Source organism: Prosopis cineraria, unplaced genomic scaffold (assembly GCF_029017545.1).
Source record: "Prosopis cineraria cultivar Desert tree isolate PC_DT_omini unplaced genomic scaffold, ASM2901754v1 PC12, whole genome shotgun sequence".
Taxonomy (NCBI): domain Eukaryota; kingdom Viridiplantae; phylum Streptophyta; class Magnoliopsida; order Fabales; family Fabaceae; genus Prosopis; species Prosopis cineraria.
In genome coordinates, this window is record NW_026555343.1 from 20,068,646 (window position 1) to 20,140,734 (window position 72,089).

Below are 72,089 nucleotides of genomic sequence, written 5' to 3' on the forward strand. Positions count from 1 at the left end.
TATCATACAAATTCATAATCTAATCAAGAGAAACAAGTAAATGAAGAACCTAAAAGAAATCTTGGAGGTAAAGAAAAATCAAAGGAGCGTGTGGCAAGGAGAAGACGCAGTAGGACTAGATCTGACTATTCAAATATGGAGGCTTGCAACAAGTGTGTCATTTGAGTAGAATGAGGCTATCTTCTTTGTAACATTCGAGAAATTTTAATCATGATTTATTAGTTTAATGATCATGATTAGTGAGTTGATGAGGTGTGTGGCTGAAAGGGTCTTATTGGTGTAATTAATTATGGTTTTAGCCCTAGATGCAGGTCTGGAGTGAAATTGGGCCATTTGGGCAAGGAAAGAAGGGGAAAAAGTGAAGAAAAGCCCTCTATGCCATAGGTTGTAGCATGTGGACAATCCTTCACAGCACACAGGGGGTAATTAGGTGTGATTTAGGCCTCTCTGTGCCATGCATCACAAGGGGAGGCTACGTGTGCTGCGGCGCATGGCCAAAAATTAGATTTTATTAGTTTGTATTCTGCGTGCAAAAATAGAAAGGAGGAAGATTGGAAAATGAAGAACACAATTGGGCTCTGCTAAGGCATGTGCATTCGAACCATTTAAGACATTTAGAGGCTTCCAAACACTTAAAGTAAGTGTAATAAGCTTTCTTTCTTCCTTCTACTCCTATATTTATGAGAATTTAGATTAGGGTTTGAGTTGAGGATTGATTTTTGGTCCATAAGAGCTATGGATCCTAACTAATTGGTTAAAATGGATATATTAGGAGTTGTTTAGGGTATTTAAACCCTACATAAATAATTTTGTATATAGTTAGGTAGGAGGATTTATTTTCATGCAAATTTTACAATAAATAAGGTTGTTGGGAGAGTTTGATACTCATTGATGGTGGTTTAATGTCTCATTAGTAATAATGTGGGTCAGAGGAACCTGATGAACCCAATGGGTATGAATGGGTAGTGAATTTATAGGATTGATAGAATAAAGAATGTAGAGATTAATGTTAGTAAACTCACAAAAAAAAGGATAATGATAATATCTTTGTGTTATGATTGTAGTGTGGTTCTATTGGAACCATTCAAGCTTGTGAGAAGCTTTAAAAGTTGGTATTGTGAGGGGTAAATCTTTGACCTCTCAAAGGTTTGAGATAACTAAGGGGAACCTAGCTTATATAGTTGAATATTAATTGTTTATTTGTTTGGAAATGGTTGTTTTGAATTATGTTTGATAGTTTTAACTATTGATACAATTTTTGGCAAAATGATAAACTTGTGAATTGTGGTATGATTTTATAAATAGAAACCTTTGGCAAGCCATCTCTTTATAATTATTGATTTGATAAATGGCTAATTATTGTGAAATTTTTGAAAATGTGGTACTTGGCATGTAGAGTGAGTTAGGTTTGCGAGTGGATATATGAGTCCATGTGATATGACTGGTTGATTTAAATACATACTACATGTAAGTTGTGCAAAGCATAATCATTGGCAGGAGTTCACCTAGCAAGAGGAGTAGATGGTTAAATCTACATGGTGTTGGCAGTGATTGTTGGAATCAAAAACTTGCCTTGCCACTGACTGTTGGAATCAAGGGGTAGCTCGTGTCCCTTAGTTGATTCAAGACTATCTTATTTGTTCTATGAGGGATTCAAACCTAACTAGTCTCCACTAATTCATGAGGAGGCTAGATTAGGAGTACGACACCCCATGGTTGTTAGTATTAGGAAAAAGTAGATCACACAAGTGAGTGAGTTGATCCTGACCCAGTAGCTCCTCACAAGTTAAAGGATGGGTTAGCTTGTGAAGGATATAGCCACTGAATAGCCATTGGTTTCATGTTGGAGGTAACAGGAAGGTATAAGGTTGGCATTTGATCATACATTTAAATTTGCCCATATGGTTGTTATTATTATGGTCTGGTATTTGTTAGGGGTGCATAGTTGATATTATTGCAACCCTATGATGTACATTGTTAGTATGTGATTATATGTACATTAGGTTTGATCACATGGATGTTAGTATTATGAACTATAGTTATGTTCATCATATGTGCCATATTGTGTGATTTTGCCTATTTGTATTTGATTTTCAATTGATATGCAACTATATAGTTTAGGTGAAACTTGATTATTGAGTGGTTGTACCCACCTCTGAATTCTTAATTTTTTCAAGGCCTAACTCATCGGATCTAGTTTGGGGAAAACATGCAAAGGCATAGGATTTTTAGAGTAATCTTTTTGCATGCCTTTCCTTATAGTTTTATGTGTATAAATTTTGATTTGATTGCCAACTAGGTTTCACATGAATATTTTTGTACCACTTGTATTATCATTGTCACACTTGTGTATTTTATGCCTTAGGTTAAGTGAGTTTTAGTTGTAAACCCTTGGATAGGGCCAAAATACTTGTGCAAGTAGGAATGGTATATTTTGATTGATTTGGAATGATAATGAACCATTTGTGCAAACTTTTCCTACCCTTCTATTTTGTGAAATTTAGGTGGAGTGGTGAAATTGAGGTTTATGTGTTTTTGGTTAAGGTACATTGCATGGGTCCTTTAGAGTCTATTGAGTGTGGTTGAGAGGTCAGTGTAGGCTTATGGCACTTGTGTATGAGTTAGAACACCATTATTGTGAGTTTTATGTGAAAAGCAGTAAAAATGGATTTAGGTGTCCAACACTTTATAGAAAATGAATTTGAGTGTGAAACTTATGCAATTAGCTAGAGCTAGAAGAAACCTTTATGTAGACACTGAAACCACTTTAATCAAACATCGGACTTGTTAGAAGTTTGACCCCACTACTGTCAAATGATAACAGCTATTTGCTGTCCAATTCCATGTAATGCATCACGGTGCGTGTCAGATTTTCTATGCAATTTCGTTATTTTGAGTTTTGAAACTCAATGTTTTAGGCCCATATTATGTTTGAGCTTCTACATTATTTTAAAATTCTGATTTGAGCATAATGAGAGTATTTAGGAGAAATTGATTTCTTGAACGTGTTGGGATCCCTTGGCAAATAGTTTTAAACTTCTTCTCCTACTTGTTTATTTGTGTTTCCTCCATTTATAATTTGGAAACTTGAAACTTGGTTATATTAATTGTAGATTATGAAAACTTGGTAATCAATAATGCGCTTAGTTCCCGAGTTACCTTGATTGTGGAGTTAATAATGTTTTATAGGTAAGGATATTACAAACTTGGCATTAGTTTCTCTAGTTATGAGGATTGGTTTGTGGCTTTGTGAATTAAGAGTTGAGTTTGCTTGTGATTGGTGCATTTGCATGTAGAAAGTTGGCAATTAACATTATACACATGTTGTTTTTTCTTATTGAGTTAGTGCTAATTCTTTTCCTTTTATGGGATAACTTCCATCCTTAGGAGGAGAGAATGGTGCAAACAAGAAATATAACTAGCAATATTCTGACAAAAGTATTTGTAGTGACCCTAAATTTTTAAATAAATTAAGGTTTCTTCCAATTAATATTTTATTTAAATTAATTTTATAACAAGTAGAGAGTGATAATTTAAATGGAACTTATACTAGTAACTTTCTTAAATGTCCGAAGGTTGAATTCTATTGAGTAAAAATTTAGTTTTATTTTATTTTAAATTATAGAAAAATTTTGTATCCTTTCTTGTAATTTTTCATGAGCCATTTCTTGTAAATTTCCCAATTCTCCTTTGAATCAGATATTTCTTATTCTCCCCTATATTCGAAGCTGAGAGCAGTGGAGAATCAAGAGAAAAGAGAGAGACTCTGAATCCTTCCTTCCTTCTCATCACCAATCAACATCTTCAAACATCGCCATTCACTTCCCTCTTCACTGCCATTGCTCGTCCGTTCCTCTTCTCTTTATTCACGTCATTGGCTTTTATGGGGGTTGAGTCATTGAAAACTCATCCCCTGTCGTCCTCCTTTACTCCTTTCTTGTTTGGTGTTGGCCAGGGTATACCTGTCATCTTCAACTTCTCTTCCTCCTCAATTCTAGTTGTTACACGTGCATATAGTAAGCTTCTTGTTTCTTTTCTCTTTTGGTTGAAGATCTATCATTTTCTCTTGTCTCTTGATGCTGGCGATTTCTACTCATTGTGGAGTGAAGTGTGCTTGTTCTTTATCTCTCCTTCATCCTTAGTCACTGAAAGTTCCTTGTGTGTGGGGGGCTAGTTCGACTATTGCATTTGTTAGCTGAAATTTTGGTTTGCTTCTAGTTCGTGTAGGAGCTCAAAACTTTTTTTTTCCTTTTCTTCTTTGATGCAAAGCATGTATTTGTTCATAGACACTAAATTTCATTTGGGGGCTGAGTTGTTGGGTTTTTCTCTTCCTTTTAGTTTCTATAGCAACACTAAGTGATTTTTCACTCCTCTATATAACATTCTAATTCCTTATTGTTGCTGTCATAAAGTTTTAGAAGAATTAAGGTTTAGTTTTAGTCAATATTAGATGCTGTGCTATTGTGGGGATTGAACTAAATTTGGTTAATGAAAGTCAAAGCTTGGGAGTTGTTGGAATTTCTTAGTTGTTCATCTCACAATTTTTGTCAATGATAAATGCATGCCCTCAAGGTATTTGTAAAAATGTGAGAGAGAAAAATTTGTTGAATTATGGATTGTTAAAGCTTTCATGTTATAGCTTGGAAGAGTAGCTATAATTATAGTTCAAGTTGTTAATTGAAAATTTTAAAATACCAAAGTAGGAGAAAGGATTACATAGGATGCTTATTTCATATTTCTTTTAATCTAGAAGAAGCTTAAGAATGATGGATATAATTTATTATGATTTATAAATGAGTATGGGTCATAAGGGACAAATGATTTACTTAAGTGTATTTAAAATATAATTGGTTAGAGTATTATCTTTAATATTATTTGGATTGAATTTAAATGTCCATTAAGTGATTGAAAATTTTTTTAATAAGTGATTTTAGAATTACGATTTCCTTGTCAAGAAATTTAGAGCACCATTAGAATTAAAGTAAAAGATTAAGAGAACCATGCTTTAGAATTTTGGAAAACTATAAGGTGAGTGGGTAGCGTTCCGAATCAATTTTTGGTAGAATGTTTGTAAAATTCCTTTATTTAAATTTTACTATTATTTATTTATAAATTGTACAAATATTCTTGTTTATCTTATTGTTCTAAAAATTATTTTATTTATGAAAATGTGTTGATTTTACTAAGATTTTATATTGTTGATAAGAAATGATTAAAATGGATAGACGACAAGTGGTATTATCTCTCATAAGCGACTTAATTATTTAATTCTACGTTGATAAAAAAATTTTATTGCAATAATTTATATATGGAGGAAATTATAATATGTTTGGATAATGGAAAATGATAGTTAGACAATATTTACCAATGAAAACTTTGAAACTATTTTTCTTACTCTATATACACTTGATTTTAATGAGGAGGACTGAGTTTAGAATGTTGGATATTAATGGCAATTTCATTAGCCCTTAGCGTGCCATGGTATACTTAGCTAGCAAGGTATTTGTAGGAGGTGTTAGCCCCGTGCGCAGGCCAACGCACATGGAATGGAGGGATGGATATTTGTGAGCATTGTACTCACGCTTGTTTCGTGGCTTATGCCATGCTTGTTTCATGGCTTCTAGCCACACTTGTTAGGACTGTGTGTCCATGCTCATTATTTGTCTTGATAAAGCCCTCCTAAATTTAAATTTAAATTTATCATTTTTTTGTTAATTCTCTTGAAGTATTTTATTGAACTGCACTACTATTGAAAATGTTTATAATTTATGAGTTGTACAAATTTTTAAACATTGATATGAGTCTAATAGCATTGTTTAATCTCACAATTATATTCTTAAGACAATTCGTTATTTATTGTTAGTTTAAGTTTATATTTCATCATTTCATTAAGTCATTTTGAATTAGATTTATTAGTTATTCTCTTTAAAATTTCTTTAAAATTGTAATTTTTATCGGAACACTATTTACTAGAAATTTCTTTGGTCTCAGATATTATAGTTGACTTTGCGCCTCTTGTGGATCATTGAGGGACCCTATACTTTTTGGAAAGAGAAAGCACCTAGTGCTTATCTTTTTTGGTGAAACTTTGTACTGTATTTTATGAATTGTAAGTTAATGCTCCATATATACCATAGATAGTCCTAATCTTATGTTGTTATTATGTAAATAACTAGAATGGAGCTAGTCCCCTTGCTAGTTTGTTGACAAGTTTTATTGTTGTGGAAATTTTGGGAGGTTTAAATTAGAGGGGAGACTTTGTCGAAATTTTTACAAAATATTTAAAAACTTATGAACTTTATTATTGTTATATTTATATATATGTATAACTTACATATATCGATATTTTAGCTTAATTCATGGTTAATCAAGGCTTATAGAATATGACTTCACCAAATATTTCATGCTGATCATACCTTTAATATCGAGGTTTGACAGTATCAAGAAAAGAGCGAGAAGTCTTAGTATGAGAAGAGAATGTTGTCTCAAGTGAGCATGTTGAGCTGGGACAAGTTAGAGAGTAGGCCTTTTAATATCCCTTTTTAGATGATCTCGAGCAATAGAGTATTCTAGCTCTTAATAGATAGCAGGAGTGGTACTTGTAACATCATCATATATTTAATCATCACATCCTCCATTAGAGGAATATTCCATAATAGAAGAAGGAGTAATAGCTTTCACCTCTAACTCTACCTTTTCACTAGTACTCTACTCATTACCTCAGTAGAAGGAGAGACAAGAATTTTTCCTGGAAGAAAATAATGCATCTTCATTAAATGTGACGTCTCTACTAAGAATAACTTTCTTCCTATTAGAGTCAGAACACCATAACCAATATCCTTTAGATTCAGATGCATATCCAAGAAATATACATTTTCTAGCTTTTGGAGCTAATTTACCATCATTAATATGTACATATGCGGGACACCTAAAAATTCTTAAATTAGAATAATTAATAGGATTACCTAACTAAATTTCTTCTAAAACTTGAAAACCAAGTGATATGTGAGGTGAACGATTGACCAAATAACATGTAGTAGAGGTAGCTTCAGCCTATAAATCATGTCGATGCCATAACCTAGCATTGGAGAGCATACAATGTGCTCTCTCAAGTAGAATTCTGATAATACATCCTACACCATTTTGTTGGGGCTTTAGTAATGCCATTATTAGCACAAAACTCATTAAAATCATTTTCACAAAACTCTAATCTATTGTGTGTTCTCAATTGTTAAACCTTTCTCCCTATTTGATTCTTGACTAAAATTTTCTACTTTTAAAAATAAGAGAAAGCTTCATTTTTATGCCTAAGAAAATAAATCCAAATTTTGCTAGAATATTCATCATATAACGACATCCTCTAATAGAAGGATGTTTTAAAGGTCTCTATAGATTAGAATGTGCATAGTCAAGATCACATTTAGTGTCATGAGTTGCAATAGAGAAACTAACCCTTTTCTATTTTCCAAAAACACAATGTTTGCAAAACTTCAATTTATCAGTACTTTAACCATGTAACCCTCCCCTCTATCCTCTAGATATAGGAAAAGATTTACAAAATTACCACCTCAAAAATAACAATCAGTAATCAAGTATTTTGTTTGAAAATCTTTGGCCAAAGACTTAATTTGCAAAATTATCAAAAATCATAATACATTAAAGAATATACAACAGAAGTAAATAACAAATTTGTCTAATGCGTAGTAGATAAAATGGATAATTTTGATAAAAATATAAGGAATAAAAATAAATCAAGAAAATAATGATGATAAAAATGCAATCACTTAAAGCATTGGGATTTAGGATTCACCCTATAGATTGCTAGTTTCTACCCTTTGAGTTGACTCGGATCAATTATAGTGGCAACTATTCCTAAAATGTCCTAATATCCTCCCGAATTATTAGTCCCTTTTTAATTAGTGTTGAATTCGTTCCCACGATACCCAAACAACTAATTAAACCGTGAAGCTATAGTTTAAGTCACCATAAATTCCTAAAACTATCCTTAGCCTAGTTATTTATGTTTATTTCTCTAGATCTAGGTTCTCTCTTCACCTCCCAGTCTATCAAGATTACCCATAGATTTGATTAAATGGTGGCCAGTCATTAAATCAATATGAAGAACAAGAGAAATAAATATAATTGGGAAAAGCAAAAATATTCATAAATATAAATGCAAAGAGTCAAAACAAAGGAAATAGAAAACTAGCTCCCCAATTGGGCTACATCCTTATCCCAACTGGGTAATTTAGAAACATATAATAAAATCAAATAAAACCATTCTAAAATCCCCAATCATGAAAAATGATCACAGAGAAAATTAAGGAGTAGAAGAGAAATAATTATAATTTATGAAACTCCTCAATGATCTCGCTTTCAGCCTTCAGAATGCTTCTACAAGCTCCAAATATCTCAGAGAGAATTCTTGAGGTACTCAGATAAGTGATTGGATCCTTCCCTCTTGATGGAGGGAGTATTTATAATTAAAGTGGAGGCTCCTTCTTTTTTTCCTAGTTGATATGGGACTTTGATATATATACATATATATTTCTCTTTTCCTTCTTTCCTTCTAGTTGGTTTATTCTTTTTCTCTGCAAAATATAAAGATAAAAAGATATAGATAAAAAGATATGAGTGGATTTTGTATTAAAATTCCTTTTTATCTTATAATTAAGTGATGAGGGAAAAATATATAAATATCAATTAGATAGATATGAAATTTTAATAAATATAATCAAATTCAAACTAAAATCTATACCCATTTAATTATAAAGTATGCACTTATCAATACCACCTACCAGCATTCTATTCCAATTGCACTCATCACTACTAACAAAATCAAATTGGGATTTGGTTCATGCACCGTGATGTGTAGTATGTGCGCCACGGGATGTGTCACCATGCGTCGTGATGTGCCTGTCTAAATTTCTATTGTTATTTTGACAGCAAAAATGATGAACTTCCGGCATTCACTATTTTCACATACAATGTCCGATCGGAGTGATTCAAGTGTCCACACAAAGCTTAGCTCATAAGCTAGCTAATGAGATAAGTTTGGTCATGATCTAATAGTCCAATCAAAACTTAGATACCCAAATGCAAAAAGTCACTTTTTTAAAAAAATTGCGTACCCAAGTGTTCAAATCGATCCCTTTCTCTCATTAGACCATACAAAGCCTTAAATCAAGTTTAAAAGGACTTAATATACTTGATTAACCATATTATATTACAATCATACACATATATTAAAATTTGACCCCTTTATGGCCAATTTCCACATTTCACATATTTACACACTTTGCCTATACTTGGCACAACATAGGCCATTTGGCCTTATTCTCAACATAAACACACATACTCACATTCATAACACCTTTACATTACAATCTTAGCCCTAAATTACTCATTTTATCATAATTTCTCGCCTGGGCATAAGATTCACTAAAATCAACTACTATTTCAACTCAAATACATTCAAATCATAGCCTTTTGATTCATTTCATCATAGATACATATAATTAGGCTAAGATTTCACAGAATAACTACTCAAGTCATGCATGCAACCTTATGGCAACTCATTTACACATATATACATAAGTTTCTTGGTTCATTACATAAATTTTAGAGTCATACGGCTTCAACAACTCAAGCCAATCTAGATTCTCTTCCCTTGCCCTGATCACTACACGATCATGTAAACATATAACCATGAGTGTGAGATAAAAATCTAAGTAATAGAATAACTTACTCCTGTTGACTATCACGTGCAACAATATGGAAGTAAAGCATAGTATACCATTTAAATATTATTAAAATAGTATTTACATCACATTTCTCATTTCCATTCATATTCACATAACACATATCCATTCCCTACTTTTCACCACTTTCACATAGCATTCCTTAGCATCTCATAGCATAATCACTACTGACCGAACCTCTAAATCACCCTAACATGAAATCATAAGCTTACTTTAGACCAATATACACTCTCATTGGCCTTTAGCTCACCTACAGTGATAGAATCACTCGACCAAAGATGTTCTATCACATATATGGACTATGGTTTCCCCCAATACATACAATGGGGTGTCATTGACTCCAACATCATATCACACAGATACTAATGAGTTTCACATCTCCAACACCGCACCTTATAAGGCACTGAGGAGAATTGTCTCCAACACCGCACCCTACCAGGAACTAAGAAGAGCATGCCATATGGTCTTTATCATCACCTCTACTCGGGTGAACTACCACCCTTATGATCATGCTTTCCGAACCATTCAAGGTTTCTCATTACCACTTTCACATTTTCTTACTCATAACATATATATATATATATATATAATACATGCCATTTGAAATCAAACATTTCAATGCTTTTTTCAATCAAAATCTATTTCATATAACAATCACACAATGCTATAAAACATGCTTAGTTCAAAACCATTTCATACAATACATAGCATACTTACACACGGTTACCTCAACCTTTCTATCACTAGAAAGGTTATCCATAGATTTCAACTACCACAACAGCTTATCACAAACTTCCTTTCTCAACTCACACGTCCAATATGCTAATTTGAACACATTTTAGTCATTTGGTCTATTTTAACCAAAAACTCATATTTGTAACCTAGGGCTATATTCATTTGTAAACTCTTTTCCATTTATCCATTCTAGGTCTATTACTACTCAATTTCTACTTTACATTACCTCAACTGGTCTTATTACACTTAAACACAATTTCTGCCCTAACTTTTCTCTCTTTAAGGGCTAAATTGAGCCTACGGGTTTAAAGCTCTACTGTTTAACTTTAAACTAGTCGCAAAGCTCTAATTTAACCCTCGAGAACCTTTTTATTACTATTGGGCAAGAATCTTACCCCTTAAATTCCACCGATTCAATTTCTCTATAACTCATTTTCAGAGAAATTTGTGTAGAATGAAAAGTAAGAGTTATACGTAACTTACTTGATAAGTTATCAATTAGAAGCACCTTCCAATTACCTAAAATAGCTTGCTTTAGCCCCTCAACCCTTCTTCTCTCCTCCTCTCATGTGTTTCTAAATTTCACTCTTTAAAAATTTCTAAAATTTCATGACTTACAAAGGCATTTTCTAGTCCATGTACTATGGCACATATAGCACAAACCACAACGCGTGGTACAGTGAAATTTATTCTTACCACACACAGTTGCTTCAACCCGAAACGCACTCCTCTCACCAATATCTATTCATACAACACATCAATGAGTCAAATCATCAAGCAATAATTTGAATCTCTAATTTCACACTAATTACCACTCTACCCTTAACTAACCATTAATCTCAGGATTAAGAAATTTAGAATGTTACAAACCACACAAAAGACCTTTCTTACTTAAAATATTCATAACTTTATCGCTCATATGGCCTAATTGCATGTGCCATAATTGGGTAGTGTAGAATCATCAAGCATAGATGTTGAAACAGCTACTGAACCTGTAACAGTAGAACTTGCAAGACATAAAAAGTACCATAACGATTACCTTTCATATAAAGGAGAGAACCTTTAGAAACTTTAAAAACTCTACATGCAGCTGAATACTTATACCCTTAAGATTCAAGAGTACCAAAAGAGATCAAATTCCTTTTTACCTTAGGAACATAATGAACATTAAAATGAGTTTTAATAATACCATCAAGAGTCTTCATCTGCACTGTACCAATTCCTAGAATCTTACTTTCATTATCATCACCCATCAAAATAATACCAAGGTCAATATTTTCAAGAGTGGTAAACCAGTCTTTATGAGAACATATATGAAAAGTACAAGCAGAATCAAGAATCTAGTCAATTTTATTCCTCTTATCAATAGAGGAAACAAACAACAAAACATCACCATTTGACTCTGTCTCAACAATATTGGCTTCAGTGGATGATTTTTGAGGTTGCTTATTTTCTTCTTCTCTTTTACTCTTCTTTTTAAGTCTATAACATTGAGATATCTTATAACTTGACTTCTTGCAATAATTATAGGTTTTTTTATCATTGTTGTTGGATTTATGTTTCTTAGACTTACATCTAAATTTTTTGGAACTTCCCTTTTCATCACTTCTCCCCCCTCACATTTAAACCTTCACCTTTGTCCTCAGAATGAACTTCAAAATCAAACTTTTCTTTGGACAATAAGTTAGATTTTACATCTTCAAAGGCTAAGGTATCTAAATTTTCATAAAGCATAATCTCTTTGAAATGTTTATAAGAGGGAGGCAATGAGATAACCAACAAAACAACTTTATCCTCATCTTCAATTTTGACATAAATATTTTCTAAGTCCATAATAATGGAATTAAATTCATCAAGACAAGATTGAATAAGAGTGCCTTCAACCATATGAATGGTATATAGCCGTTTTTTAAGATGAAGCTTATTTGTTAAACTTTTCATCATATAGAGAGATTCCAACTTTAACCACAATGAAGCTGCACTAGTGTCACTAACTACTTCTTGTAAAACTTCCTTGGATAGGCATACTTGGATAGCTAAAAGAGCTTTTTCATCTAACTCTTCAAATTACTCATCAAACATAGTCACCGGCTTTTTATTCTTTTTAAGTAAAGCTTTCTTCAACCCATTTTGAGTAAGAATAGCTTTCATTTGAACTCGCCAAATAACAAAAATAATCTTGCCATCAAATTTTTTAATGTCAAACTTTGCAATAGTAGACATCATGAAAAATTTTCAATTAAGAACTAAGCTCTGATATCACTTGTTAGGAAGTGATCAAATAATCAACGAAAGTAAATAGGATAAAACAATTAATAATTATAGAGAAGTTAGAGAAAATGATGAAAAATGACATACGAAATTTAATGTGGGAAAATCCCAATTTGAGGGACAAAAAATCCATAGGCAACAAGTGAGTAATTTCACTATAGAAAATGAAAGTTACAATAATTGTCTCTTTTATGGGAGATGGAGAGACAAGATATATATATATAGAACTTCTCATCAACTAAAAATATTATCTTGGATAATAATAAATATCTTTTAAAATATTAAATAGAAATATGTTAGATTTATATCAAGATAATATATAAAAATTATCACAAAAGATTATAAAGATTTGAGTGATAATCTCAACAGTAGAAGAGCCTATAGACAACAATAATGAGAAGTTGAGTGGTGGAGAGGGGCAACATGTGGCTCCAGATCAAACAGCCACAGTAGAGGGTGGATAGTACAGGAAGAGGAGGGATGCGGGAAATGAGATTAGAGTTTGGTGGAGATCTTGGGAGAAGAGAGACCGAGGGTTTGCCGTGTGTGTGAATAAGACCCCTTGCAATGTGACCCACATGGATGCATTTTAGTGACTGAATTTAAATTATTTTTTTAATATTGTAATATACTATACAGGATGGGACGGGCTACCCAAAGGGTAAAGCTTGTCCAGTCCATTTTTTTCTACAAATGAGAGGGTTTGTACCTAGCCCAATCAGGTACAGGTGGGTTGTGAAGGTTACGGATCATTGATCAGGTACCGGTGGGTTGTGAAGGTTACGGATGATTTACTTGTTGTTACTTATTAGAATCATAAAGAGGTAATTAAGTTATTAATTTTATTTTAAAATAAAAAAATTTAATTTTATCATTATTTAAATAAAAAATTTTAAAATTTACATTATATTTTTTTCTTTCAATTAATGAGTTTAAATGAGTAATATCAAAAAAAAAATATAATCAATACCCCATTGTATGCCTTGTACTAAAAAAAAAAAATTAGAGGATATTCTGTAATAAGGACTGGAAGGAATATTAAAAAAAGAATTCGAAACCTAAAAGGAAACCCCGTACAAAACTCTGAACATATATAATTAATGATGATTGTCTCTAAATTTTGGAAACCACCAACTAAACAGTGGCTGAAATTAAAGGTGGATGGAGCTGTTGATTCTCATGCTAATCTCAGTTTCTACTATTCTGTTTGGCCGAGGAAAAGCGGTGGAGAGTAAGAAAGAGAAATTGAAAGGAGGGAAAATTGTTTTGTTATAATAAAAAGAGAAAATAACAATTAAAAATTATTGAAGAAAATTTATATTAGTCAAAAATTACTTATTATCAAAATTCGAATACATACTTATTAATTTAAATTAGTTTTTTATTTACAAGTGTTCATTCAAATTTTAATGACTCTTTAATTTAAATTAATAATAATTCGTTCTAGCTTATTTTACATTCAGGTTTTAACAATAATTAATTTTTGATTGATATAAATTTTCTCTAGCGATCTTTAATTACTATTTTTCCTTGTAAAAATTTGTATGTATAGTAAAACTAGATTTTATATGGATAATAATAATCTTAATATTTGTAAAAAAAATATTTATGTATAATAAAACTAACTCATATATATATATATATATATATTATATTTCTGCTGCCAATAACTATAGGAGTCTGCTAGCTTAAACCAACTCCTCCAGCTGTGAGCAGGCTATATATTACTTTAGCCGATGTTTGACTGTGATAGAAACAAGATATTTGGCAGTAGAGAAACTGCATGTGTTTGGCTTTACTTCTCTTGTGTAAAATTACACCATAATATGTTAAAAACAATAGTGTATGTGGTATCTCAAACATACCTTATAAAATACATGCTAAATAAACCCATAATGTCTCGAAGGATTGCCAAGTGGAGCCTGGCTCTAACCAAATTCACCCTGATTTACTATCCACAAAAGGCAATCAAACTAACACAATGCAAACAAATCATATTATCATTACAATTAAGATTGTTAAGAAAGCTTCACATACCAAACTAACAACTGAGGTTCAGCTAGCCTTGAATATTTATTCTTTCGGGTTCACATCACCACGCACGCATGGACGAATCTTCAAAACCAAAGCAATCTTCTTCAAACCTGACAAACTTGAATATCAATGGCTCCAAATGATCTTTGACTACCAAACGCCTAAAATAATCATCGTCAAACTGAACTCCAATGTGTTTACAATCATCAGATTCACCCATACCCTCACAGAACACAGGCTTGTAATACCCTTTATCGTAATTATAGGTTTTCAGGTAGAACGAACCACTCACAGCGTGGTCGTAATGTCCTTCATCTCCAAGCATCACGTGCTTGCCCAAAGGTTTTGAATTGACGACGACCCATTTGTTGGAACTGATGCAGAGAGAAGGAACTGTGAAGCTTGGGAACGATATGGATATGGAAAACCTGTGGTGATGAAGCCGAAGTTGTCATGTGAGGTTGAGATCTTTGAAGGTATTGTGGTGTTGTGGAGTAATTGGATGACTGAGATTTGACATAAGCTTGTATCAACGGCTGTGATGGATCCGCCATTGTCGAGCAAGATGAAGTAGCTTCGATCGATTACCAGTGCCCTACCTTCTGAGTCGTTCACAAGATCAACTCTCTCTGAATGAACATATGATCTTCTGGTGATGAACAACGCAAAGATAGAGAGAAAGAGAAAGAAGAAATCTATTGTCGCTCTGGTCTTCATTGTTGGCCAATTGCTAGATAAGGTTTGTATGGCTATGGAGGCTAAGCTTTTCTTTGGAGTATGAAAATGTGAATTTGGAGCTTCACTTTATACAGAGCTTCACGTGTGTGCGTCTCTAAAAATGTCATGCGTGTGATAAATATATCCAAAAAAGGCCAATCAGAGAGCGCCGCGTCAAATTGATACCGCAATGGTTTATAAAGTATTTTACTGGATTAATAATAGAAGTTAAAGTAATTATTTTCAATTAAATTAAAATAGCATATTATTTATAAATTATTTATTTCATAATATATTTTTGTCATTAATATTATTAAAGCATTAAAATTAACTTTTTTTTTGATTGAATAAAAATATATTAAGTATATAAAATTAAGTACATAAGTTTTGCTCTCAATAATATAATGCCACAACATTTTTATGCATTAAAATAATTAGATACAATTTTTTTATACTTTACACAAATTTGTTTAACTAGAACCGATAGGGATTGAGTCTTTAACCCAAAAGAAGAGATTAGATCTATAGAAGTGACTAATTCATCATGACAAGCATGTTAAGGTATGAATGTCCATTGAGAAAGATGTCAACATTTAATATTTGATTGCACTTTGAATGAGATTGTCTCAAATATGATGATACCTATAAGCAATCAAAATATTGTTTAAATAGAATTTAACCCTTGTTTCTTTAAAAAAAAAAAAGGAATTTAACCCCTGTCCCTTGAAAAAGTGTTAATATTTGATTTTAATGAAAATATTTGGAGATAATATTTTATTTGAAAGATAAGAAATTTATTGAAAAAGCATTACAATTTACAAATCCCTTTCAGCTTCCATGTTACAAGTAATGGAGAAGATCCAAAATGTGATTGCATAATTGACAATACGTCACGCTAAAGTATGAATTGGACTTGAGAATATTTTATTTTATGTGACACGTAAGCATATATTTCGCTATCACAGTGACATTAATTGCCACAGTTTTTTGTCCAAAAGAAAAGCCTTTTTTTTTTTTGTCAATGATTAATTATCTCAGCGGCCGCCTCCTTGTGACCACAATGTTCAGAGTTAAAATTCTGCGTGACACGTGTGTGCATGCGAGTTGAAAATATTAATTTGTTTACTTAAAAAAAGTTGATGACATATTTGTACATGACGTTATTTATGGAAATTAAAAGCCAAACGAGTTATAACTTCTAAAATTTATTATTTGAAACACTAATTATCTAAATTTTTATATTTTATATTATATTTATTTTAAAAATAAATTTCATTTAATTCTTTTTTCCTTCTTTTTTTATTTATGAGAAAGAAAATATGTAAACACAAGTCTCTGACAATGCCTTATCCTCTGGCTGCATCCTTGGCTAAGAATTATTGAGATAGTGCGATGATAAGATCGATTTTGTCCCCCTTTTTCCTTAGTTCCTTTAGTTATTGAAAAGTAATGAAATTAGATAGAAAAAATGATAATAAAATTTTATTAAAATACACAAATAATAAGTAAGTCTCTTAAAATATAATAATTCTTTTAAAATCTCTTAGTAGCTTTCTGACATTAATAATGTTAGATTAAATAATTAAATTATTCCTTATTTAAAATGAAAATAACGAACCTAACTTCATTTTCTTAATAACAAGTTTTATTTAAATAATTATAACTTTTGTTCTGTAAATTATAAAAATTAAATAAAAAATTACAACTTCTCGCTTGAAATTTGATTTATGATTGATAAATAAGTTCTAAAAATAATCAATTACAATCATAACTTTTATTTAAATAATGACAACTTTAATTTCATTTTATGAATCTCAAAAATTAAACAAAAAATCACAACTTTCCACTTGAAATTTCTTTTATTGCATATTGAAGTCTAAGTTTTGAAAATAGCTACTCACAACTTTTCTTTAGACGATCATAACTTTTATTATGTGAATTACAAGAATTAAATAAAAATCATAACTTCTTATGTGAAATTTATTTTATCATTGAAGTTCAAGTTCCAAAAATAACCAATTTTAAATTTTGTTTAAGCAATTATAACATTTATTTCGTAAATCGCAAGAATTGATGAACAAGAAATCACAACTTCCAACTCATTATTTGTTTTATTTTAAACAAAGGACAATTTAGTTATTGAATCTAAAATCATTAATGTCAAAAAGGTACTCAAAGACTTTAAAGAAATTATGACATTTTAATGATTTTGACTATTAATGCACACAAATACATAACAAATTCCACAGGGTATGTTCATAAATATGATACATGATAAATCAAGGTTATTCCCATAGATAATCAAGTTAATTGGTAATTATATAATAAATTTTTTATTTTCATTTAAGTCAAGCAAACAAAATTTGGATTTGATTTCACAAAATAAGAAATTAAAATTACATAAAACTACTGAAATAAAAAGTTTTAACAACCACAAATAATCAAAGTAATCTAGGGTGGCTAAGCCCTTCTTTAATTTCACAGAGCATGTAATTGTCCAAATAAATTTACTTAATATTAATTTATTAATTTAGAGTATTAATAAGAATAATTATCTTCCTGTTAATTACACTCCTCTCTTAAATTAATATTTTATTCCTAACAAAATAGCCAAGGGGCAAAAAACATAAATTCACTTTAATGTGATTATATGGGTCCAATAAGTTTATTCATATCTTATTAGCAGATTAGAATAAATTTTAATCCTCTATTACTTAATCTAATGGTCTAATTGAGATTTTCCTTTCCCAAAACAGAACCCAAAGCCCCAAATTCATACTCAATAATGGCCAAGTATTAAATAGACAATAAGTATGAGATTAAGTTAAACAAAACTAACATTAAGCTCAAATAAATGGTTCTAACATAATCTAATTCAAGAATTAGTTTATAGCTATCCTAGATTAAAAGAAAATTAGCCACATATGGCTATAATAATTGCAAATATCAGCAATATATTCATCCAAATAAAAAGAAGAATGAAAAAAAATACTTAATTGGAGCAATCTTGAACTAAACCCTTAATTTTCTATTAAACTCAAGCTTTTTTAACTCTCCTTTGACTCTTTTTCCTCTCCTTGGATGTTTTATAGTTGTTATAAATGAAGATTGGTAAAAAAAATGAGGTCCCCAAACCTTTAACATTCACTGAAGATAAAAGCTATTTGCTTTATTAAAATTCACACTTCATTACAGCAAAAATGTGTTTTTGCAAAATTTTCACCTTCAGGCCCACAAATTGAGCCTCCCTATATATATAAAGCCTAGAATTAATGTTATAATTGATCCACTAACTTTTAATCAAATTTTCATATCCATTCTCACACATAATCATTCACTTAAACATATTTTTGCTAATAAATTCAAAGAAATGACTTCCAATAAATTTACTAAAATATTGAAAGTCATCAATTGTTATTTATATATTTTAGCAGAATTTTATTGTCATTTTTTTCCAATAAAATATATGATGAGTTTATAAAAAATAAAATGAACTCAAATAGCGTCATAGAATCTTTCGGCCCAAAAAAAATGTCATAAAATTGATAGAGAAATAAGAGCAATAAAGAAATAAGAGTCATTGAGGGATAGAAAGATGATGAGAATGACAATTGACATACAGAAGATCATCAATCTGGCATACAGTATAATATTTTACAAAGGTTAAAACCTATTTTTTCTCCTTTTTTTTTTTTTCAGAGAAGCATTGATCACCTTGTATTGAATGATGGGATAATATCCCCATACATTAGAATAGTTGTGAGGTCCATGTACAATAGTAGCAACACATTTTGACCCAAAGGCTCGATTCCTACCATTCCCACTTTTAGTCCATTTGATCCATGTTAGATTGCCAAAATGGGTCATAATTGTTGCTATACTATACTTAGGCCCTACAACTATTTCATATAAGTAGATAATGGAGAAACTGATGAGTTTCTAACATAAGTGCAATTTTAGTCATGAAAGAAAATATTTAGGTGGATATAGCCTCATCTTTTGGTACAAAGTGCTCAATGCTCTCCAAAAAGAAATTTAGTAGAAAAAATTCCCTTTCCTGCATAGGATCTAGAATAGTAATTCTATACTATATCCCAAAAAAAAAAAGAACAGTAATTCTTTAGTATAATTCATGAGGTTCTTAACTGCTTTCACTGTAAAATTGGTCAAAACACATTTTTACCAGATTTTAGTCCCTGTGCACTGATTTTGTAGTTGTGGAACGGAAGGGGAGAAGGGGAGGAGATAGACATATAAGATTTTAAATGAATTCAATTATAAAAAAACTGGATAAACAAGGTTATAAAATTTTAATGCAGAGATGTTAGAAAAAGAGTAAAAAATTTAATTAAAAATGCAACCCTATTTTATTTTATTTTTATAATTGAACAAATTAAAATCTCTACTTCCCTCTAATTTTTTAACCAAAAAAATCATAAAAAACTAACAAAGTTCGCATATTTTTGGCAAAAAAAACAAAAATTAAATAATGAATAAATATTGATTCGATAATTTTACAAAAAAGTAATAGTATCTAGAACCATGAGTTTAATATTTTAAGTGATAATTTTACAAAAAAATAATAGTATTTAAAAATGAAATAGAATTATATAAGTAATTACTAATAAAAATTACGAAAATGAAAAATAATTATATTTTTATTCACAAAAATAGTATAAAATTTGATAGAATTAATAATATATATAATAAAAAAGAATATATAAATAATATAACATTTGGTATGTTGAATAATATATAAAACAAAAACTCTTATTCACTTATTAAAGTACTTTATATAACTTTTCATTTTAAGTAAAAGAGAAAAAGCCCCTTCATTAAAGGTTGAACCCATTAATTACCCACAAAGGGGGAAAAAAACAAGTAGATACACTTTTCTTGGTTTTATTTTATTTTTTTTTAAATTCGTCGCAATCTCATCTCCAATGGCAGTGAACCCATTTGCAGGATTGGTCTTCTCTCCTTACCGACACAAACGGACCTTTGCTCCTCCTGTTTCTTTCGCACAAAATATAGACTCAATTAATGTCAATAGCACCCATTTCAAACCGCACATTAATCAATAACCACTTCATCAACTGTCATTACATTAATATTCACAATGAACTCCTTACATGCATACAATCAACTCTCAAATAATCACCATGAAAATTATCTCAAAAAATGGATTAATCAGACTAAAGTAATTAATTGCCAAAATTTGATGCTTGCATGTGTTACGATCCTAAGGCATGCATGTTCGTTCATCAAACAATGTCAAGTTAAGGGGTTATGATGGAAAATCAAGGTAGCTTAGATTAATTATTCGTGCAACTAGAAATTAATCAAAAGAACAACATACAAAGTACGAACAAGAGCCAGAAATCATGGAAGATAACTTGACATATGACAAATCATGCTTATTATACTGCTTAGCTTGTTTCCTAATAGCGTATATATGTTGATTATTTCGTAATCTTCAGCATTGTTTATGGGACAATTATGATCCGTACAAGATGGCATTCATGATCTCTTGATCCTGTTTTTGGAAGTCCGATGAGCAGATCAGTCTCTACATCTGAAGATGAAATGTTTTCACTATGATTCTGTCTTCCTTGACTTGCCTTCATACCATAAAGCACAGTAAAATCAATATCCTCTCTTCCGTCAAATGCAATCATATAATATGCAGTAAAAACCTTCTACCTTTCTCTTAATTTTAGATTAAAATGATTGGTTCTAAATCAAAAGAATAAAAACTTTCCTATCCATCTCCTTTATTCCTCAATCCAAACATATTCTCTCTAGCTGGAAACAGTCCACAAGTGTTGCACTAGAAAGTGCAGAAACTTGATTCTAAGGAAGGAGATGGAAATAAATAATTTCAAGATAAAAATGTACAACAATCTCACCTTCTCAGAAAGCCTAGCATTTTCTGCTTTTAGGGCCTTTTCCAGAACCGTAGTCAAAACAAGATGCAGTTAGCTTCATTTTTACTTCAACTTTTATCTTTCTTGGTAACATCTTTCTTTAGCTAGCAAGCCGGTCAAACCCGCACCCGTGGGCTAAAAGAGCAAAATGACTCCTAAATTATTGGCCTAGGAGCATCTAGGAATTTAAAATTATTTTTTGGTGTAATATTCTTCTCCAACTTTTGAAAATAGTGTAATTTGATTCTTAACTGCTGTTAACAAAAAATTAACTTTGATTGTTAGTTAACTAAAAAATGACAGAAAATGATCAAAAAATTACATTAAAGGACCCAACAATTACAAAATGGGGCAAGAAAATTTTATTGGTAATGTTTTTTTCTCATAATTTTTGAGGTCTCTTTTAATCATTTTTTGGTCAACTAACAGTTAAAATTAATTTTTATTAATGATAGGAGCTATATTACATCATTTTCAAAAAAAAACTTAAAAGGGAATATTATACTAAAAATAAGTTTATGGGTCAATTTTCTCTTTAAACACCCCCCCCAAATATAGGTAAAGAAGAAAACCTGAACACACCTTCAGAAATCCTTATAGATGAACTCAGCCCGAAAAATGTAAGCTAATAACTAATTAACCATGACTTGTGTAGAAGCACGTAAACAAATCAAAGTTTAGTTTCACTGATGTTATACTTATACATATATTAGTGATTACACGGTCTATTTATTTTCTATAGACCAAGCGTATATCTAATACACTTATATACACCCCAAAAAAAAAACACACACACACACACACACAGATTTGCAAATGTTTAATTTTTGAAGTAGTTTATTGATCAAGTCTTTTTGTCACACTTTAAAAAACAAGTCTTTGTGTCTTTCCCCCCTCTTAATCAAGTTTATAATTCAAGCCACATCAACAGGCAAGTTTAGGGTTTGGAGACTTGCATGTCTGTGTATGCATGTTCGCATGCGTTTAGTTGGCAGCACTAAGTTCTCGCAAGTTAACATTTAAGATGTTAACTGGCATGTCCACTATGGCTGTTCTTAAAAACCTACCACTTGTAAACCTAATACGGCCCGAGCATGTCCAATAGGGTTGAGCAAAACCAAATCAAAATTGATAATCGAACCGAACCAAATTAAGTTTGATCTATTTGGTTCGTTTTATTCAGTTCAAATGGTCGATTTGTTTTATTTTTAAAAAAAAATTGGTTTAAATGGTTCCGTTCGGTTTGAGGATTGTAAAACTGAATAGACCGAATTAACCAATATTAATTTTATATAATTATAAATATTATAATTGATTTATATTATTAAAGATTATTTTTATTTTTATTAATATATTTTTAGAAATACTAATATCATATTTGATAAAAGAAGGTCCGGTGGGAGTAAAAGGGAGATTCTAGGTAACATATTAGAACTTAGAAGCCTGCTAGCTACTAGCCTAGCCCAATACCATTAACCTAGGTTTAGTAAAAAAAACCCTCACCAGTTTCCTCATCACTCACTCTCTCCATCTCTCGAACTCGATTGTTCTGTGTGTCTCTGTCACAATCTCAACTCTCACAGTCACAAACTCACAGCCGCAACATCAAAACTCAAACCCTCATTTCACTCTACTTTGATGATTTGCTCTCCTCTTTCACTCTTTTGGCAGTTGACGGCACTCTTCTCCTTTAGAGCTCAATCTCCACGACACAAACCCTAATCTAGCCACTCCTTCTCCGTCCGTTCTCCATTGTCTACTATTCACTCTCTCGGCTCTCTTCTCATTCAGTTTCCACTATTTCACGAAGGCACAAACCGTAGCTTAAGCTCAACTCAAGCTTCATCTTCCTTCTCAGATCAAGCTTCATCTCCCTCCTCTGTTAATTCTCCGTCGCCCTTCATTCGCTCAACCCAAGCCTCGTCTTCCTTCTGAAATCAAGCAACTTGCAAGGTATGTCTTCAACTCTCTATTTTCAACTTGCAACTCTCTTTGTCTTGGGCTTTCTTCTTCCTTCTTTGTTGTGTTTGTTCTTTTGAACTCCTGGGAAGTGCGTGTCAGGCTCTCTTTTATATTGCCTTTTGATTATGAATCCCTTTAGCTTAAAAACTAATAATTTTGAGGTAAATATAATTCTAATTTCTGCTTGTGCATTTAAACTTTGAAGACTTCTTCTCTATTTTCTTCCTGTTCTAGCTTTTAATTTATTGTTTTCTAATTTAATAGTTTAGATGTCTGCTCCCAATGAAGCTAAAGGACAAATGGCTACTCTAAATAGCCAAACTCTAACTCCATCTTCAACATCTAATACTGAAGTAAGTTCAAGAAAAAGGAAGGCCATATAGCTAAGATCTAAAGTTTGGGTTCATTTCCACAAATATGTTAATGAGCATGGAGAGACTAAAGGTAAGTGCAATTATTGTGAAAGGGAGTTTTTTTGTGATCCAAAGAAAAATGGGACCATTTTACTTAAGAATCATATGGGTGTATGTAAGAAATGGCCTCCTCCTGAGGAACCTATACAAACCCACTTAAATTTTAGTGTAGATGATAATGCTTCCATTCTTGCTAACTGAAAATTTGATCCAAAAGGAATTAGAAAATATTTGGCAAACATGGTTATAACTGATGAACTGCCTTTCAAATGTATTGATATGTTTGGGTTTAAACGCTTTATTGATGTTGCTCAACCAAGGCTTAAGGTTCCTTCTAAATGGACAGTAGCTCGTGATTGTTTTAAAATTTACATGGATAAAAAACTTAGATTCAAAGACTACTTGATTAGAAACAAATAAAGGGTTTGTCTAACAACTGACACTTGGACTTCTATTCAAAGAATCAATTGCATATGTATTACTACCCATTTTATTGATGCTGATTGGAATTTGACTAAGAGGATTTTGAATTTTGTTCCAATATCTAGTCACAAGGGGAGGGATATTAGAATAGAAATTGAAAAATGTTTGCTTGAATGGAGAATTGATAAGTGTTTATAATTATAGTAGACAATGTTGCTTTTAATGATGTTGCTCTATTATACTTGAAAGAAAAAAATTTTAATTAGGACTTTTCTATTATGAAGTGTCGGTTTCTACACATGAGGTGCGTTGCTCACATTGTAAATTTAATTGTTGTTGATGGGTTGAGATTAATAGGAAGTTCTGTAAAGAAAGTTAGAGAGGCTATTCAGTTTGTTAGGCAATTTGCCCTTGGGATGAAAAAGTTTAAAGAGAGTTGCGAGCATGAGAAGATTCAAAGTAAAAACCTCTTGACTCTGGATATCTCTACTAGGTGGAACTCCATTTATTTAATGTTGCAAACTACTTAAAAATCTGAGGTAGCTTTTAAGAGGTTTGAGGACAAAAACCGTTATTTTTGAATTGACCTTGAACAAGGGGAGGGGTGCCTGATGCTTCTAATTGGAGGAATGTTAGAACGATGGTGATGTTTTTGAATCATTTTTATGAGATGACCTTGCGTGTTTCTAGTGCTTTCTATGTTACATCCAATAGCTTGTTTTATGAGATTTACACGCTATATCGCCTTTTGGATGAGTGGACAAAGAGTGATGATTTTGAGCTATCATCAATGGCATTTAAAATGAATGAGAAGTATGATAAGTATTGGAGAGATTCTTCAAGGATGAACTAACTCATTTATGCTGCTGCTATTCTAGTTCCCCGATATAAGTTGGAATGGGTTGAATTTTCTCTTTGTAAAATGTTTGATTGTGAAGTTGGCAAAAATTTGGCAAAGCAAGTAAAGGATATTTTCATTGCTTTATTCCATGAGTATAAAGAGCTTGTCTCCCCCTCGAAGCAATCTAAAAAGGAGCAGCTTATAGATGAATCCAAGCCGATTTTGATAATGAAGATGACCTCGCTGTGAAGGTTAGAAAGTTGCTTGAATCAGAAAAGAGAAAATTTTTAAGTGATCGCCTTGGTGGAAAAACTAATAGGACTGAAGTTGATAAATATTTGAATGAAAAAATTGAAATGGATAAAGCTAACTTTGATATTTTAGGCTGGTGGAAGTTGAATAGTTTTAGATTTCCCATTATTTCAAGATTGGCAAGAGATGTTTTGACAATACCAATATCTACAATTGTTTTAAAGTCCACATTCAGCACTAAAGGACGTGTTTTGGATGCATTTAGGAGTTCTTTAACTCCTAAAGTTGTGCAAGCCCTTATTTGTGCTGAAGATTGGCTTCGTCACTCCATTCCTATGGTTGTAGAAGAGAAATTGGATGATATTCGAAGGATTGAGAGAGGTAAAATTTCTATAATATTATGTTATGTATATACTGTGTTACCTTTAAAATTCTTTTATTTATGATTTAATTTAACTCATAAATTGATTTACTTGTAGATTTTTAAAGGATTGGATTGGAACCAGCCGTGGATATTGTGTGAACTCTTCAAGGTAATTTTTCATTATTGTTGTCGCAATTGGTTCATTCAGTTGTGATTTTTGTTTTGTTGTTTCTTTTTGTAGCTTTGTAACTTCTACTTTTTGTTGTTAGACTATTAGACTGTGGCAATTGATTCATTTAGTATAACTCTTTTTGATGTTTGGTTAGTGGTTAATTCTGTAACAGCTTGCACATTTTTTTAGTGGTTACCAAGTAAGCTTCTTTGTTCTATAAAGATAATATTTGACCAGATGTTTAATTTAACTATTTTTTTATAATGTAGGCTCAAGCAAAGACTATATCATTGACAGCTAGAAACTTGCAAGTTGCAATGGATTGACTATCTTCTTTTATTTTGTTTAATATTTTATGATGATGTATTGGATTAGTTATTTTGGATTATGTTAAAACTCTTAGATTTATTTGTAGTTTTTTAAGGGATTATTATGGTTATGTGATGCATTATTTTGGATTATTATGAATTCATAGTAGGTGAAATATAAATTTATTATAAATTATATGTGAAATTTATCAATTATTTGCTTTCTTTGGTAGGGAAAAAAAATATAATGCAGGTACTAAGTTATTATATCTGAGTTCTTTTATTTTGGAATGCTTTTTCATGTTGTTTGGTTTTCAGTTCGACAATGTTAGTGTTCACGCCATTAGATGATCTAATTTCTTTATTTAATGTAGCTCTTCATGTGACATGGTCCATTTAGACCAATCCAGTCTAGAATCTAGATTGTTTTTCCCCCACTTTAGTTAGGGGATTTATTTCTTAATCAGTATCATTTTTTTTGGACAAGCCCAATTTGTTGACAAAAGAGGCCTAATGTGTTGACAAAAAGCAGGCCCAATGTGTTTACAAAAAAGCCCAATAACTGAAATGAACAACCAAACTGAACGATTAAACTTCGATTCAATTTCAGTTTGATTCTTTTAAAATTTTGGTTCGGTTCGGTTAAGAAAACTTTTGCACTTTAGTTTGTCGGTTTCAATAATTTCGAACCGAACCGAACCTTTCTAACTAATTCTCTCCCCTTATTATCCAACCAAACTCAGTCCATGAAAGCGTTAAGTAGCATGAAGAAGAAACAAGAAGTCATCTATTGTCCAATTTCGATTTTACCCACATCCCATTTGGCATTTCATCTTCTATTTCTTCACCGATCATCCAGCATACTCCCTCATTTTAGACTCTGGTTCAGACTCATTTTTAGACCCTCATCTTTAATTCTTTTACCTTCTTGATTTTCAACCTAGCTCTCAACCTCTCACCCATCTCCCACAGGCCCTCATTTTTCACTATAAGGCTTGGTTTGGATGGAGGTATATTATATTAAAGACAGAAGGAAAATATGAAGGAAAGAATATACTAGGAGAGAAAACTGTCAAAGATATAATATATAATTTTTTAAAACTATTTTTAAGAGTTTTTTCTCTTAGTATTCTCTTCTTTCTATTTTTCTCCCATGAGGAATAGAATCATTTAATTTCTTTGTTTTACCTTTGATTGTGTGTCTATGTTTTCCCTTTTTTGTATCGTGGTTTGAATCCTTAATCTCTACCTAGATCTTATATGACCCTTGTCACTTGAACTACCTCAAGTGGTCTTGTATTGATATTTTTATTTTTTTTGATGATTCGTAGCTTCCTAATTCATGTATAGAAATATTTGAGGTTGATTTGATTTAAATGACATCTAATATGTGCATCGTAAATTTTTAATTTCTTTCATGTAATTTAGAGGATTAGTGTTATATGTTTGTTGCTTAATTTCTAGCCTTATCCCTTCTTGGCTTTATAGCTTTTATTTATTTAATTATTGGTAGAACTCTTAAGTCCCACACAACACCCTAAAATACCATAACGTCTATTGATAACTTGAGTATAACAAATTGACAACTAATATAGATCATAAAGTTTTAAGCACAAGGTCTCCAATGCAAGCTTGTGTGAATGCAAAAAAGATCTTTGGGAGAGTTACCTTTAGTTGAACCTGACAATGCTCAAATTTAACTTAGTCAAATAGCCAAATGAAATATATACATATACATACATACATACATACATATATATATATATATATATATCATAAAGTCCATTGACAAGTAAAAAAATTGACAACTAACAGCTTGAGTATATAGCAAATTGACGACTAATATAATCGTCAATGGACTTTATATATAGTATTTTAGAGCGTTGTGCTGGACTTGAGAGTACTTCTCTCTTATTTATCTTATTTATTTATGACTTGCTAGCTTGAACCAACATAGCTTGAGTACGTGTAGTTGTCAATTGTTATACTCAAGTTCAATAAACTTTATGATACTTTTATGCGGCGCCTGAGTAGTTCTCTCTTATTTATCTTATTTATTTCTGACTTTCTAGCATGAGCCAATATAATTTGGGGTGACCAACTTGAATTGGACTCATTTGACATTTTCCACGAGTCAATCGGAGCCTTTGGTTCAAAACATGAACCTGACACGTGAGCTCTAGGCTTCAAGTCAGGGGTTAACATCCCTACTATGTATGTGTATATGGCGTACTTGTGTGTGTGTGTGTGTGTAGAATTCTTTTAAATGGAATCGAAAGATTTCAAATGCAGATTGATTAATAAGATTAAGATAATTTATAGTAAGTTGCATTGTTTTCAAATCAAAAATAGCATACCTCATCTTTTAGACTCCACATAATAAATCAAAAATTAAATGCAAAATGACATTCAATTATCAAATCATTGCTCAATGGACTGCCCTACCTTTTCTTCTAGTTTCCCAATTTTCTCCTTAAAGATTTGATCCTGAAAAGTATTCATAAATTTGAATTTAGATAAAAAAAAATAACTAGACTTAAATATATATATATATATATATATTATAGGCACATAAACTTGACCTTTCTTGCTCGAACTTTTCTGACACTCTTTTGCACCTCTTGTTCTATCTCATGCAGTTCTTGTGGTGAGCATGTGTTTAAACCTTCTCCTGTTAGCGTCCCGAGAGATTAAAATTAGAAAAGCAAAGTAATTAATCAAGCTTTCATTATGAATGAAGTATCATCAACAATGAATGCAAACAGTACTGTGGACTTAGATTTGGTGACTATATTTGAATCTTTGAAAATCAGATCAACCATTAAGATAAACTTACTCATTCATTAATATCAGGTGGAATATGAATTTAAAATCATTGATCCGGATTTCAATGATTCAAATGCTATAGACACTCAGTGCTTATACCAAGTACAGTCACTGAATCCAAATCTACAGTACTGTAATCCATCGAAGTTGAAAGTTGATCTTGGATACTAACCGTTTTGAAGCTTCTAGAAGCTCAATCTTCTTCATACTTGCTGTTTCATGAGTTAGATGCTGTCATTTTCAGGATTATGTGTTATTGACAAGTTTGAAGGAAACAAAGAAGACACAATTATATAAATAAACTCCTTTTATAGTTATATTTTTGTCCATAAGAAGCCTGAGTGCAAGGAAAATCATAAACAATTCCTTTTTTTTTTTAGTACAAACTGAAAGAGACTTTATTTCACTAAGGAATAGAAAACAAACTGCAAGAGGAACCAAAGAAAAGAACCAAGCAATTATCACTCATCATTGGCCTCCAACCAAAAAGGTGAAAAATGATTAAAGATGCAAAAATTAGAGTTAAGTTCATGAGTTTTCCTAACTAAGCTTACACACATGATTAATAGAAGTGAAAACACATCTATCGACGCCTATAATCACTACTAGAAAACAGATCACTTGTGATAGAATAAACCCTCAATTTTTCATTATTAAAGGTCCTTTTAGTTTTGACATGTTTTGTATAGGCAGTCCTTATGCTTTTACTAATCATTATTCCATGTCTTTCTAGTTTTTCTCGCTGGCAACCTTAGTTTCTCTACTTTCAAATATGCCTAAAGAGACGATGATGTGACGCAATTGATATTAAATATGTTGACCTATCACTAATTGTGTTAATGAGGATGCTGAAATGTTAAAATCTTGATGAGGTTGCATGCTTAAGTAGTTGATTATTTTGACTCGTCTGACCAAACTTTGTTATTTCTCATTTTGTTGGGCATGATCTTCAATGTCTTTGAGATTTTAACTCTTCAACATTCTCATTAACACACATGTTGACATATTTAACATTATTAGTACCACATTATCATCCCTCATAATATATTTAAATGTAGAGGGACTAAGGCTATAGATAAAAAGAACTAGAAGGATCTAGAATACTGAAAAAAGAGTACAGGGACATAGTTATATCAAAACATGTCAGAAATTATTGGGACCAACAGTTGTGTTTTCCTTAATAAAGTGATTTTTACAAATTGATTTTTTTTATACATCCAGTAGTTGCAAGGATGATGTCTTGAAAAGGATGTTACAGAGTTTAGTCTCTAGTAGTAACATTAATCACGCTTCCCCACAATCGCTTCCAAGCAATTCATTTTCAAGAAAAGTAATTTTGATTTGCTGACACAATGGGCAAGATACAAAAAATAAAACATACAACAAAAATGGTGGTATATATTCGCTGCATTTTGTTTCATTTCAAGTTGTTGTTTTATGAATTTTTATGTTGTGCAACAAAATGCACTAGAGACAAATGAGCTGAGGGGGGCTGGAAGGTAAATTTGTGTCTAATTTACGTTAATTTATTATTGATTAATTTTGTTTACCAATTATGTGTGTTGTAGGAGCGCTGTAATTAGTTTGCACAAATCCAAACAAAGTACGATCATTTTGAAAAATACAAAGACAACATTGTTAAATTTTAAATTAGGGTACCATATTAATCGAAATTTTCATTAAACTAAAATGAAAAGGACTAAACGATTATTTAAATAAAATGACAAACAGCATTGGCATTAAAAGATGATAAAAACAGCATAGAAGTTGAATACTTGATCTTTTCTTTCAAAAAATAACTAAATACTAGCTAGATCTTAATTTACTTTCAGATGGAAGATGATAAAGAGAACATATGAAATGGGGAAATAATTGCAATAAAAAAAAATGAGGGCCATATATAATTATGAACCTGCACATTTTGTCTGGGGAAATGAGAATTTCTAATATACTTGTGGTAACGATCAATTGTCTCCTGCAGGCTGTATAATAGAAGAAGCAATAATTATCTTCGACAGAACAAAAATTAAATGTGAAGGAAACTAATATTTTTTTCTTGGCGCACACACATGTATATACATTGGATGGATTTGGAAGATGAAATATATATGCTTAAAATACTGTATGCTTGAAAACATGTGTGTAGCAAAAAAGGAAAAAAAAAAAGAAAAAAGAAGAGAAAACATGTGCAAATCACTCATACGAGTATCACAAACACCAAAAGATATCAAAACATAGAATTTCAGAATCTCCCCAATAGAATCAAAACAATTTAAGAATATTTTGTTCTTAACTTTTCGTATAAATTGAAGAAAAAAGATCTCAGGAAACAAGAACTTTATATGTTCGATGAAATAAATCAGGGGCAGAACACGAATAGTAAGGCTGGGGGCAATTTTATAGTATATAACTATTGATGGATTGAGTTATTTAATTTTTAATTAATAATAAAAAATAATTTTATAATAGAATTGAGAAAACTTATAAGATAACAAATCATTTATACAAAACTTAAAAAATCAAGAAAAAAGCTTTGCAATCGTATAAAAAAAACTGAGTAAATAAAAAAGAAATTAATAATTTAGTTATATTTTTATTTACCATTACTTATAGAGATACTCTTCTGGTTCTATTTACAATTTATTTTTAATATGTTTCATTGGGATCAAAAAAATCTTAAAACTCGTTAATTTTATTAAAAAATTTAATAAATTTTTAATTTTACCCTTATTAAATGTACATACTTTAATAGCATACTTTATCTCTTCAATATTTATTTAATAGAGGGTAAAAAAAATTTACAATAAAAATTTAATTACATAACTTATAAATAGGACAAAAAAAAAAAGAAGAGATACTACAAAAGATCAGGTGGAGGGACTAAGGAGTAAGAGATGCATAGTGAAAATATGGTAAAAGTGAAAGTTAGAAGATTGAGAGGCCTAAGCAGAAATTTTTTTTTTCTTATAGAAAACCACCTCATAGCATGGTAAAAAATGGAAAAAACATAACTTTAGGTTTCTATACTTTGCTCATATTTTGCTATTAATCCTTGCACTTTTTATTTGTGTGTTATTCCTCCCTATATTTTTATTTTTCATTAATTTAACCCTAAACCCTCCAGGGACCTAAATTAATGAAAAATGAAAATATAGGGACCAAAAATATACAAAAAAAAAAATACAAGAACAATAGCAAAGTGTGAGTAAAATATAGGGAGGCAAAGCTATATTTTTCCTAAAAAATTTAAACAAATTGGGGGGGGGGGGGCTTTGGTCCGCCACTGATATAAATACTTGTATTATGATTGTTGTGCTTACATTATATGTAAGACTTTTTTAGTGTTGTCTTTTATATTTTGTCATAATTTAATTTATTTTTTATAAGAATCAAATAATCATACTCAATCTAAAACATAAATTTATAATAATACTATTATATAAATTACAAACATTACATCTCATCAGTTCTTATATTCTATACCGAGCACATCTAATTAAATCATTATAGAGTTAGATCTTAAATTCACAGCCCTGTGTGGCTTTAGGCCATCAAGGCTAGAGCCTTAGGCCTCATCAAAACTTTATTTATACTTTATATAATTATTATTTGATTTTTTTATTTATCATTGATATCATTTTAATTATCTTATGCGGGTCCTCAAAGTGATTTTCCCTTTTATTTACATCTTTTGGTTGAAAAATTATTGCATGGCACCTCATATCAGTATTAATATTCACATACCATTCCAACAAATGGGAAGGAGAGAGAATAGTATATTAACAACAATTCTCATCTTCCCCCATGGAATCAATTCAATTTTTTATGAGAATTATTTGATCACCAAACTTCAATATATAATTTTGTAGCTTAAAAAAATTATAAGAATATGTTTTTTTTTATAGAAAAAAGAAACTATTATACATGCCAGGCCTTGCTAATAATTTCGCTTTTGGTTTCAATACTGCTTCACATGGCCCTACCTAAATTGAAAACATGAGTTTTATATTTGTCAAATTACTAATAAAAATATACCAAATATTTCAATACTAGGTAAGTGTTTTCCTAATTAATCACGCTCCTCTTATATACAAGACATGTGAGAGAATATTAAGATGGTTCAAATTATAAGTCGTCTATCCAAATTTTTCGAAGTATTAATTTTTTGTTTCAATAATGCCCTTCAATACTCTATTATTACTCATGATGAAATCATTTCATTTGCTATTATTGCCTATCATTAATATAATGTTAACATTTTAATCGTTAAATCGCAGTATTTTTGAAAGGGAAAAACTTATATATTTGGCATTATATTCGACCAACTAAAGTTGGCATGAATGGTTCTCCTCTTCCTTTTAGTCTTCTTCCCCTCCTCTTTTTAATTTTTAATAATAATTTTATAGATGATCAAATATCTAAATCTTTATCTAATGATTAAATAAAAAGGAAAAAAAATGGAAGAGAACATGAAAGGAAGAGGAGATAATTCTTGCCCCAATGTATTTCTTATTAGTTGGGAGAGGTCTACCTAATATTATCAGTACCTACCCAAGAAGATATTCTCCATTGTCAGCCTAACCTACTTCTTATGCTAATTATGAAAAGGGAAAAAAAAAAAACATTGTATTTGACTAACTCATCATCTTTTGAAACAGCTATAGACTATATGATAATTAAAACCTAAAGAACTTATACCTTTTAAAAGGAAACAAAAAAAATTATATCCTTTTAAAGCTGTATAGGAAACCATAATAAAAGTTCAGAATACAATATAACTGCAAATGCAATAATGTTATTTGGGATTTATCTAAAAAATAACTAACATTGCAAGAATAAAATAATTGATTCTGTTTTATAACTCGAAGTTAAAAAAATATAACAAATCTATCAGGCAATATATATGGTCATGAAATATACTTCAGGAGAGCTTTGACTTTAATTTACCTAAGATGTCATTTTGTTAGAATGAAAGTTAAGCAAATGTAGTACATAACATATACTCCGTCTGATCCTATTTATAATTTACTTTCAATATGTTTCATTGAAATCAAGAAAAACCTTAAAGCTCATTAACTTTGCTTTAAAATTTAATAAGTTTTCACCTTTGTTCCTAATAAATATTTTGAAATCTCATTACTAGTATTTTTATTCAAAACATTTAATAAGGGCAAAAATGTAAATAGGGGCATTAGAAATTAACAAGTACCCTAAAAATAAGATCAAATTTTTTCTTCTCTCTCTCCTATAAATAAGACCAGAGGAGTATAACATTATTAAAAATAAGTCATAATTAATTAATTCCTCATAATTCAATTAGAGAAAGGGGGGAAAACCGTCATGATCACTTCATATTTATAATTATTTTAACAATAAGTCATAATTAATGAATTCCTCATGGTAGATTAAATGGTGGATGGCTGTGATTGAAACCACAGCCTAAGTGATACTCTAATTGAATTAAAAATATGGTGATTTTCCAGCCTCAAGGAAAAAAAAAGGTGATATCCAAGCACATCATTCATGAAAAATATCATTTCTTCTTCTTCTTCTTCTTGTTTTTTTTTTTTTTTTGGCCAAGGAAATCACCGTATCTTAACATAATCTTTTAACTCAATTTGTTTGGAACTAATGCTAAGATGCATGCGTTAATTTTGTCATATCATATGATACGATATCGGGTGGTAAACTAGAGCATTTTTATTTTTTTTAATGTTATAAATATGAGACGAGATGGACTAATTTAATAAATGAACCAACAAACTAGATTCTGATCTGGTTCAAACATTCACAGAAGGAAAACATAGCTATTTTAAAAAATCAATCAAGTCCGAGAAAATTTAGTGAAAATCAGGAAATCTAAAAAATTATTTTGAAATCATAAAAATAAAATTATTTAGAAATTGATAGAAGCGGCAGTTCTTTAAATTATTTTTGTACAGTATATTTTTAAATAAAAATATTAACTATAAATACATTAAATAAATTTGTTATCCATTTTGAGTAAAATTATAAATAAGTCCTAATAGAAGTGGAACTCAACACAAGATCTTGAGTCCAAATCTTTAAATGGAAAAACCAACTAGGCTAGAATATACAAGTGTGTTGTTAGTACAAAATACTAGATGGTTCGTTTATAATTTTTTTTCTTAAAATCATTAATTTGTATTATCAATCTATGTCATGTCAACAATTGATAGACACAGTAACATACTGAACCTACATTTGTTATTAGACTTGGATTTTTTCTTTTCGTATGAAATTAAAAACCAACTCCCTAGGAAGTATGAACATGAAACTTGAACAGTTACACAAATGTACTCGAACCCAACTTAATTAGTAACTTATGTGAACTGAACCATGCATATATCTTTGGGGGGGGGGGGGGAACAAGAAGAACGATACACATATAGCAAGAATCTGTTTAACTACATTCACCACATTACCTTTTAGTTGACCAACCCCCAAAGGGAAAAGAAAAAAAAAGAAAAGTCAAACTCAGAGAAGGGGGAAGATACCGATTATGCACACAAACCATTAATAACATGCAGTGATTGAAGAGCATGAATATATATACAGACACACATACAAATTTATACCTGGAGCTTGAAAATTCAAAGAGCTTGCCTCTGGGGGGGAAGATGATGAGACCAACCTCAGCTTCACACCGAACTGACAGTTCAAAAGCCTTCTTTAACAGTCCATTACGAGTCTTTGAGAATGTCACTTGCCTGTTTGTTTTGTTCTCTATAAGCTTCATCTGTATCTTCCCTCTCACCATATCTATTAATTCTTTAAATTCCCTCTCAGTGTGAATTAGAAAGATTCTTATGAAAAAACAAAGTCATTTGAACAAGTTGACTCAGAACGAAGAACTTACAGAGAAAGAAAACCTATAATTAATTATTAACTTATGGCTCGAAAATTAATAAGCCTTTGAATCAAGACTTGAAGAACACCCAGAAACCTCTATATAAGAGATTGAAAATATGGCAAAAGATAACGAAATTAAGTGTTGAAAATTCAAATCCCATTGTATATTTAGTAAGACAAGAAACCTAACAGTCAGAAAAGAGATCAAATTCTTGAAGTCGTCACAATCCTCTGGTTAATGACACATGAGCTATCTAGAAGGAATTTCAATTCCAATTGAAGTTATCTCAGTAAAATTGGACAAGAAACCCAACAGTCAAAAACCTAGAAACCAAGCAACATTGGATAGAACCGAGAGCAAGGTAAAAGAGAAATGATTTGAGAGTCGTCAACGTGAAAATGATTGAGGGTTTGGGAAAGATTAACAGAGGAGGAGAAATCAAAACTAGAAGCTGAGATCGGTTATCACTGTCCTGCAGAATCCAGAAAGAGAAAGAGAAGAGGAATATAATGGAGATCCAAAAGTGGAACTTACCTTTCCAAACGAAACAAGAAAACTTGTGCTTGCTTGATACGTTTGCTCTTTGCTGCCACAAAGCCAAGTTTTTTGGATTGAAATAGAAGATGGAGACCAATATCTCCTTCGCTTGTTTTGGTAAAAGAATGAAATAACTAAAGCTGCAACTGAGGTAAAAATATTAAAATAACCAAGAGCCAAAGAAAGAGATTAATTAATTTGATGTTTTATCGGCAGAGAGAGGAGAGGGAGGATCGCACTCCAAGCCCTAAAAAAAACAAAAAAAGAAAAAGAAAAAATTGCAATGCAGGTCTAAAAGATTTTGATAATACGTTGCAAATTTAAGGGCCATTGTTGTAATTTTTCTTGAGGGTAAAAATACAATTTTACCCATAATTAAAATGAAAGAAATAAAGTGAAAGTGTTTGATTGATCAACATGACATGCATGGCCATTTAATTAAAAATTTATGAACATTATGCTATACATTTATAAATATTGTATTGTACATTGTTTACATAACTTGTACATTTTGTTAAACCTAATTATCAACTAAACACGCATAGGCATTGTATTGAAAATTTATGAATATTGTGTTAAGAATTCATAAATATCGTATTATACACCCATAGACATTATTATACATACTTTGTGTGACTATTTTAATTTACCTTCAAATCAACTGAACACTCATGAACATAGTGTTAAGAATTCATAAATATCATATTGTGCATCCATAGACATTGTATTGTACATTATCTGCATAACTTGTATATTTTATTAAACCCATTGATCAACTTGACATGTGTGGACATTTAAATGAAAATGCATAAATATTGTGCTGTGTATTCATGGATATTATATTGTACATTAGACACGCATGGACATTATGTTGAGAACTTATGAACATTGTGTTGAAAATGTACAAATATTGTGTTGTGCACCTATAGACATTATGTTGTACATGCTCTGTGTGACTTATATATTTTAATTAACCTGCAAATCAATTGGAGACGCATGAACATTGTGTTGAGAATTCATGAATATTGTGTTGTGCTTTGTAAATAATGGTTTCACACAAGTTTTGAGTTTTCAAATCATACAAGGGCAAAATTATACTTTTGCTCTCAAGAAAAATTGAAACAATGACTCTTGTGCTTACAGTGCATTTTAGAATTTATTAGGCTCAAAGTGCAATTTTTCTTTTAAAGCCTACAATGCAATTCTCCCAAAAAAAACATTGGTCACGTTTAGTTACTAGAAATAAATAAAATGTAAAAAATTAAAAAAATAAAGGTAAAGTGAGATAATTAAAAGAAATGATGAATTATATTCATAAAAAAATGAGGTATTTTAATTTAGGAGATTAAAAATCATGATTCATAAAAATTATAAAATGTATAATTATTTTTACATTTATAATATATATTAATAAATTTTATTATGATTATCATTAAAAAATATATAATTTTATTTTAATTTCTTTAATATATCCTATTACATTCTTTTTTCACAGCCAAATCGTGACCATAGAGAATAAAAGAGTCCGCTGCTGCCTGCCAGTTCTAACGCCGTTAGCTTCAGGGCTGCCAGTCCCATTACATCCGTGCAACAGCGTACAGAAACACCCAATCAGAAGTCGAAAACACATCACAATTCAGCTGCTTTTGCCAACTGACAGTCAATGTTTTCCTTCGATCAGATTTTTTTACTTTTCCAAATTTTTGCCTTATATATATATATATATTTTTTTTTTAAATCTTCCGTACCTAGTCGGCTTCAAGGCTACAAGTCCATTTCATCCGTGCAACGGCGTACACAAACACCCAATCAGAAGTCGAAAACACATCACATTTCTGCTGATGTTGTGAACTAGCCATAAATGTTTGCCTTCGTTGAGATTTTTTACTTTTTCAAATTTTTGTGTTATATTTTTTAAAATCGTTTTCCCTTTTTGGGCGAAAAACTTCTGTTCATGAATTGACGCGGGAGTATTTGGATTTTAATTAAAAAATTGATTATAAAAAAAATTAATTAATAAAATCTGATAATATTTGGATCATATTTTTTAAATTGATTTTGATAAAATTAAAAATATTTGTCTTACTTTAAAAATATTTGAAATGAAGGGTGAAATTATAAAATGAACATTCTTAAAACTCTAATAGATATTTGAATGACTTAGTCAAAATCAATTTTAAATGTATAAATTATCATAAAGATATTGTTCTTGAAAATTAAAATATTGACAAAGTTATATTCCTTCTATTAAAAAATATCAGATATTTTTTGAGAAGTCGAATATTAACAAATGTAAGATAATTTTTGTTTTTTTAAAATATAATTATTACCTTTTTGTTCTCCAAAAGTACTCCTATGAATAAATTACATTACTACAAAATACATTTACAAGAGTGCTCTTTTTAAGCTTTTGGGAATGTTTTGAAAGCGCTCTGAAATATATGAGAATACTTTGTGAAGCACTCTTAAATGTAAACATTACAGGAGTGCTTTTAGAAAGGCCCTCCCATATATAAGATAAAAATTATGACTTTCAAGACAACATACAAGAGTGCTCTCAGAAAGAAGGCTCCCATATGTGATTTCTAAAATCGCTCTTGTATGTTCACATACAACAGGAGCACTTATTATGAGCATTCCTGTAGGTTGTATTTATTTTTTTTAATCTACAATTTTTGAATTTTCTCCCTTTACTCCTCTTTAAAAACTAATCCCAATATCAAAAACTAATTTATAAATACTATTAACATAAAAATTTATATACAAGGAAAGCACTTGAAATTAAAACAACAATTTCAATTTCCTAACTAGTTGGTTTAATTTCTAGCAAGCTTAATAAATAAAATCTATTGGTATTTTTTTTAATATTGAAATTTAACTTCCTATCACAAACAGTGAATAATATATTTTAATTACTCTTCAATTAAATCTTCAATTTGCTCCATAATAAAATGCGAGGATCTTGCTCAAACAAAATACTACACAAGATATGAAAGCAATATATAAATAATTAATATTATATTAACTTAATTTCAAAGTTTTGGCTTACATTTTCAAAAATGATTAACTTTTATTGTGTGATTACTTCTCTCATAAACTTCATAACATAATATCCACACTCCCAACCATGTAATTGTGTAGGTACCTATAAAATAATAAAAGATGACATTATCAAAATATAGTAGAAACAAATTTCAACTTAATTTAAAATACTTTAAAGATGAAGTTATATATATAATACAAGTATATGTCACCATCAAAAATCCAGCAAAGTCTCCTTTATAACTTGAAAGTTCAAGAATTTTTCAAAAATTTTACATCAATCCAGAACAACATATTCAGAATAACAAATATAAAATATCAATCAAATAATAATTTAGATACATACCAACTTGTTTTATTAAAAAATAATACAAACCTTTATTCTTTTCCATTTATAAAACTCAACAGGATCATACCTTTTGACGTTTGGAGGGAGACCTTCACCACCTCGATAACGTGCTACAGCCTTATAATGATTAAGCATACCGAGTAAAAAATAATTATTATAATAAACATGTATAAATAATATAGAATTAAAAACTTATTGATTAAATAATATTCTCATAGATTTATAGTTCTTAAAGTCACTATCTCTTAATAAGTCAAGATAATAAATTACAGGGACCAATGGATTGATACAAACAAGCACCCAATGTTATCTAAAAAATAAAATATTTTATTAATTAAAATATCAATTAAATTTAAAGATAAATAACAATAACAACTTACCCTAGATTGTGAGGAGCTAAAAATAAGATGTTTCTTTTGCCTTCGTCCTTGAATGCATTGGTAATCTTTTGACAATAGTATTCAAGACTGTAAGTACTAGTGTTGTGAGGACTAATAAATGAAAATTTAATTATCAATGAGCCTGGCACCACAAAAGTATGGTACAAGTACCTAAAATAAAAAAAATAGAAACATTCACAACTAATATTAAATAAATATCACAATAAACAATACAATTTAGAAAGTACCTGATATATAAACTAATTTGTGTGTGTGGTTTGTAGCCAATCCTTAGTCAGAATTTCATTATTATTTTTAGCTGCTAATTTTTTGCTAATTATTTCACCATAAATCTCCTTTTCAAATTCTACTTTATGGATTTTATTTTTAAATGTTGTTCGCACAATCACTTCAAGTGTGTTTTGAAGAGGATATTTCAACTGAATATATTCTATGTTGGTCTTCCCTACCTTAGTTATAGAGGTAGATCCTTTCGACGACTTTCCCTTCGCTTTGATTGGCTTTTTTACCACTTGTTTAGATTTTGAGGACTACAAAATATAAAATTAATTGTTAAGACCTAAAGAAAATATGAATGATTTTAAAGAACCATCAATTATTATACTTGTAATTTAACGAGCCTTGCAGGCTAAGCCATGTAAGATCCAACGGCATCAAAAATCATAAATATATCCTCATCATCTATTTACACCAGCAACTCGGCATCATTTTTTATTGGAATAGTTATAGTCATCTTTAAGGCCCCGTTTGGTATGATTGAATAGTTTTTGATGAAATTGGAATTGGAATTGGAATCAGAATTGGAATCAGAATTGAAATAGAATTGAATTATAAAAGTATGTTTGGTATGTCAGAAAAATTAGATGAAATCCTTGCATTACTTTTGTTTGGTATGCAAGACATGGAAATGAAATTATACTTAAAAGATAAAAATACCCCTATATAAAAATTAAAATAAAACATAATAAAAACTTAATTGTGTACCAATAAAAATATTTAATAAAGGTAGCAAGGAAATACAAGAAAATCAAAAGTTTTCCTTCCTAAATAATAAAAAATCCAGTAAAATATTTTACAAAAAATATTATAAATATATAAATTATATACAAATATTATGTATAATACTATCTTATATATATATATATTATAACGTTTTATATATAATGAGCAAAAATATCAGGAACCAGGAGTGAGGTGAGGGTTTTATATTTTTTGAGGGCAAATTTATCTTTCTGGAATTTGTATGAGGGCAAAAGTGTCTTAAATGTTACAATTCTATAGAATTGTTCCCAATTCCATAGCTTTAAATAAGGAATTCAATTCTGCCTCTTTTCATGGAATCAGGATTCCCAAGAATTGTAATTCATATCTACCAAACATTACTTTATTCAGATTCTTATCCCAATTGCATTTCCATCTTCACAATTCCAACCTACCAAACATGGCCTAAGTGATTAGCAGGTAATGGTCTGAAATGTATAGTAACACTATTGTCATTATACATAGATCTAAGTGACACGACATGACAATGTGGTGATTCTAACCATAATTGACATTGAGATTTGCCCTCAAAATAAAAAAATAATATTTTAAAAAAATGTGAAACATAATTTGTGAATAAATAGAAGATAATATAAAGAAAAAATTATAACACTAGGAAATTCTTCTTTAGTATGGAATGAGCAGCTATCTTTATCACTGGGGCTAGCTTGTGGCACATTTACGACTCCAATCATTTGCTCAAATCTCTTTTCCATTTGAGATTGAAATCTTTTTTTCCATTCTTGCCTCCATTTCTACCATCCTTGAATTAAAATCACCTTTGGTAAAAATTTTGGATTGGCATCCAAAGTAAGTGCCCTAAGAAATGCTGAATCTGACTCCTCTAATGCGACTAGAGACCTCTAAAGCTCCTAATGCCTTACCAAGGACATCCACATGTTTGCCCACATCATTTTGTGATATTGATTGTGGTAATGCTTTCTGTTGAACAAATTATAAACTGATTATTAAGTAAATAACGTAAATAAAGTAATACACTAAAATATCAGTACTCACACAATCCTCCAAGACTTTTTAAGTGCGTTCATCAAGTAATTTGCCCTCTTTATCTTCTCGAGCAGTCTTCCAAATAAGAGCTCGAGAAATTGGAGCATTAGGTCCAACTTCTTCCTTCTATTTAAAGAAGATATTATAATGATTTAAAAACATTTTCTTATATATATAAATCATATCAATATACGATATTAATTGGAAATACCAAACCCTACTCAATATCTAGAAACTCTTTCTTCTTACTCTATATTGAAAAGGAGTACTTGCAGCTCTAGAGCGATTGACCTGGCTGATCTGTTGAAATTTAGGCTACTGGCACATTTTAATAAATTCATTCTAATGCTCTTGCTAGATATCTGGATACATTTCAAGAGGATGAGGTTTGAATTCTCTATTTTCATCTTTTAGATGATATGTTATGAGAATAGCTCAAAATTTTCTATGAGCATATGCTGCTTTTCTCATACTGTAATGCCTATGACTCTCATCCAAGTCAAAAGATATACACAAATCTTCCTAGATATTATTTTTTATTTCTTCAAGCTATGGGTCAATTTTCTTTCTCCAGTCTATAATGCAACAGGGCACATAATGACGAGCTAAGATCCCTATATAACTGACCAATTGAGGAGACTTAACTAGTTGGCCCTTATCATTCCAATTTACTGGTAATTTACAACTAGCTACCCGAGCTCGTATCATTGCTTTCATAACATTTTTGCCCCACTTAACCTCTTTGAATGCTTCTTTTTTAGTGGGTGGAGCATCACTATTCTTCTTAGGTGAGGTAGCCATTTACCTACACAAAAAATAAATTTTTAACAAATAAAAGAAAATTTAAAGAGATATCTTACAAGTGTTAAGATTATTTTCTTTTTTTTTTTTTTTTTTTCTTTTATGTGTTATACATATCCCTCATCAATTCAAATCCCTTTTGTATGATCTTCTCTAATATAGAAGGCATTATCCCTAGTTGAAACATCAACTGTCCATGATGTTCCCCTAAAAGGGTCATCCTCAATGTTGAAATCTTCATTCTCTTCATTACCCACTATTTTATTTATTAAAAGCACAATCAACCAATTTTTATGCGCTAGATCTAACACATAGAACACTTGTTAAGCTTGTAAAGCCAAAATGAATGGTTCATTTTTATGAGCCATTTTATTAAGATCCACTATCACAAAAAATACCCATATTTAATGCTTATTTTTTACAATACTTGACGGTTTTTAACTGTTAAGTAAGGGTGCAACATATATTAAAGAAATAATACTTGACGGTTTTTAATCGTCAAGTATTAATCTTATACTTGACAGTTATTTGAAAAAAACCGTTAAGTATATGAAATAAGTATGCCCTTTCCAGAATAAATACTTGACGCTTGTTTCAAAACAAGCATCAAGTATTTGTAAATACTGACGGTTATAAGAAAACAAGCGTCAAGTATTGATGGCCAAAACCTGCCAAGGTGGCTGGGCCATGCAACGAAGCTCCCTAACGCATCTCCTACCATCTGCATCTCATCAGTAGGATAAGGTAATGGATACTTGGGGTCAATTGCAACAAGCAAGGAAACCCTAATGTAATCAGGCGGGAGGGGAAGGTTATGGATTGTGTCCCCAACAATGTTATACACGCGTCCCGTCTGCTAAACAGTTGCAATCATTCTCACCCTAAATAAATGAAGAATGTCAGTTGTTTAGATAAAAAATTAGTTAAGTAAATTTAGAAGAGAAAATGCATTACCTCGGGTATTTTGTTTGAAGGGACTGTGCAGCTATCTTTCCCGCTGGGGCTAATGTTAGCCAAAAGCCTCCCAGGGATCTGCCCCTTTAGTAGCATGTCAATTAACTTCGCCTGGGCTTCTAGCTGTTGCTGTATAACAGCTTGCTCTTCTCTCAACTTTTGGACCTCAGATGAAGAAGCCGATGTTCGCTTCTTAATTTGCCAAAGTATTGCTTCTTTGTGACACCAAAGTCGACACCCCTAACATGACCAGGGTGGTCAGGGGTCCCTAACGCTCTAGCTAAGATATCCTCATGCTCAGAAAGCTTGCCCTCTTATACTTCTTGAGAGAGGGAATCCTGTGAAAAGTAGAGCTAATTAGTATGCATTTTAATAATCATTTATTAATTGATAGATAAGAATAACACTTACAATTTTTTCAGCAACCTCTTTCACACGAGGATTGTCAATCACTCCATCTTTATTTGTTTGTGCTAATGCCCAGAGTCTTTGGCAAGATATGGTAACATCCGATCCCTCGGCCTCCACTTCTTTCTGCTCCACGCCTGCATACCCTAACCTCCTTGCTCTGTAAAGATATTCATTTTTGGCCACTTTCTCCTTATTTTGGGCGCTCAGTTCCTTTAATCAATAACAAAAATATCCTGTTAGTACGCATAGATACATTCAATAAAAGGCACTAAAATTTAAATTTTAGAAACATAAATATCTTAAATTCCTTCTTGCACCGAGAGACAACAAAAGCATCCCAATCTTCTTGCTTTACTAAAGGCTGTAATAGGGGAGGAACTTGGGCTATAAATTCAGCATCAGGATCTTTCAAATATTTTTGTGTCATAAAATGTCTGAAAGACCGTAATGCCCTCCCAGCCTTTTGAAGGACAAAATCCTTCTTGCTCTCGTCTATTTCAAATCCTGACTGTAAAATAAAATAAATATGTTAGGTGCATCAATTTAAAATATTATAATAAAATATAACTTAGTCAAATGCAACTTACAGATACAGTCTCCCAAACAATGTCCTTCGTGGCATGATCAACTTTGCGCCATGATTTCTGTGTGATAGGTACAGTTGTCTTTGCCACAACCCCAATATAGCTTGTAAACTTTGCAGATTTGATAGCTTGGCCTTTCTTGTTCAACTGCACTGCTATTTTTTTCCTTGCAGCTCTTGTTTTTGTGACTTCTTCCATTATTGTCAGGCCTTATTGAATATTGTTATATTCCTACTCTAATTTTTTTTGTGACAACGGAGCATCAGTAGAAGTTGTAGCGGGATCTGATGGAGGGATTTCAGTGGACTCGGAATCTAAAGACATTTACCTGTAACACAATAAAATTCCAAAATTAATCAACCATAATTAATTCAAATATAATCGACTATGTTAATTCAAACGTGAAACAAAAAAGGCATAATTAATTCAAATATTAATCAATTATACTAATTTAAACATGAAAAAAATGGCATAATTAATTCAAATATTAATCAATTATACTAATTCAAACATGAAAAAAAATGGCATAATTAATTCAAAGGTTACATGTTCAAGTTGCTCTTTTTCGTTTCCTTGACTTTGGTTTTTTACTTCCCCCTCCTTGAAATATTTTCTTCTTATGCTGAAATAATTTACTCCTCTTTGAAATCCAAATGCCTTCATTGTGATCATTTCTCATGTATAGAGCTTCATCAGCAGTGTCGTTACTTGATTTGATATTCCTTCAAATGGGTCATCTTCAATTACTACATTTTCATTTATTTTTTCATGTAACATAAGAATAGACCACCCCTTATTAGCAGGGTTAGGGACATAAAATACTTGTTTGGCTTGTTGTGCTAAAATAAAAGGCTTATCCTTATACCCTTCCTTGTTCAAATTGACTTGTACAAATCCAAATTGATAATCAAATTTCAAGCCATTTTTTTTGATCAATCCACTTGCACCCAAAGACTGGAACTCAAAAGGATATGTAATCTAAATCCCATATATGCTCAATTACACCAAAGTATGACATGTTTTCATAGATAGGATTTTTATCCTTAGTGCTGGAAATATGCATGGAATGAGCTACAAGAGTTACACCACTATTTTGCATTGTGCTCCTATCATCTTGCTCCTTTGTATAAAATATGTATCCATTGACAAGGTAAGTAGTGTAAGAAATGGCCTGCCTGTTTGGACCGTTAACTAACCATCTCAATTTTTTAGAAACTGAATTGGAATCAACATTTAACATTTGAAGAATGTGCTCCTTAAACCATCTTGTAAAAGTTTTATTGTGTTCTTTAGCATACCAATTTTTGATTTATTGAGATTGTCCCTCTTAAGTTCAGCTATATGCTTGTCTACATACTCTTCAACCTCTTCAGTGTTGTGCAACACATATAGGTGGGCTTGCTTCCACTATACACTTGACATAGTAATGACTTTGTTTCCCATGATCCCCTCTCCACTTATTCTACCCATATGTTAAGACTTTGGAAGCCTAACATAGCTAATATGACTCAGGTACTCAGTACAAAAGTCAACAGCCTCTTCACAAATATACTGTTCAACAATACAACCCTCCGGTCGACTTCAATTTTTCACATAGCCTTTCAAAATCTTCATATAGTGCTCAATAGGATACATCCATCTTAAATAAGCAGGCCCATACATTTGAACCTCCCTAACCAAGTGAACAGTTAAGTGGATCATAATCAAAGAATGTCAGTGGAAAATACATCTCAAACTCACACAGTGTTAATACAATTCAAGCTTGCAACCTTAGCAACTTATGTGGGTTAATCACTTTATTGCAAATGGACTTGAAAAACAAACATAACTTAGTGATCGTCCCTCATACTTTAGGGGGTAAAATTGCACGTATAGCAACTGGAATGAAATCCTCCATTAAAACATGAAAATTGTGAGACTTTAAGCCCTTCAACTTCAAATCTTTCATTGATATAATATTTTTTATGTTTGAAGAGTAACCCTCAGGAACTTTAACTGCATTAAGGAACTCACAAAATGCAATTTTCTCTTTCTTAGATAGCGTATAAGCTGCTGGAGGGAGAAAGGTACGGTTCCCCTTATCTTGGGGTGCTAATTCTTCTCTTATTCCTAAAGAAACCATGTCCAACCTTAGTTTTATACCATCTTTTGTTTTTCCTGACACTTGGAATAAAGTCCCAATAAGACTTTCACAGACATTTTTCTCAATATGCATGACATCAAGAAAATGCCGAACATACAAGGTGGTCCAATAAGGGAGTTCAAAGAAAATAGATCTCTTTTTCCATCCGGTTGTCCTAAGGTGCCTTGCAAATGGTTTGCCAAATTCAATATCTAAATCCTTAATCTTCTCAAACAACTCATCACTAGTTAACGGTAAAGGTGTCTTACCTTCTTCTGGATTTCCATTGAACGCTTTTCTCAACCGTCGATAATGATGTTCTTGGTGTAAAAACCTACGGTGCCCGAGGTAAACATTCTTTGTCCCATGTTGAAGCCTCATAGAATGTGTTCCCTCTTCACAAATAGGGCATCCAAGTTGCTGTTTAATGCTATGCCCTGACAGATTACCATAAGCAAGAAAGTTATTGATTGTACCGAAGAGTATGGCTCTTAAATTAAATCTTTCTTCTCTATACCCATCATATACCTCTATACCTGACTCCCACATGATCTTCAAGTCATCAATTAGAGGAACCAAATATATGTTTATATCATTCCCAGGTTGCTTGGGTCCCGCAATTAGCATGGATAACATCATATACTTGCACTTCATGCAAAGCCATGGAGGAAGGTCATAAATCACTAAAATGACTGGCCAAGTGTTGTGGCTACTACTTTGAATCCCATGAGGATTCATCCCGTCGGTAGACAATGCAAGGCGTAGATTCCTACTCTCTTCCCTAAATTCAAGGTACTCATAATCAATCTTTCTCCATTATGGAGAATCAGCAAGATGACGAAGCATGCCGTCTTTTATCCTTTCATCCACATGCCATGTTAAGCTTTTCGCAATTTCTACACTATTATACATGCATCTAAATCTTGGCACAATTGGAAAATACCATAGTGCCTTTGTGGGACTTGATCCATTCTGCTTGTAGCGTGAGACATTACACTTCGAACACTCGGTTAACGATGCATATTCATTCCGAAATAAAAGGCAATCATTAGGGCATGAGTGTATCTTTTCATAACTCATGCCAATTGATCGCAATACTTGTTTTGTGTCATATGTTCAACAAGGAAGCTCATTTTCCTTAGGAAGTAATTCTACTTTCAAATACCCAAGTAACTTAGTAAAGCTCGCATCACTCCATCCATGTTTTACCTTTATGTTGTACAATTTTAGCACTGCTGACAACTTTGATGCACTACAACTAGCATACAATGGTTTCTTCACATTACTTTTCAACTTCTCAAATATTTTCGGACAATCCTCGAGGTCCTCTTCAACTGCTTTGGCCATCTGTTCAAGACAATCTTCCTTAAGTGTGCATGTGTCAAAATCATCAGGAGATGATGCACAGCTTTCACTATGCTTCTGGCTACAACCAATATCATCTCTTGTCTCTCCATGCATTGTCCAACACTTGTAACTTTGATCCATCCCATTAATCACTAAGTGTTCTTCACAAGTATCTGGACTAACCCACTTCACAAGACCGCACTTTAAACATGAGCAAACAATCCTAGTAGGATCCTCCGCATGCTTAACTGCAAGCTTAACAAAATTTGCCACCCTATCCCAATATTCCTTGGATAGACGATTGGCAGACATCCATTTCTTATCCATAATTCCTAAAAAGATTAAGAGGGAAATATGATTTGTGACTTTGACTACTCCTAGATAGTGGGAGAATTAGATACAAAGATCAATCAGTCAATAAGTCACTAACCACATGTTTGCACATTCCCTCTTTAATCTTGTTTAAAACTAATAATTATATTTTAATGCTAGCCATTGAAATAATTTTGACAGCATAACAACTCTATTAATCTAAATGACAACAACAATAGCATCTACAACAATAATCACATAAAGTTATATTCAAGAATAATTTAAAAAAAATTAATAGTATATATAACGGCTTAAAATGAATATTACCAGGTCTTTATGCCTTTAGAAAAATCAAGTTATCCATAATGAGACTATATATGATCCAACAACAATAATAACAATATTAATAAGAAACCCAATTTTAATTAAAATCATATTAAACCATATTAAACACTATATAAATATCAATTTAAAATCTCAAAAATATTTTTTCATAAGCCAATTCTCAATCAATTGAAAAACTAGTAATGTGAAAATTGACAACTCAAGGAATATAAATCTAAATTAATCATTCAATTCCAGAACAAATACTCAGAACTTAAAAACAAGGTAATTAGGTGGTATACTATTTTCATATCCTTAATGAATCTTTTCATATCAGCAAAATAATTGGATGATCTATTAATTTAATAATTAAACACCTAAAAACTCAAACCTTCAAATACTCACTAAGAAGAACAACAATGCAGATCAAAATAAGTAACACAGAAACTATTTATTGCATATGAAAATCAAAATCAACAACCCATACATTCAAAATGAAGATTAATGATTGGGAAAGAAAGAACCTACCTCAACAAGAATAGGGAATGCCGACTGTGCAGAAAAACAGAGACGAGATTGTGTTACAGAGTGGTAGAGACCGAGAATCCAAACGAATGAGTGCCCACAAGACCCCTCAAGAATCGAGACCGAAAATGTGTTTTTTTAGCAATTAGAGTGACGAAATATGGGTTTTGGTGGCTCTGGGTTTGTTTCTGAAGATGAAGGATCTACAGAAATGGAGAGCGAAAAAGAAATCTGGAGGAAATTTAAATGACAATACTTGACAGTTATTATGAAATAACCGTCATAATAACCGTCAAGTTTTACATATTTGACGCTTCTTTTAAAAGAACCATCAAGTATATGGCAAACAAACTTGATGGTTATTTCAAAACAAGCGTCAAGTGTGTGAAAAAATTTAATTTTTTTCTACTATTAATTTGACGTTTGTTTATCGAAGACTGACGTGTAAATTTTAGCTTTATGTTACGGTTATTTATAAAAAACATCAAATATATATACTTGACGGTTATCTTTAAATAACCGTCAAGTATCTGTCTAAATATTTGACGCTTGTTTCGTAAAAACCATCAAGTATTCTTCGCCTTTTTTATTTATTGTTTTTTTCAAATAAACATCAATTATAGGGCGTCAATTATACACTTTTCTGTAGTAGTGATCTACTTAAATAAAACCCAACTCATCAATTCAAAAACTATTTTTATTATCAGCCTATGTACAATAAATGACAGGTTCACGAAACTTGATATCATTTAATTCCCAAATGTACTCTATAATCTTGAAATATGATATCATCGCATAGATTGGGTTCTTATCTTTAAAAATAGAGACATGCATTGACTGAGCTACAAGCATTACACCATTATTTTGCATAGTACTCCAAGCATCTTGGCTTTTCGTATAAAATGTAAAGTCATTAATTACATAACCTGTGAAAATACTTCAAATCCGGACCCTTCACCAAAAACCCTAACCTTTTTAATGGGTGGAACTCTTTAGAAATGCAAGCTTTAAACCAATATATAAAGTGTTAGTTGTGATATGTTGCTAGCCAAGTTTCATTCTTACCCTTGTTTTGAGTCTTAACTATTGCCTAGTGTCCTTCGACATATGGCTGAACTTCCTCAGTGTTGTGTAAAACATGCAAGTAAACTTTCTCCCATTGTGTCTTATCTATGCTAAGGAGTTTCTTCCCAATGATTCCACCCAGTTCACATGTGGTGTCCTTTATGTACTTTGGCAACCCAATAGCATCCACATTAGAGAGATGTCCAGTGCATAATTCAACTGCTTCTTCCACAGTGTACCTCCCAACAATGCACCCCTCAAGCAGACTTTGATTTTTTATATATCTTTTTAATACCTTCAAGTAATGCTCCACTGGATACATCCATCTCTAATAAATGAACCATGATGTCAAAGAATGAAGGTAGAAAATACATTTTGAGCTCGCTTAGTATCTTAGCTATTTTATGTTCTTGCTTTGGCAATTTCTCTGGGTCAATCACCTTGCTACAAATTTCCTTAAAGAAGAAACAAAATCTAATAATCACGGCTCATATCTTCTTTGACAAAATGGATTATATACCTATCGACAACAAATTTTCCATGATGATATAACAATCATAAGTCTTGAGACCTACTAGTTTGAGGTCTTTCATGAATACGAGGCTACTTACATTTGAAGAATATTCTTCTAGCACTTTAACTTTATGCAAGAATTCACAAAAAGCCAATTTTTCCTTTCTAGATAGGGTGTGAACTATTAAAGGTAAAAAAGTGTGTTTTTCCTTCCTCTTTGGTGCCAACTCTTCTCTTAATCCCATGTTAATCAAATCCATCCATACATTAATATCTTCCTTGCTATTTCTTGAAATATAGAGTAACGTGCCAACAAGATTGTCACAGATATTCTTTTCGATATGTATCGCGTCTAGGAAATGCCTAACATCTAGGGTCTTCTAGTATGGCAGTTCAAAGAATATGGACTTCTTTTTCCAACTATTCTTAACAATCTTACTTTAATTGGTTTTCCAAATTTAATATTCAAACCTTTGACCTTTTTGAAAAGCTATTCGTCGTTAATGGAAGAGGAACTCTTCCTTTCTCCAGGTGGCCATTGAAGGCCTTCTTCAACCATCAGTAATGATGTGTTTGTGGCAAAAATCATCAATGACCAATAAAGATGTTTTTCCTATAATGTTCAAATCACAGTGAACAAGTGCGCTTCTCATAAATTGGACATGTATCTTGCCCTTTAATATTGTGTCTTGACAAATTGCCATATGTAAGAAAGTCATTTATAGTGCCAAACAACATTGCTCACAGGATGAAATGTTCTTCTTTATACCCATCATAAACTTCCACACCTATCTCCTACAATATCTTCAATCTTCAATCAACAGAGCTAAGTACACATCTATATCGTTTCTTGGTTGTCGAGGCTTAGAAATCAACAATGATAGCATCATAAACTTACACTTTATGCAAAATGCTGGAGCAAGGTTATAGATCATCAAAATGACTAGCCATGTACTGAGTACTACTTTGCATGCCATGAGGGTTCATTTTGTTAATGGCTGATGCAAGGCGCAGGTTTTTATCTTCTATCCCAAAGACGGGGTATATAAGATCAAACATTTTTCATTAAGGAGAATTTGTAGGGTGCTGTAGCTTTCCATCCTTAATTCTCTCATCCACATGCCATATTAAGTATTTAGCATCTTCTGCAATGCTGTATAAGCGTCTAAATCTTAGTATGATTGGAAAATACTACAACATCTTCATCGGGCTGCATCCATTTCTCTTGAACCATAATGCATTGCATTTTGGATGCTTATCTAAGGTTGAATACTCTTTTTAAAAGAGGACAAAATCATTTAGACATGCATGTATCTTCTTATAGCTCATCCTAATAAAACAAAGCACTTTTTTAGCCTCAAAAGTATTAGGTGAAAGCTTGTTGTACTTTGGTAACATCTTATATAAGAGTTCAAGTAAATCCGTGAAGCTCTTATCGCTCCATCCATTCATTGCTTTTAGGTTGTAAATTTCAAAATAACTGATAGTTTTGTGAATTTTTTACAACCAAGGTATAATGGTTTATCAGTATCACTCTTCAACCTTTCAAACATCTCAGATAGTCCTTAAAATCCTCTTCAATCATTTCATCAAGACGGTCAACATCATATGTCCCACTATCACGATCAAATACTGAGTAGCTCGCACTATCCCTCTAATCATTTGCATTATTCCTTATCTTCCCATGCATGGTCCAACAAGTATAAGTAGGTCCAACATATCAAATGATCTTTCAATTCTATTGCTTTACTCTTTTTTCATAACAATATTTTAAACGAGGACATATGACTCCACGAGGGTCTTAATCATGATAAAACGCAAACTCAATGAACTCATCCACACCATCCCAATATTCTCTAGATAGTCGATTAGCCGACATCTACTTACGATCCATACCACTAATGTAGTCATAGAATTTGAAGAAACAATAACTTAGAATTTTAAAAAAATTGACAAAGTCCCCCCTAAAAGTGGCACATTCCAAATAATTAAATCCAATAATATAGCATATCAATTCATTCAGATAAAAATTTTGAAGTATAATGTAACTAAAATTGATCAAACAATATTATAATTTATCTTTATAGTTTATCTATTAGCTTAATACAATTATAGTATCAAACAAAGAATATCAATGTAAGCATAATAGAACATTTAATAAATACAATAAAAAAATTAAACCAAGAGTTTCTCCTCTTAAATTTCAACCTTCTAATCTTCAATAATAACCACATTAAATTTCCAAATAAATTAAAATTGAAATGATAATCATATAATGTCATGGCAAAATTAACCATGATGAGAAATTACTATTATCACACTTAGCTTCAATTGTCAATATCACATCAAAATTAGTATAAAGTGTGTGTTTTTTATTTGCAAATTGGTGTATAAATATGTGTTTCACAACTATAAATGTGTTATTATCACACACACACACACACACACACACACACACACACACACACAAGCGCGCCCGCCGGGCGGCGGCGACTAGAGGTGGCAAGGGAAGCATGGTGCAGTTCAGATCTGTGACTTTTGGTGGTGCTAGGCGAAGCAAGCAGCAGCTCTCCATAGATCGGTGAGTTTTTGGCGGCACGAATGGTGAAGCTTTAGCGGCCTTCGAGATGTTCACTATTGACGACAGATTGGCTAGACAAAGATGTTCGCTCGCTGGACAGAGAGTTCGTACTGAAAAGTGAGCAAAAATGAATTCTCAAGTCACTCATAGATTGATTTCTAATACGCCTAGTTAGGAAATTTTTTTATTTACTTTTCAGAGCACTCATGGACAGAGCACTCCAAAAGAGGCCATGAGCACTCCTAAATGTTATTTATTTGTTTAAAATATTTTAAAAATTGACCTTTTAGGAGCGCTCATGGACTGAGCCCTCCTAAATGTTATTTATTTATTTTAATTTTTTTGAGCCAATGTTTCGGAGGGCTCATACACTGAGAGCTTTTAAGGTGATTTTTTTTTAACAACAATGTTCTGGAGCACTCTATGGAAGAGTGATCGTTTAGGAGCATTCACGTACTGAGTGCTCCTAAAGGTATTTATTTTTCTAATGTTTTTTTAAAGTGTTAAAGGTTTAGAGCGCTCATTTATTGAGCACTTTGAAACGTTATCTATAAAGTTTTTGTTTTAATTTTCTAATAAAACTTTTTGGAGTGCTCCAAAACATCTATCTTTAGGAGCGCTCTAATAATGAGCGCTCCTAAATGTTTGTCCATTCTAGAGCACCCTTTTATAGATCGCTCTTACATGTGAAAATATTTTTTTAAAACAAGTTTAAAAATTTTATTTTTGAATTTTAGGAGTGCTTTTTAAAATGAACACTCCTAAATATCGACATACCAAAGCACTTATTAAAATGAGCACTCCGGTAGGTTCCGCCTCTATTTATAGTAGCGCTTTTTCTATAAGCGCTTCGAAAGATGCGCTTAAAAAGATATTTTTTTATAGTAGTGTTATTTTATATTTACTTTAGGGTGAAACACTCTATTAAATAATAGAGGTAAATATAGAAAGATATGATTAGTTTGAAGACAAGTAATCACTTTATTGGAGGGTAAAATTTGATTAAAAATGCTTTATATTTTTTTAACAGAGGGAGTATATAATGTTAGGCTAACTATTTATGCCAGATGGATACAAGGTTACCAAGCAATGAACCCTTAGTTGCAAGCTGCTTCAGCTGCTGCTCCATTGAACTTGCATCATACAGTGAGAGAAGTGAGTCAAGCACATAAAATATTTTTATTTTGAAAATATAAACCATAAAACTTCTACAGATTTTAGAAGAAAGATATTTTTTTAATTTTTGAATTAAACAACAAAAAGGACTTTCTTAGTGTGAACTTTAGACATGTGGCAATTGACAAATCATGCTAACCCTTGAACTTTTGTTCTATGTTCCGCTGCAATGGAGCTGATTAATTATTTTTGAAATTTTTTTAGACGTGTGGGTCCTCTGCACTTCCTCAGCCTATTGTGCAAGAATGGGAAGCCATCATTGGGCATTGGCTATTAGAGCGATGTGGATGACTGAAGTAAGAATGGGAAGCCATCACTGTGGTTTGAGAACTTGTTTGTGGATAATCTAGAGGTGCACATGCAGTTTGTTTTACTGGTGTTAATATGAACTTTAAGATTGCCTTTCTTCGCCTTCGTTTACCCCTTTTGACATTAACCTCATAGTGTTAATTTGATATTTCTAGTTGGTCATGGCAATATCAAATCCCTTGATTCAGTTATCCAATCTAAATATCTAATGCCGTATACATGTTCATCTTTTTCTTTTTGCAAAAGTTAATCAATTGTGGCATGTGATTGGTTAGACCTGTGCGGTCTAATTCTTGGTATTTTCTTAATTTTTATTTTCTTGGGATTTGTGGCGTGTTTGGTTAGATTTGTGCAGTCTAATTCTCGGTATTTTCTTACTTTTTATTTTCTCGGGAGCTGGTGGTCCTGTCTGAACTCAACTAATAATGGTTCTTGATTTCGTGCTATAACTACTTTTTTATGGGGATTCTTTCTTTTAAATTATAAGACATAAAAAACAATTATTGTAGGGGATAGAATATTAATGAGTGCATTCAGAAGTTTTAAAACAACGAAAAATAAGATTTTGAAATAGGTTTAAGTTAGCTAGGTGTGGCCTCCATTCCCATGCTCCATCGTTCAATTTTAACAATAAAAAAGAAAAAAACAAACAAAGAAACGTTGGCCTCCAATCTGATGAATGGGCTATATTGTTCCTGATTTATGAATAATGCACTTCTTCTCTTACTTTTATGTATTTATGATAAGAAACATCTAGACCACCATCCCGCATTACTCTCTGTTATCGATAGTTGCAAATAAAGGAGGGATCATTGGTTAACTTGAAAAGTGAACTTCTTGTCATGGAGCTAAAAGTTCAGAAGGTATTGAGATTGAGCTTAATACATTTTGGTAAATATGAACTATTTTCCTTTGTCAAAGGTTGAACATGTTAATTGGAGTGGGTTGGAATTGATCCAAAATTTATTATGATATTTTTTTTATGGAGTGAAACTCATTTGTCTTTGGTCAAAAAAAAAAAAAAACTCATTTGTCTTCATCTATTATGAATTTATATCTATAAGATTAATTTATTTCTATATCATAAGGCAATATTTTTATTTGATACAATAATATTTTATTTTATTTTTCTATGAACCAAGGTGATTCAAACCAAAGAGATTCAAATGAAGAGCTCAAACAAGATTGTTGAAGAGATATGAATGAGGAGTTCCATTTATTTTGATATGCCTTGACCAAGTCCAAATGAACAAAATACACCTAATTGGCCATACATATGCATAATATAACAAACATACATTTGGCCTATAATTTGCCCATTTCACACTTTGGGCCAAAACCACATTTTCACTTTTTTAGTCTCATATATGGCCAAATCACTCCATATAATCTCCACCCATTTTATAGATACACATAATTACATTCATCCACTAGCCTTTTCAGTCATTTTCTCATTCACACACACACAAGGCAAGGGCATTCCAAAATCAAAAAAGCATACCATAATCATAACTAATGTATTTGTATAAATCCTATGGCAACTTATACATACTTTTGGCTCATAATTTACAAATCATTACACTATATCTTACAAAGATTTAGGCAAGAGATGTCAGTTCAACCTATATCCTTTCCCTTTGACCTACTAGTACTAGAACTTGAAAAATGTAAATAACTACGAGTGAGATAAAAATCGCAGTAACCAAATATAGCTCATTAAATGTCTATTACCACAGATAACCATGTCAAAGTAACTGAAAAAATTATGTTACACACACACACACACATCATATATCAATACTAGATTATCTTTTTCACATATAATCACATTTCAAACACTTTTACACCACAGCATGATCAACTATCCACCAATCCTCCAAAGCTCCTTAACATGAAACCATAGGTTCTTTTGTATCAACCACTTATTGATTCGAGCTCCCTTTTAGTGGTAGAAATATCCGGCTAAAGGTAATCTAATCCACCTACAGACTATGGTTTTTCCTCTTCATATACTTGTGATAGAGGTGTCGTTGACTTCTAACCACATCTTAATGGGCACTAAGGAGTTGTCAGACTGCCCAAATGTCCCATAGTAACAGTCCCATAAGATGATGTACTGGATTACCTATGGTAACAGCCCATAAAATGCTACACCAAATGTCCTATGGTACCAACCCAACTATATGGATTTTTCACTCACAAATCTCCATGCACACACAACCCCACATATCTTGGGTGAACTCCCACCCCCTATGATCATGCTATTTCACAACTTCCACTACTTATACACCATTCCACATATATATATATATATACTCATGAAAATCAATAACTTTTCAAGTTCATTTCACAATGTAAAGTTCATGCTAAAACTCATAAATTCACAATTTGACATTTGACATTCACTTCTACACAGTTATAATAGTTAATAAACATAATAAACTATATAGTTAACTCAGCCCTTTTGTTCGTGAGGAAGGGTTACCTGTGTAACTTCAACCCTATTCAAACTCGTCTCTCATAATTCGTGCATCACACACTAGAATCTATACAGAATTGGCACTTAGAGTCAATTCATCTATTGACTAAAAGTGCCAATTATCGCAATTAAACACTTAATTGCTATCAAATTCACATTTCATGCTCGATTCTGCACATTATCATTGATCACCCCTCATTTCAAGCTTTAATATTTTCTAGCAATTTTTCTCTCACTACTCGCTCTCTAGATTAGGGCAATTCTTGTCTAAAGCTTTAAAACTTTACCATTTCGACTTAAACTAGTTACAAAGCACTAATTTAACTCCAGAGAACCTTTTTATTACTATCAAGAAAGAAATCAAATCCTTAAAACTCTTGAATTCACTTTTCCATTGATTAAAACTAAGAAAATAGGGTAGATTTGGAGGTTAAGGTAGTACATGACTTACCAAATAAGTAACGAGTTAGAAACACTGTCCTTGCTCCTGATTTAGCTTTCCCTAATACAGCCTTAGCTTTTCTCCACTCCAGACCTCTCCTCTCACGTTTCTTCCTTCTATTTTTTGAGCTGGACACATCCCTATTAATTTGATTTCTGCTCCATGCGCCACGCTCATCTGCCACCCACTGCGGCATGTGGCACAGTGAGGAAAATCCTTACTATGCTCACCCGCTTTGCTTCAGGACCCTGCTCTTCTACTCATGTTTGTTCATATAACATCCCAATGAGTCAATATATCACCTCACTACTCAGAACTCTAATCCCTACATTAAATCACTAATTCATCCCTAATCAATCATTAACATAAGATTAGAAATTCAGGATGTTACAATTCTCCCCTCCTTTTTAAGAATTTTGTCCCCAAAATTGAAATAACCATTAACTCACACTTACCTAAGGGAATAACTAAGGGTATAACTGCCTTATCTTAGCTTCTATCTCCTAGGTCGCATAACCAGGAGTCATACCCTTCCAAAATACTTTCACTACTCGAATAGTCTTATTTCTTAATTGCTTATCTTCCACATCTACTATTCATTCCGGTTCTGTCCTATAGGTTATTTTTTCTCTCAATTCTACATCTTCAGGCTCAATCACATGAGAAGAATCTCGTTAGTACTTCTTGAGTTGAGACACGTGGAACATATTATGAAGCCCAGATAACAGTAGAGGTAAAGCAATTCGATAAGCAATTGGTCCGATCCTCTCTAGCACTTCGAATAGACCCATGAATCTAGGAGTCATTTTCTTAGCTCTAATTGATCTCCTAATTCTTGTTATAGGCATAACTTTTAGAAACACGTGATTACCTATCAAAAACTATAATGGTCTCCTTCTTCAATTAGTATAACTCTTTTGCCTGCTTTGAGTTGTTAATAACTTATGTCATATCAACTCAATCTTTTGAGTAGTTTAATCCATAATATTTGGCCCTACTATGCTTCTTTCACTCAGTTCGGTCTAACATAGAGGTGATCTATGCTTTCTTCCATATAAGGCTTCATATAGAGCCATTTGAATGCTAGAATAATAACTATTATTGTATGCAAATTCGGCCAATAGCAAATAGCTATCCCAACTACCATGCAACTCTAACAAACAAGATCGCGGCATATCTACCTTTCCTGAGTATTGACCACTTCAACACTCTAAGGTAGTATGACATTTATAAATCTCCCTTAAATAGTTCCTTAGCCTATCAAAGGTACCTTACTTAGTTACACTCTTAAGTGCAACTTCTATTCTTTATAATTACAATACATACAAACAAATCTCATTTCCATAAAAACATTATTGTTAAACAATTAAAAAACATATTTGCACTACAATCAAAGTAGTACCCTATAACCCCTTATAAAGCACATTTAATCTTTTAAAACATGTAATGCATGATAGCTAGTAATATTTATTCAAAATAGCTAAAACAAAGTAATAAGATATATATAAATTTCCCTGTTACCTCAACCCTTTGGTACCAAAAAGGTTCCTCTTGTACAAAATAGGACTTGGCTTGTTCCTTAACTTCTTAATAAGTTTCACCAACAATTCCCTACAACATATAAGTAATCCACATCACTTATCATGACAAATAGCATTAATGAAGACTATAGCTCATACCACACAACTTGGGTTAATGAGCCATAATCCATCCCAATGGTTCATATATTAAACCAAACCATTCATATAATACCACTTAACCACCAAAACCATTTATTAGCCATCACTAGGCTAATTTTCAATTTACATAATTTTTAATCAATTAAAAACCTTCACTTAGTGTTAACAACTTTCACCATTAGCCCTTATAATGAAAACCAAACCTTAATTTAAATCTTATTAGGCTTAAATAATAAAATTATAACTAAATCAATAGGCTTAAACCATTGAGGAGCAAAACCTAATCTCTCAGGGTTTAATTTGTGACCAAAACACCTCTTTTCATCTAATTATCCACTCAAAACATTAGATCACTATATAGAAACTCAAAACATCCTCCCTAGGATCCAAAGAAATAAAAGCTTACAAGAATAAAGCTTTTGGGATCAAAATCTAAAAATTCCCTCTTCCAAAAATTTAAGAAAATCAAGAAGGAAGGAAGAGGATTGAAGTAGGGAGTTTGCCTATTTTGTAGCCAAGCTCGCAATGATCGCAAAGCCTCCGAGATTCAAGCCTAACTCCCTCTCTTCCTCCTTTCTTCTTCCTCTCTCCCGTTCGTTTCTTTGCTTTTTCTTTATTCCATTTTGTTTCTGCATCCATTTGCTCTTTAAAATGCTAATATAAGACTTTAGGGAAAATTACAAGAAAGGGCCCAATATTTTTTATTATAGCACAAAAGCTCAGGTCAACTTTGGTAATTTTTTCCATAGTTAAAAATCAAATAAAACCAAACTTTTGTTGGGAAAAATTCAAACTCTGGACCTCTACTATATTATTGTCAATTTTAATTTAATTATAGATATTTTATTTTATTTTTTTAATAAATCGAAGTTTTAAAATTTGAGGATGTTACATTCTCCCCTCCTTTAAAAAGGATTTTGTCCCTAAAATCCAAGATAATTCATTAACCAAAGAGAGAAACATACCTAGGGAAACACTGTAGATTCTCCTTCCTCATTTGATCCTCAGTCTCCCAGATTGCATTTCCCGGAGCTATCCCTTTATAAATTACTTTTACCAACTGGATTATCTTATTTCTGAGCTGCTTTTTCTTAGCATCCACAATATGATCTGGTTCAGTCCAGTAGGTTAAATTCTCTTAAATTTGAACCTCCTTAGGTTCTATCACATGCGATGGGTCTGGCTGGTACTTTTTCAACTGTGACATATAAAACACATTATGTAAACTTGCTAATTGAGGCGGCAATGCCAACTGATAAGCCACCGGCCTAACTTTCTTTAAAACCTCAAAAGGACTTAAATATCGAGGAGACAACTTCTTAGCCTGAATTGAGCGTCTAACGCCCGTTAATGGGGAAACCTTGAGAAATACATGATCCCCAACCTCAAAAGACAGGTCCTTATGATGATTATTTGCATAACTTTTCTGTCTACTTTGTGCTATAAGAAGCTTTTGTTGGATCAATTTGATTTTTTCTGTGGTCTCATCTACCACATCCAGTCTTATCATTGTCCTCTCACTCAACTCATACCAACAGAGAGGTGATCTACACCGTCTTCCATACAATGCTTCATAAAGAGCCATCTGAATACTGGCATGATAATTGTTATTATAAGCAAACTCTGCCAGAGGCAAATGCTTATCCTAGCTTCCATGAAGCTCTAGGGCACACGACCTCAACATATCATCTAATGTATGGATTGTCCGCTCAGTTTGTCCATCCGTTTGTGAATGATAGGACATACTAAACTTCATATATGTGCCCATACCCTTTTACATAGCTTGCCATAAATTTAATGTAAATCGAGGATCATGGTCTGAAACAATATCCCTTGGTACCCCATGTAGTCGCACAATCTCCTTAATGTAAATCTCAGCATACCTATCAACTGTATAGGTGGTCTTGACCAGTAAGAAATGTGCTGACTTAGTCAAATGATCTACAATTACCCAAATAGAGTCAAAACTAGCCTGGGTTCTTGGCTGACCAGATACAAAATCCATTGAAATACTATCCTATTTTCATTTAGGAATCTCCAAAGGCTGTAACAACCCCGATGGCTTTTGGTGCTCTATCTTGACCTTCTGACAGGTCAAATACTTACTAACATACTCTGTGACATCTTTTTTCATGCTTGGCCACCACCAATGACACTGCATGTCATGATACATCTTAGTAGCACCAGGATGAAGGGTCTAGCTATTATGATGCGACTCATCTAATAATTTCTTCCGTATAGACTCATTGTTGGAAATACACACCTTATCCTTGAAAACCACATACCTATCATCACTAAACCAATAGTCTATTGTCTCACCATTCTCGATGTCTTGACTTATTTTTAATAAAATTGGATCTTGAAGCTGAGCATCTCGTATCTCTTTCTAAAATTCATTAGAAATAACCATAGTCTTAAGACCATTCAAGGAGGACTCGGTCATAACCAAAGAAGTCTCAACCAAAGACTCTATCAATCATGCTCCTAAACCATTAAATAGGCTACATGTAAGGCCTTGCGACTAAGAGCATCTACTACCACACTTACTTCCCAAATGATACTTAAATTCAAAATTATAATCTTTAAGAAACTCCATCCAATGTCTCTATCTTATGTTTAGCTCTTTTTGATCCATCAGGTACTTGGGACTTTTATGGTTGCTCATGACCCTGAACTCTATTCCATAAAGATAATGACACCAAATCTTCAATGCAAAGACCACCGCAGCTAACTCGAGATCATGTGTCGGATAATTCTCCTTATGTGGCTTAAGTTTTCGAGATGCATATGCCACTATCCTCTTATCTTGCATTAGAACACAATCAAGACCCTTATGAGAGGCATCAATATACACGTCATAGGGCTTTTGAGGATCTAGAATCACCGACACTGAAGCTACTGTTAACCTTTCTTTCAACTCAAGAAAAGCTATCTTACACCTATCATCCCAGATAAATGGCCTATCCTTCCTTGTGAGCCTAGTCAAAGGCATAGAAATCTAAGAGAAACCTTTAATAAAATGTCGGTAGTAACCTGCTAACCCCAGGAAACTACGAATCTCTGTAATCAATTTTGGTCTCTCCCATTGCAATACCACTTTAACCTTATACAAATCAATTGCAATACCATTTGCTGACATGATATGTCCCAAGAATCTAACCTCTCTTATCCAAAACTCACACTTACTAAGCTTGGCATATAGCTTATGATCTCACAAAAACCTTAGGTGGCATGCTACTCCTCATCTTTAGAGTAGATTAGTATATTGTCAATAAAAACCACCACAAACTGATCTAAGAAGGTTGAAAGATGTGGTTTATATAGTCCATGAAAACCACAGGTGTATTAGTCAACCCGAATGGCATAACTAAAAACTCATAATGACCATATTGAGTCTTGAAAGCCATCTTTGCCACATCCTTCTCATTAAGAACTTAGACAACTGATTGAATTTTCTCATAAAAGTCTCCTCATCTAAGTCCCCCTGCTGAAACACATGAAACTTTACCTTTTTCTCATCTTTGAAAGCTGGTGGAAAGTGAAAATCATAAAATCTTTCCTTAAATTTGGCCCAAGTCATAGATCTTCCATCCGTGGGCTTAACAGAATCCCACCAATGCTTGGCTTCACTAACAAGCTGCATCATAGCCAAGATAACCCTCTGCTCAGATGTATACCTTACTACAGTAAATAACTGCTCCATCCAATCTAACCACTCCTCAACTTTCCCATCAAGCATACTACCACCATATGTAGTCAGCAACCGGTCTATGAGCTCCCACAGCACTAAAAGATCCTGCCCAGCACTTAGGTCAATAGCATGACCTTTAAGATTTTGCTATATATCTACCATTATTTCAAGCAACCTATCCATGACTACATCTGTCCCCTGTGGTGGTGGTGGAGGTGGAGGCAGAGGCGGAGGAGATGGAGGTGGTGGTCATTCCTCATTCCTCGATCTACCTCTTCTCTTTCAAGCCATATTATAACTGAAAGGCATACGGCCACAAGTGTACAGACCTTTCTCCCTTCCTAAAGGAACAAGCCAGAGAAAGAAAAACAATACTAGTCTAGGTTAATGGTAGAAAGGAAAGAGCATAAGAGTAATGTATTTAAGGTGCCAAGTAGGAAAGAGAAATCATAAACCTAAAACTGATACCAAATGTAATACTTCCCTAAGTGTTATCCAAAAATTACATAATTCAAATAAACTAAGTATGGTTAAGGAGTTGATCCTTTAATAAACTTAAGAAATAAATCATTTAAAACCTTTTAAAAAAATTTATAGGTTCTACCTATAGTGCACAGAAGCAAGCTAGACAGAAGTGGAATAAAAAGATGCTGTCATGACAGCCCTCCTGGGCCAACTTCTGAGAGGCGTCGTTCTACCATTCGACCTCTGATTGAAGTGATTTTAAATCTCAAACATCACATTCAAAGGGTACTATAAGTGTACCAAATTTTAAAAAGATCCAACGTTTGAATTAAAAATTAGACATATTACAAGTTTGGTCATTTTTGCTGTCATGATAGCTTATTAGCTGTTATGACAGCACCTCTGAACTAACTTCCAAAGTGCACCATTTCATCATCTAACCTCTGATCAGAGCAATTCAAAAGCCTACATGTCAATTTTCCACATGTCAATTTTAAAGATTACTATTAACATACCAAATTTTGAAAAGATCTAAGAGACAGATTGAATTTTGTGCATGTTTCAACATCATCACTATTGCAGTCATGATAGCTCCTCCGGACCAAATTCCAGAGTGTGCCATTTCTCCATCTGATATTTGATTGATGTGATTCTAAAGCCCACACAAAGATTATAAAAGGTTTTACTTGTGATCCAAATTTTAGAGAAATCCAATCGTTAGATTAAGATTTGGACACCCGGATGCAAAAGTACAATTTTTTTGGTAAAAACCATTTTCAAAATTTTCCAAATCTCATCCTAATGGTCACAAACCTGTGAGAACACTTTGGAGACATCAAATAGGACTAAAAACACCTGATAGAATATTTAAATAATACAAAAACCTTTTATATCAAAATTTGACGACCTGGGTGCCATTTCCCAAAATAGACCCTAAACCCCTAAAATGCACAAATCACACAAGAGTAGCCAAAAACTATTCCAAATATCATTTACACATATAAATACACATGCTAAACATTTTCACTTAGCTCAGAGATTACTATGGGGCCCACACACCTACTGTCTCTATCCAAGGTGTATGTTTGCCCATAGCACACCATTTGCAATGCAACCACTTTGCAGTTGCTTGTGGAATCACATATATACCAAAATAAATATTTTCTTTTAGTGAAAACTTAGTCTACAAAATAAATCCATCAAAACCAAATACTATAGCTAAGTTTCCCAACCACAAGTCTACAAGCAAACAAAAATTCATACACAAGCCATACAATCCACACATACTCACACACATATACATAATCACATCTTACTGACACCCTAATTCTAAATACATTACAATACATTTTCTCAAAAGAAAGGGGTTGTAGTGTTTTACAATTCACAAACAACCCCTAGCTATGCTCCTTTCCCCATCCTCCACTGGTTCCTTCGCCTGGACCTAAACATATTGAAAAGAAAGGGGTGAGACAACCACAGTCTCAGTAACAGAAAAATCTACATTGATTATTACAAAGTAAGCTATAATCAAATAAATGAATAATAAATTCAACATAGTATATAATTTAGCCATTTAAAATGCATGAATGCATGACATAGGTCGGTATGACCTTTCATGACTAATAGAATGCCCCCTGGCACTCTTTAACTCGCAGGTAAACCTTATACCCACTTGTACCTCCATAGGTATAAAACATAGTCTAAGGCATGATCTAATCTACTAAACCGCCTATGCCCCTTTGACGTGAATCCTGAGCAATCGAAGCTAACTCCCTCCCAGAGCTAGCCCAATTTACTCTTCATGTGAAGGTTACCTTGGCTTAGGCACTCAACCTCATATTTCATATGTCAGATTCCCTCCCCCACTGAGAGGTATCAAACACTCAATACACTAACCACTTTAGTACACTAAGCCCACAATACGTAAGGCAACACTGAGTACTGGTAGTGTGTCAATAGAATATCAAAAGTTCACACCTTCTCATTGGTGAACTCCCACCGAGATCATGCCTTTTACTTATATCTACCTTTCTCGAGTATTGACCACTTTAACACTCTAAGGTAGTATGACATTTATAAATCTCTATTAAACGGTTCTTTAGCCTATTTAAGGTACCTTAGTTACACTTTCTTAGGTGCAACTTCTATTCTTTATAATTACAATACATGCAAACAAATCTCATTTCCATAAAAACATTGTTGTTAAACAATTATAAATCATATTTGCACTATAATCAAAGTAGTACCCCATAACCCTTTATAAAGCACATTTAGTCTTTTAAAACATGTAATGCATGATAGCTAGTAATATTTATTTGAAAATAGCTAAAACAAAGTAATAAGAAATATAAATTCCCTTGTTACCTCAACCCTTTGGTACCAAAAGGGTTCCTCTTGTACAAAATAGGACTTGGCTTGTTCCTTAACTTCTTAATAAGTTCCACCAACAATTCCCTACAACATATAAGTAATCCATATCACTTATCATGACAAATAGCATTAATGAAGACTATAGCTCATACCACACAACTTGGGTTAATGAGCCATAATCCATCCCAATGGTCCATATATTAAACCAAACCATTCATATAATACCACTTAACCACCAAAACCATTTATTAGCCATCACTAGGCTAATTTTCAATTTACATAATTTTTAATCAATTAAAAACCTTCACTTAGTGTTAACAACTTTCACCATTAGCCCTTATAATGAAAATCAAACCTTAATTTAAATCTTATTGGCCTCAAATAGTAAAATTATAACTAAATCAATAGGCTTAAAGTATTGAGGAGCAAAATCCAATTCTCAGGGTTTAATTTGTTCCCAAAACACCTCTTTTCATCTAATTATCCACTCAAAACATTAGATCACCATATAGAAACTCAAAACATCCTCCCTAGGATCCAAAGAAATAAAAGATTACAAGAATAAAGCCTTTGGGATCAAAATCTAGAAATTTCCTCTTCTAAAAATTTAAGAAAATCAAGAGGAAAGGAAGAGGATTAAAGTAGGGAGTTTACCTATTGTGTAGCCAAGCTTGCAATAGTCGCAAAGCCTTCTAGATCCAAGCCTAACTCCCTCTCTTTCTCCTCTCTTCTTCCCCTCTCCCATTCATTTCTTTCCTTTTTCTTTGTTTCATTTCATTTCTACATCCATTTGCTCTTTAAAATGCTGATATAAAACTTTGGAAAAAATTACAAGAAAGGACCCAATATTTTTTATTATAGCACAAAAGCTCGGGTCAACTTTGGCAATTTTTCCTATAGTTAAAAATCAAATAAAACCAAACTTTTGCTGAGAAAAATTCAAACTCTGAACCTCTATCAAATTATTCTAAATTTTAATTTAATTATAGATATTTTATTTTATTTTTTTAATAAATTGAAGTTTTAAAATTTCAGGATGTTATAGAGTGCATGAGCATGAGCATAACAGTTGATGAGAATGAATTCCTATATATGCATATGATGTTGCTTTTACTAAATCACATGTTACTTTATAGCTTGTTTATGATTTTGCTTACTAATCGATAATTAGGGTTACCTCCGAGTTACTGGGACATATGTCTCACTTCATTACTTTTAAAAATAGGTGAAGAGAGCATGAGGAGGCTGAGAAAGGAAGCAAGAAAAGAATAGCTTCATTTGGTAATAGTATGACTACCATATATATGAATAAATGTATAAAGTTGTATATAGAGTTTGAGTTGCTAATTAAAATGTATGAGTAAGTGTGTATATGAATTGTATTGTGAGACCTTGCTTGTATATGTATATGAAGTTGTATCTCATCGAGGGTGCCCTAATGAAAGGGTACATGGGTAAGCCTAAATGTTAATCAAGCAAGTATATAATATTGTATAACTTGTTCCACTTGTTTATATGGGAAAAATGATATGATGATTGTGTTTGTGCATGTGAAAACTTAACACAAATAGTGTGGCGGAGCCCCATTTGGAAGAGTCAAGTATATTTGTGATTCTTGACCATATGGTGAGGTAGAGTCCTATATGTAAGAGTTGGAAGGTTGAAAGTAAAATATGTTTAATTGTATATATGTGAATATGTGTTATATATGTTATGCCCTATATATGTCTACAAGTGTGTAATGTGGTATTAAGAGGTCAATTTGAGTAAAAGGCTTGATATATGTGATTAGTAGTGTTAATTAGATGTGTGTGGTCCTTTTAGACTTAGTTTAAGGCTCAAAGTGGTCTAATGGGACAAGGAATGAGAATTGAGCACTTAAGGTGTAAGTTTTTGAAAGAAAAGTGATTTCTTGTATAACCTCCTCCTATATCTGGTCGATATAGGAGAAAATTAACTAAATCACCATATTAATCACACCAATCAGTAATTAAATATTGTTTGAAAAGCTTTGGCCAAAGACTTGTTTTGTAAAAATCACTAAAGTCATACCACACTAGAGCATCATATAGCAAAAAGTAATAGTTGCATTCACATCACTCATTGCATGCCTTAAAAACCATAAAATTAGGTTGAAAAATAGGCTATGTGCTATGGTGTACAGTACATGCACTGTAGCATGTGGTATAGGCCACATGCATGACTCTCTGTGTCATGCGTCATGGCATGCTAATCTAAAATTTTTATTGTTATTTGACATCAAAATGATAAAATTTTGACATCCACCATTTCTATATACAATGTCCAATCAAAGTGATTTAATTGTCCACATGAAGCTTTTCTTGTAAGCTAGTAATGAGACAAGTTGGGACATGATCTAATGGTTCGATTGAAATTTGGACACTTAAATATAAAAAGTCACTTTTTATAAAAAAAAATTTCATGCACCCAAGTGCTCAATTTGATTCCTGTGTCACATTAGACCACACAAGGCCTTGAACCAAGTCCAAAAGGACTAACATACCTGATTAACAACAATATATCACATATATACACCTATACTAAAATTTGCCCCCTTAATGGCCAATTTTTACATTTCTCAACTTTTCATAATTTGATACAATTTGGCACAACTTAGCCCTTTTTTCACCAAAATCACATCTATTCAGATTTATAACATAATCACAATTCAATCATAGCCCCAAATTACTCATTTCATTATAATTTTCACACATAGGATAAGATTTACTAAAAACTCACAACATTACCATAAGTCTCTATATTTCCCACAAAACATAAATCAGACATTCAAGTCATGCTTACAACCCTATGACAACTTATTCACACACACATACACACGTATGAGTTCCCATTTCATTAGACAATCTTAGAGATTTCCACAACAACGGCCCCCTTATGCTGATCCTGTCTCTTTTTCCTTACCTTGATCACTTCTTTGCCTTATAAAAATGTAACCATAAGGGTGAGATAAAAATTTTAGTAACAAAATAACTTACTCTTATTGGCTATCACATGAAACTATATGAAATTAAAGCATAATATACCATTTTAAGATAATATATGTCAAAAGTTTCACTAAAATCCCATCAAAGTTTCACTTTTCACCTTTTTACACCACTTTTCATCACTTTACTAACTCAGGCATGATCTCTACCATCTAAACCTCCAAATCATCCTAACTCAAACTATAGGCTCGCCTTAAACTAATATACAATCTCATTGGCCTTGAGCTCACCTTTAGTGGTAGAATCACCTAGCTAAAGATGTTCTATCTTACTTCTGAACTATAGTTTTCCTTAATACACACAATGGGGTGTCGTTGACTCTAACATTGTATCACATAAATACTAAGGAGTTCAAATCTCTAACACCATACCTCAATAGTCATTAAGGAGATCATCACTAACACTGCACCACAAAAGGGACTGAGGAGGTATAATTCTCCAACATTGCACCACATCAGACACTAAGGAGAATATTCCATATGTTTTTATCACCACACTCCACACTTAGGTAAACTCCTACCCCTATGATCATACTTTCTTGAACTAATCATAGGTTCCACATTCATACATATATCCTTAACACATAACATATATTTATAAAAAGTATGAAATCACATGTTCTTACCCATTTATTTGATCAAAAACAATTTTCCTGTATCATTCTTGCAATGCTATAAAACATGCTTAATTCAAAATAATTTCATACACTGCATAGCATACTCACACTGCAGAGTAACTAGCAGATATTTTGACCAAACCTCTAGCTAAAGAGCAATTGATATTTATTAGAAGGGAATTAGGAATGGCAAATCCTAATGAGTTGTAATATTCTTAAACTTAATTGAATTACATTTTGAATCTTGTACTAACTTAAGCTTTGGAGTTGTTTTAAATTGTTTTTATAGGGCTTAATCTATAAATCCTAACTTATTTGGAATGGATCAAGTTGAATCTTAAAGAAAGAGGTTAGAAGATCGGGTATAATTTGCTTAAGAGATTAGTTATTACTGTTAGAGGATATTTCTTATAAGTTCACATGCATATATTGCATGAAAACACTTTATTATGTGAATTTTCTATATGGTTGCATTTTCTCGCGTGAAACGTGCTTGGTCACTTGTGTGAAATAGTACTCAGGATATCTTTGTAACATTTTAAGTTTTCAAATTAAGACTTTTAAGTATTTCAAAGGGTATTTTGTAAACTTAGATAAATTATTTATTAATGATGTTTATGAGAGACTAATATAGTTTGGATCCTTAGACAGCCTTAGAAGAATGCTAAGTCAATGTTTGAGTAGGCCATGGCACAAAGGGAATTTTTAATTATAGTGGGACTCTCTATGCCATGTCTCATGGTAGACGTGTTAATGTATTGCGGCACGTGTAAAATCTGCACTTAATAGTTCATGAAAACATACTCAAAATCAGAAGTGGGATAAAGAAAATCATGAGGAGGCAACAGGAAATGATTGGTATCTATTAGGGCATAATCTCTAGATCATTTTGGATGCATTTGGAGCTTGAATCATTATTAGGTAAGTCCCTCTTGTCGCACTTGGAAAATGCGACTCGGATAGCGCGAGAGCGGAGGTTCTGGCCTTCGGAAGGAAGACCGAAGAAATGGGAGTCGCTACCAAGATTTTGAGGAAAATCTCGGGAAACCTATTAAAGAAGGATGAGGATAGTATGTGAAAATAGAAAATAGGTTTGGGAGTCAGTTGAATGTAGGGAAGGTGTTTGGCACCCCACAACACTCGTTCGTCAAAACGGTTACCTGAAGTTTGTTATGCTATATTAATATGGTTTTAAAATTATTTTAATTATCTATTTTATGTTCATGTGTTTGATATAAAAATGATAAGAATTAAGTGAGAAATATTTACTTATTTACGAGAAGGACTTGACTTAGAATTCGACTCTGAGGCCTACGTACCCTGTGATGGGGATCAAAGTCCACGTAGTTCGGGCTTGATAATTGTTGGTGAAAATATTTTTTTGAAGAGAAATTAATTAAAAATAATTCACCATTTTTGCAAATAAAACAATTTCTAAAATTTTTGATGTGTGTGTTTTAAATTGCAAAAAGGTGATTTAATTTCAATCATTTTCTCAATTTTTTGAATTTTTTTGAATAAGAAAAAGGTAAAGGGTTTAAGTATTATTTTTTTATTTTTCATATTTTATGATCAAGCATTTAATTGCCATACCTGCAGAGCTTTATTGGTTCATACAGTAATACAATTATTCTTTATATCTGTGGAGAATTCAAACTCTCACATGATAAAAGAGTTTAACAACTTAGTTTATTTATTTAAATTTTTTTATTATTATTTTTTTGGTGCATTCATGTATACTTTTCTTTTTTTTTAAAGACTCTTAATCATCATACCTCCAAAGCCTTATTGACTTTTACGGTAATACGATTATCCTAAATACCTGCGGAGATTCAAAATCCTCACACCATAAAGGATTAAATATTATATATTTTAAAAATATTTTAATACGTAATTATATAATTTGTGTTTTTAAATATAAAAAGTTCAATCGCTATACCTATGAAGTCTTATTGACTTTCATGGTAAGATGATTATTCTAGAGGTCTATAGATATTCAAAAACCTCACATGACTAAAAGATTTAATGCATTAATT

General features: G+C 32.0%; 1 protein-coding gene across 1 annotated transcript; it reads right to left on the reverse strand.

Moving 5' to 3' along the window:
• Positions 1-20,842: 20,842 nt before the first annotated feature.
• LOC129289179 (MADS-box protein SOC1-like) lies at positions 20,843-39,943 on the reverse strand. The gene is made up of 8 exons (XM_054925985.1): positions 39,876-39,943; positions 36,415-36,525; positions 35,606-35,737; positions 30,919-30,988; positions 29,179-29,237; positions 28,763-28,851; positions 28,626-28,667; positions 20,843-21,139 (listed from the first exon to the last, which is right to left on the reverse strand). Exons 1-6 carry the CDS (start codon positions 39,941-39,943, stop codon positions 28,812-28,814), a joined length of 480 nt encoding a protein of 159 aa, XP_054781960.1. The 3' UTR covers positions 20,843-21,139; positions 28,626-28,667; positions 28,763-28,811.
• Positions 39,944-72,089: the final 32,146 nt, after the last annotated feature.

Excerpts from the sequence above, each read along its gene's own strand:
- LOC129289179 (XM_054925985.1), bottom strand. The coding sequence starts at position 39,943 with ATGCTTAATCATTATAAGGCTGTAGCACGTTATCGAGGTGGTGAAGGT. Across the intron at positions 35,738-36,414 it reads TTCTTGTTTCGTTTGGAAAG|GCAAGTGACATTCTCAAAGA; the intron begins GTAAGTTCCACT and ends CAAAACAAACAG. Across the intron at positions 29,238-30,918 it reads TCCCCAGACAAAATGTGCAG|CATCTAACTCATGAAACAGC; the intron begins GTTCATAATTAT and ends TGAAAATGACAG.